The 72,089-nt window shown below is 38.1% G+C and overlaps 1 protein-coding gene across 2 annotated transcripts; it reads right to left on the bottom strand.

Annotated features, from left to right (window-relative positions):
- Positions 1–50,261: 50,261 nt before the first annotated feature.
- Positions 50,262–59,225, bottom strand: DEG8 (Trypsin family protein with PDZ domain-containing protein). Of its 2 annotated transcripts, XM_028224728.2 has the most exons (13): positions 58,866–59,225; positions 55,827–55,954; positions 55,388–55,470; positions 55,165–55,263; positions 54,893–54,959; positions 54,313–54,388; positions 54,107–54,173; positions 52,535–52,752; positions 52,275–52,342; positions 51,998–52,077; positions 51,668–51,754; positions 51,423–51,530; positions 50,262–50,585 (listed from the first exon to the last, which is right to left on the bottom strand). In XM_028224728.2, exons 1-13 carry the CDS (start codon positions 59,069–59,071, stop codon positions 50,457–50,459), a joined length of 1,416 nt encoding a protein of 471 aa, XP_028080529.1. In that variant the 5' UTR covers positions 59,072–59,225; the 3' UTR covers positions 50,262–50,456. The 2 variants fall into 2 exon arrangements, with proteins under 2 accessions (XP_028080529.1, XP_028080530.1); XM_028224729.2 differs by lacking the exon at positions 55,827–55,954 and having other exon boundaries at positions 58,866–59,204.
- Between the last annotated feature and the right edge of the window lie 12,864 nt (positions 59,226–72,089).

Raw genomic sequence — 72,089 nt, forward strand, 5'->3', positions numbered from 1 at the left:
CCATTTTGATGTAATATTGGGAATGAACTAGTCACAAAAATATCATGCTACTATTGACTGTGTAACTAAACAAGTGATTTTCCGTCCACCTGGTTTACCCGAATTTGTGTTTAATGGGGTTGGAGTAGTACCTCCCCCGTATCTGATTTCATCCATGAAAGCCTGTAAATTGATTAAGAAGGAGTGTAAAGGGTATCTGTGTTATGTATTGACTGTACCTACTGATGATAGTACTAATGTGAACAGTATTCCTATAGTCAGAGAATTCCCAGATGTTTTTCCGGATAATCTACCAGGGAATTTGATTTATAGGGAGATTGAGTTCACTGTTGATGTAATTCCGGGTACACAGCCAGTATCTAAAGCTCCATACAGAATGGCACCTACTGAATTAAAAGAACTGAAAGTTCAGCTGCAAGAACTGTTAGACAAAAAGTTCATCAGGCCTAGTACTTCACCGTGGGGCGCACCTGTCTTATTTGTGAAAAAGAAAGACAGCTCACTAAGACTCTGTATCGACTACCGTGAATTGAACAAGGTAACTGTGAAAAATAAATATCTATTTCCGCGTATTGATGACTTATTTGATCAGTTAAAGGGTGCTCAATTTTTCTCTAAGATTGATCTCAGATCCGGATATCATCAGCTGAAAGTTAAACCAGAAGACATTGATAAAACTACTTTTCGAACGAGGTATGGACATTACGAATTCCTAGTTATGCCTTTTGGAGTTACCAATGCACCTGCTGCATTTATGGACCTCATGACCAGAATCTTTAAACCATTCCTCGATGACTTTATTGTTGTATTCATAGATGACATTCTGATTTATTCCAAGAGTAGAGAAGAATATGAACATCATCTGAAACTTGCCTTAAAGACCCTAAGAGAACAGAAACTGTATGCTAAACTGTCTAAATGTGAATTTTGGCTTGATCATGTTATGTTTTTGGGACATGTTATTAGCAAGGATGGAATTTCAGTTGACCCATAGAAAGTTGAAGCAGTAGTGAATTGGCCTAGACCAACAAATGTTACAGAAGTCCGAAGCTTTTTGGGATTTGCTGGATATTACAGAAAATTTGTCAAAGATTTCTCCAAAATTACTTTACCGTTGACTCAATTGACTCAAAAGGGGATATCATTTGACTGGACTGACCAAAGGGAATCAGCATTCCAAGAGTTGAAAACTCGACTTGTGACTGCACCGGTTCTTACCCTACCTTCAGGTACGGATGGTTTTACCATTTTTAGTGATGCTTCTCATAAGGGTTTGGGATGTGTTTTAATGCAGAATGAGAGAGTTATTGCCTATGCTTCTTGACAACTAAGACCGCATGAAAAGAACTACCCGACCCATGATCTGGAACTTACTGCAGTAGTATTTGCATTGAAAATCTGGTGTCACTACCTTTATGGGGCGACATGTGGAGTATATACTGACCACAAGAGTTTGAAATATTTCTTCACACAGAAAGAACTGAACATGAGACAGCGGAGATGGCTAGAATTGATTAAAGACTATGACCTACAGATTTTGTACCATCCCGGGAAAGCCAACACTGTTGCCGATGCACTGAGTCAAAAATCGATCGGGAACTTAGCCTGTTTACTCACTGGACAGAAAGAGTTGCTTTGTGACCTTGAAAAGTCTGAAATTGAGATTGTTTTGCGAGAACAAGGTGGAACAATAGCTGCTATTTCTGCTCAACCGGCACTGATTGAAGAGATTAAAGAGAGACAGCAACAAGATGACGTCTTGAAGAAGATCATCGATGAATGAGAATCTAAACCGAGACCGAATTTCAAATTTGAGAATAATGTACTGAAATTTCAGGGAAGATTGTGTGTACCGAATGACTCTGAACTTAAAAAGAGAGTTATACATGAAGGCCATAATTCGAAACTGTCTATCCACCCAGGAAATACAAAAATGTATCAAGACTTGAAATTGAATTTCTGGTGGCCGGGAATGAAGAAGGAGATTGCTGATTTTGTATCAAAATGTCTTCATTGCCAACAAGTTAAAGCTGAACATCAACGACCCACAGGCTTACTGCAACCCTTACCTATATCGGAGTGGAAATGGGAACATATCACCATGGATTTCATTGTTGGTTTACCTTGCTCCAATAAAGGTATGGACTCAATTTGGGTTATTGTTGATAGACTGACTAAATCTGCTCACTTCTTACCTGTCAAAACAATTTATAATGCGGACAAATTGGCTATACTCTATATTGATGAGATTGTTAGACTGCATGGAGTGCCTGTGTCCATTGTTTCTGATAAGGACTCGAAATTTACATCGAGATTCTGGCAAAGCCTACAAACTGCATTGGGTACCGAACTGAGACGGAGTAGTGCATACCATCCTCAGACAGATGGCCAGTCAGAAAGAACCATTCAGACTCTAGAGGACTTACTGAGAATGTGTGTCCTTGATTTTCAGGGAAATTGGGAAAGTCATTTGCCATTGGCTGAATTCGCCTACAACAACAGCTTCCATTCAAGTATTGGTATGGCGCCTTTCGAGGCATTGTATGGCAGAAAATGTAGATGTCCGATTTGCTGGGCAGAAGTTGGAGATGGGCCTTTGCTTGGGCCTAAGATTGTCTATGAAACTATAGAAAAAGTAAAACTGATCCAACAGAGACTGAAAACCACACAGAGCCGACAGAAAAGTTATACGGATGTCAGAAGACGAGACAGGGAGTATGAAGTAGGTGATCACGTTTTTGTGAAGGTGACACCAATGAAAGGCCAGACTCGTTTTGGAGTCAAAGGTAAGTTAGCGCCGAGATACGTCGGACCGTATGAGATTATTGAGAAAATCAGTACGGTGGCGTATCAAGTAGCGCTTCCTCCTGAAATAGAGCATATGCATAACGTCTTCCACATTTCTATGTTGAGGGACTACCTCCAGGATCCTTTTCATGTGATAGAGCCGACCCGTGTAGTGCTAAGTGATGACTACACTTATGAAGAACGGCCTGTTCAGATTGTAAACAGACGGATCAAAAAGTTGAGAAACAAAGATATTCCGTTAGTGAAGGTGGACTGGCAAAACCATGGTGGCATGTATGCCACATGGGAAAGGGAAGATGACATGGCCAAGAGATATCCTGAACTGTTCCCACTGAATCCTGTTTTCTTCCAAAACGAAGGTAATTCGAGCTTGGAGGACCAAACTCTTTATAAGGAGGGGAGACTGTAATAACCCTCACCACTGATCATTGATAACGCTACTGATTACTGCTAAACTGAGACTGAACATGATTAGTAATTGAACTGACTGGAATACTGAACTAATTGATTGAAAGTACTAGTTTAAATGCATGTCTATCTGTTTGACTGTTTAATTATCTGTTCATGTTTTATGTTTAAACTGCAAATTGAAGGCCTTATCGGCGGCCGAATCTGAAATTGATTGACGATTTATGATAATTAGAATTAATGTGATTTTATGGCATATTTAATTAAAATGTGATTTGGTATGTTTAAATTAGATTAATTATTGATAAATTGCAAACTTGGACTTAATCGCAACTTTGCCATTATAGTGGGCCATTACCTACATATTACTTAGACAAAACATTTTCTTCAGCCATTCCTTGAGAGCATAGCCGACTTAGAGAAGGGATTGAGAGAATTGAGTTGTTCATCTTGAAGTTTTCTTGGAAACTTGAAGAAATTGTAGAGAGTTTGTGCAAATTGAGTTTCTACACTTGAATACAAGACTTAAGGTAGAACATCCACCTTCTTGAACTTGTTTTTGAATTGATTCATGCATGGTTCTTGTGTCCTTAGTGATCTAAGCCTAGATTGAGCCTTATAATGTTGAATTGAAGCTCATTCCTTGCATGCATGCCTATATTGATGAGTTTGAAGTTGTTTTCATGGAAGATTGTTACTTGCATGTTCATATTAGAGTTTTAGTGCACGAATTTATCATGTTTTGTAAAGATTGGCTCACTAGAGCAATTATTTGAAGCTTGAAAGTTGCTTAAAGTCTTGCATGTTCAATTGAAGTTATGTTCTTGAAATTTGGTTTGAAATTGAGTTGAATTGATCTTCCTTTGGGGCTTTGGTTTTACAATTGACCTTTGAAACATGTTGTTCTATGAGTTTACAAATGTTTTCCAGCAAATTAGCCCAAGAGGATCAAAATTTATGTTTTAAAACTTGGTTTTGAGCTTGAGGTTCGAATTTGGAATTTCCAGATTTTGGACTCACGCTCGAGCGGAGTGACTAGCGCTCGAGCGTGAAATTCGTGCTCTCAGCACTTTACACTGTTTTGAAGTCCGCTCGAGCGGAGTAATTTACGCTCGAGCGGGACATTGTGTCTTACGCTCGAGCGGGTGTCGAGCGCCCAATCGAGCATGAATTTCACCTATCCAGCACTTTTGACTGTTTTGCAGTACGCTCGAGCGAGTAAGTCTGAGCTCGAGCGGAAACCTTTGTCTGCATGTCCGCTCGAGCGGAGTAATCGACGCTCGAGCGGGACCCCTATTTTTTGAAAATTCTGAAAATACTTTTAAAGTGCATCTTTGCATCCTCATCCCATCCTAGGCATTCTTAGGCCTAGTTTAAGGCATTTTAATGAGGATATAGATGTAGAACCACACCGAGTCTAAGTAGGGACTAAGTCTTTGTTTCCCGAATGTGAACTTAGTGTGTGTTCATCCTGTAAACTGTGTAGGGTTGGCATCTGAGGACGCGCTCTAGCTTAACTGTAGCCCAGAACTCTGTGAGTAACAACTGTGTAAAAATATGTTCAAATATGATTATCTTCTGAACAATTGAACTGTACTGTTTTCTGAAATAATACTGCTACTGAATGAATGATGTCCTAATTGTGAACTGTATTGTGGCATCCTTAGCAACTACTGTTACTGTTACTGTTACTATTACTGTTACTGTTACTGCTACTGTTACAGAGATCTTTGTCGGTTCCCATGTTGGAACCACTACTGTTTACTGATATGATGGCCATCAACTGACTGTTCGGTCTGATAAGACCTACTGTACTCTTTTGCTACTGGATGTACCACATATGACTGTAATGACTGAATAACTGACATACTGATTGAAATTATTGTTTTCAATACTGTAAGGACATTCATTCTTAACCTCTTTACGCATTATGTTATTCACTAGGCTTTAGCTCACTGCTCATATATATATATATGTAGGTGTATAGGCACCGGACCGTTGCTGGAAGCGTCGGGGTAACTCCAGTTTTGTCAAGCCAACCTATGTGCCTCACTGCGAGGTTCCGAGCCTGCCTAGCTATGGCTTAGGGGTGTTTTAATTTCCCCCGTCTGTCTCTAAATCTGTTTTGTAATGTTGTATAGACTGATACACTATACTGTACTGTTTTATAGAGATTAAGTCCCTGACTTGGATGATTGTAAATGTTGTACAAACTGCTTTGCACTGATTGTATATATGTATGAAAAGTCTTTTTGGATACAGACCGTCACAGCTCATTGGACACTGTTTACTTACTATCTTCGCTTCCGCCATGCCCCCGTACTCTGTATTACTGTATTATTGTTAAACAGGCCTTCGATAATCTCAGATTACTGGCCGGTTACGGTGCTAAACCCATAGGGGCGGGTTTGGGTCGTGACACCTCCATCTTGTGCACCAAACTCTGTGGTAGTGGAGTTTCCACGGCCTCCATTGTGTGTTCCTGGATCTGGTGGTTTGCTGTGACGCGAGTCTCCCTCTAGCAAAGAAGCTTGAAGATTTATAGTAAGGGTATGTGTAGGATTAAGGGAAGAAATAATGGTGGGGGGTGGTGGTAGGTGTGAGGTAGGTCTATCTTCGATGAGCTCTACCACTGGGATTTCTGAGGATTGTAAATCTGCTTGCAGGTGAATATTATTTGCAAGTTGGGTAAGTAACTTTACAGGGCTAATGGGGACTGTCCCCTGGCAATTTGTAGATGTGAGATGTGAGATATCACATGTGTTGGCTTGTGGTTCTGGATCTACTAACTGCGAAGGTGTTACAAGATCCAGAGATAGTTTTGGGGTTCTTTGACTGAGGGTGGTGAGCTTTTTGTTTGAGTGGGCATTATAGGCCTCTTTCTCATGGCTTGATCTAGTAGATTTTTTACCTCTGTTATGTTCCTCCTCCTGATGGCTAATGTTGCCCAGCTCCGCATATTTATTGATGTTTGGGCTGGTCTCCTAAATGTGGGCTTCCTTGTATGATGTTGAGCGTCTGCTTTTCCTTTGCACAAGCATCCAAGGCCCAAAAGTTTTATCCCCTTCCTCTAATCCAGTCTATTGTAGGTGACTGTTATCCACTGAAAGAGTCATTTGGGATGTCTCCATCACAACTGGTGGGTCTCCTGCCAGCGGCAAGCTAGAGTTCTGTTCATCTAATGTGTTCGGTGTGCTGCCTTGAATCGACATAGCTCCTTGTAGTGGTCCACCCTGCCACAATGAAAACAAACTGAATGAATAGATTCATATTCAATATTGTAACTTTTCTTACCTAGAATGAATCTGGGACAAAGTGGTTTGCTAAGGTCCACTTCAATGCAAACTCTTGCAAAGCGCCCTCTTGTGGCCATGGCAGTGGTAAGATCAATCTTCAAAGGTTTCCCTAATTGCCTCGCAATGGTGTATACAACTTTTTCTTGAAAGTACTCAATCAGAAGCTCCGGAAACCTAACCCAGACAGCTGTGGTGGTTTCAAAGGCTTCTGATGCCTTGAAGTTAGGCTCCTATTTGCGTACCATGAGATAGTGATCCATGATTACCCATGGACCACCTGAGTAAACCATTGCACAGTCCTCTCGAAATGAGAACTTAAATAGGAAGTAGTTGTTTCGTAGATCAATTGCATCAAAATCATCTTGTAGCCCCCAGAGTGTTTTGACTCGAGAACAAAGAATTATATACCCTATACTTTTCCCAAGTAGTCTAATAAGCTGAGCATTGACCCAAGGTTGTTTGATTTCTTTCAATAATTTTTTTGGGAAATCAATTGTGGGTATCCTATCGTCCCTCTGTGGAGTAGGCCCATCTTGGATGTTTGTGTCTTCATCCTCATCTTCCTCCTCAGTGTTGATGTTGTCTTCTAGCTCATTAAAGTAGAAGTCTTTGCTTCTAGGTGCTGCGAAGGCATCCTTGAATGATTTAATTTTGGGTCCCTCAACTGATGTATCTAATTTCTTAGGGCTAGATGTTTGAGATTGAGATGGGAGATTTGGTAGGGGAGAAACCTCCTCAGTGATTTCCATCTCTTCCTCCTCCATTGACTCTTTACTCTTGATCTTCTTGGTGCTGCGAATGAGATGGTCTTCCTCTTAACTAAGTAGTGTTTGTTAAATAAGTTGTGAAGTAGATTTTTCAATTAACTTTTATTTTTTGTTATTCATTATTTGTATACATTTCTCATAAAATAATAATAATAATAATAATCTATAGTCCATTCGGGTCTTTTTATATTTTTAAAAAAATAAAAAATAAAAAATCTAAGAGTATAACTTTAAATTAATATTTCCACAGCAGAAGCTAATAATCAGAAGTAAGGGGTGAGCAGCTTCTCAGAATCAACTTTTTTGAGTTAAAATAAGTTGTTAGAATCAAAAACTATTTGAAATAAGTTTAACCAAACAGTCTAAAATAGCTTTTCCAAAGCCAGAAGTTAGAAGCTATAAGTTGGCTAAAAAAAGGGCAAACAAACAACCCCTATATAAGCTGTTGGAAATTTGGTTTATATAAGCTTATTTTGGGCCAACTTTGAACCCAAAATTGAGTGGGTCCCACACGTCTTTTGAGATGGGTCCAAAGAGGTGACGTGTTCCTTGCCGCATGACAAGTCACACGATGTAGACGATTCATCAAAACCATTTATGAGTGAATGGAAACTTGATGTCGTTTTCGTATTCGTTGAATGGACAATTCAAGAAATAAAATGTGTGTTTCCTTGAAATAGTTATCCCACATTGGAAACTTAAGAGAACTTATGTGTGTATATAAGTTCTAGGTAGCAACACTTGGGTTTGGGCCCCTTGGGGCACCTCAAGTTTGTAAAATGGAGGAGTTATGAAAAAATTGAACCTTGGCTCAAACCACCACATACGTGCGCGCGCCGCCGCCGATGTCCGACCCTAGCCGTGCCGGACGCGGGTGTGGGTTGTGGGTCAGGTCGGTTCTAAAATTAATTTTTTGAAGAAAATTTATTTGAATTTTTTTCCAAAATTCTTAACGAAATTAATTCAAACTTGAATTTAATTTCTTATCCAATGTTAGCTCCTCCAGTCCAATTTTTCCAAACAGATTAAACTGTCCAAACATTTTTTCAAATCTATGGCACCCGAACAAATACAGTTTTTACACATAACAGATTTAAACTGCCCAGACAGATTCAAATCTCCCAACAGTTTCAAACAGATAGAAACTGCCTAGCAGTTATCTGTTCCAACAGTAACTGCACCTGTTGAATTCAAATCCTACCTATTCGGTTTGAAATTCAGACCTGTTCGGGTCTATATAATCCAGGCCTGTTCCAGCAGTTTTCACATTACAAACATCCAGGAAAATCTGAAATTCTCTTGGTTCCCTCCCGGTTTTGCTCATTTGCATAAATTTTCTTCATACTAGTTTTTTTAGGAAAAAATTAAAAGAGTATAGAACGTAGGTTTGGTCCGCCATACAAATTGTTTGGAATGCGACTACAATTTGTGAAGATCATTGTATCCTGCGAGATAGATGCCATTTATCCGTAAGCACTGTAATGGGGCAAATCTGTCTTAAGAACAGAGTGTCACACACTCAACTTGATCTTTTAAATTTTTATTCGGTTCAGTAAAATAAATTCTGTAAGTAATTTATTTTTATTTGTTTGTTTTAGTTTCAAGATATTTATTTTACACAGAAAATTGTTTCAACAATCTTAAGACAGATTCGAATTATTCTGTTTTTACAGAATTTTACATTTGTTTTCTTTTCTCTTTCTTCTTCTTACAAAAATTATTTTCTGTGATTTTATAAAATAATATTCTGGTTGGAAAAACAAATATTAGTAATATACTGTTTGACAAATAGTAGTAATATACTGTTTATTTTCTTTGACAACTAGTAATAATATATTGGTGTCACTAACAATTCAGAATATTTATTTGTGAAGTTTGTCAGAAATTAATTTTTGATTTTCAGAAATAATTTCTGTGTTTTTATTAATTAAAATTTTGTTTCAGTATTTTAATTTTTGAAGTGTTACAGAAATTTAATTTTCTGTGTGGAATTAATTTGTTTAAATAAAATTTTATTTTTATTTTCAAATTAAATGAAAATAAAAATTACAATTCTTGTTTCTTTTATTTTTACAGAATTTAATTCTGTGGCTTTGGTTTAAAATTTTCTGTATAGTACAAAATTCTAATTATAATTTTGTTTTATAATTTAAAATTCATGGCTACTAAAACTGGTCAAACTAATGCTCAAACAAGTACTAGTATGGTGGTTGCAATTACGTCAATCCCTCTATCTGTTGTGACTGTGCCTGTCAATCAAGGTGAGAAGCGAGAGAAGTTCTTAGGAATTGATTTTAAAAGATGGCAGCAGAAAATTTTGTTCTATCTTACTACTCTCAACCTGGCACGTTTTCTCCGTGAGGATACTCCTACTCTTACTCTGAAAGAGGATGAAACTGACCGGCAAGTAGTTGTTGCGGTCGATGCCTGGAAACATACTGATTTCCTTTGCTGGAACTACATTTTGAAAAGACTTGATACACATTATACAACGTCTATAGTCCTATCAAAACGACAAAGGAACTTTGGGAGTCTTTGGAGAAAAAGTACAAAACAGAAGATGCTGGCTTAAAGAAATTTGTGGTTGGCAAATTCTTGGACTTTGTGATGGTTGATTCTAAGACTGTGATCAGCCAAGTTCAAGATCTCTAACTCATTCTGCTTGACATTTACGCAGAAGGCATGTCTCTCAATGAATCCTTCCAAATTGCAGCCTTAATTGAGAAATTACCACAAGGCTGGAAGGAATTCAAGAACTACATCAAGCACAAGCGCAAAGAAATGTCTTTAGAGGAATTTATTGTGCATTTGAGGATTGAAGAGGACAACCGTAATTCTGAGAAGCGGGCTAGTAAGCATCCAATGGAGTCTAAGGCAAATGTGGTGGAACATGCGCCAAAAGCAAAGAAATAAAAGTTTTCTGGAGAAAGTTTCTCATAAGGCTCTAAAGGAGGAGAAAATAAAAAGTATAAGTTTAATGGAAAATGTTACATCTGTGACAAAGAGGGACATAGGGCCTAAGATTGTCATAGCAAGCGCAAAGGCAAAGGAAGATCAAGCAAAAAGCTTACTCAAGCCAATATGACCGAAGTGGACAAAATTTTTAATGGTGTTGATGACATAAATCTTTCTGTAATTGTTTCCGAGGCAAACCTTGTCGGAAATCTTAAAGAATGGTGGAGGACACTGGTGCTACTCGCCACATCTGTGCCGATAAAAAGATGTTCACATCTTATTCTATAGTGGACAACGGTGAACAACTTTTTATGGGCAACTCCTCAACTTCTAAAGTTGAAGGACAAGGAAAGATTATTTTGAATATGACATCTGGAAAGGAACTGACTCTCAACAATGTGCTGCATGTATCGACATTCGTAAGAACCTTGTTTCCGGATCTTTGTTGAGTAAAAATGGGTTTAGGCTAGTTTTTGAAAGTGACAAGTTTGTACTTACCAAAAATGGGATGTATGTAGGAAAAGGTTACATGTCTGATGGCCTTTTCAAAATGAATGTAATGATTGTTATACCCTCTGTTATTAATAAAAACACATCTTCTTCTTACTTGCTTGAGTCTTCAAATTTATGGCATGGTAGACTTGGACATGTTAATTATGGATCTATGCGTAAATTAATTAATATGAAATGTTTACCTAAAGTTGACATTGATTTAAATCATAAATGTGAAATTTGTGTTGAGACAAAATTATCCAAATCTCCTTTCCATACAACTGAAAGATGGAACCACTTAAATTAATTCACAGTGACATTTATGATTTTAAATCAATTCAAACTAGAGGAGAGAAAAAGTATTTTATCATTTTTATAGATGACTATACTAGATATAGTTATGTTTATTTAATTCAAACCAAGGATGAAGTTTTGGAAACTTTCATTCAATATAAGAATAAAGTTGAAAATCAACTTGGTAAGAAAATTACGAAACTTAGAAGTGATAGAGGTGGTGAATATAAATCACCTTTTGGTGGATTTTGTAAAGAACATGGAATAATTCATCAAACCACCACTCCTTACTCACCTCAGCAAAATGGAATTGTTGAAAGGAAAAATAAGACTTTAAAAGAAATGATGAATGCCATGTTAATCAGTTTTGGATTACCTCAGAACTTGTGAGGGGGAAGCAATACTTTCTGTTAATTATATACTTAATAAAGTACCCCGAAAAAAAGTGAATCAAACACCTTATGAAATGTGGCAGGAAAGAGTACCATCCTACAAATACTTAAAACTGTGGGGGTGTTTGGCTGAAGTTGCTATTTTTAGTCCTAAAAAGACTAAGATAGGTCCTAAAACTGTTGATTGCATTTTCATTGGTTATACCATGAATAGTAGTGTATATCGATTTTTGATTCTTAAGTCAGAACATTCCAAAATGCATGTAAATACTATTATTGAATCTCAGAATGCGTCTTTCTTTGAACATGTGTTTCCAAATAAAACTGGACAAGAGACTAGTACTAATAAAAGATCTTTTGATGCTATTACTAGTCATGATCAAAGAAAAGATCAAGAACAAGAGTAAGAGATAGATCAAAATGAGGAAAATGAACCTAGGCATAGTAAACGTGCTAGAACCTCAAAAACTTTTGGTCCAGATTTCCTAACATTTTTGTTAGAAAATAAGCCTTTAACTTTTAAAGAAGCTATGTCTAGTTTATAAAAAGAAGCTGTAAATAATGAAGTTGAATCCATCCTGCAAAATCACACTTGGAAATTGGTGGATTTGCCACCAGGTTGTAAACCTTTTGGGTACAAGTGGATTTTCAAAAGGAAAATGGAAGCGGATGAATCAATTGACAAATACAATGCAAGACTTATAGTCAAAGAATATAGACAAAACGAAGATCTTGATTACTTTGACACATACTCACCAGTTACTAGAATAACGTCCATTAGAATGCTAATTGTCATTGCATCTTTGTACAATCTAAAAATTCATCAAATGGATATGAAAATCGCTTTCTTAAATGGTGAGTTAGATAAAGAAATTTACATGGAACAACCAGAAGGATTTTCTGTTCCAGGAAAAGAAAAGAAAGTGTGTAAATTGGTTAAATCATTATATGGTTTAAAACAAGCGCCAAAGTAATGGCATGAGAAATTTGACAAGGCAATGATGTCAAATGGATTCAAAATTAATGAATGTGACAAATGTGTTTATATTAAAAACACAAACAAAGGCTATGTTATAGTATGTCTTTATGTGGATGATATGCTCATCATAGGTAGTAATAATAACATGATTAAAACTACCAAAAAAATGTTGAATAAATATTTTGACATGAAAAACATAGGGATTGCTGATATAATACTTGGTATGAAAATTACTAAACCATCAGAAGGTTATGCTTTGTCACAATCTCATTACATTGAGAAAATACTTGACAAATTCAACAAAGATGATGATCATCTTGCTAGAACACCTATGGATGTTAATTTGTTTCTTTCTAAGAATGTACAGAAAAGTATTTCTCAATTAGAGTATGCCCAAATTATTGGAAGCTTAATGTACTTAATGAACTGCACTCGCCCAGATATTGCTTATACAGTAAGTAAATTAAGTAGATATACAAGTAATCCAGGAGTAGAACACTAGAAAGCAATTATAAGGGTTCTAAGATATCTTCGATTTACTCATAACATTGGGTTAAATTATACTAGATATCCAGCAATACTTGAAGGATACTGTGATACAAATTGGATATCGAATACTAGAGACTCAAAATCCACTAGTGGGTATGTCCTTACTCTCGGTGGGGAGGTTGTATCTTGGAAATCTTCCAAACAGACTTGCATTGCTAGGTCTACTATGGAATCAGAATTCATAGCTTTAGAAAAAGCTGGGGAAGAGGCAGAATGGTTTCGCCACTTCCTTGAAGATATTCCAATGTCGCCAAAACCGGTGCCTGCTATATGCATACGTTGTGATAGACAATCAGCAATTGGTAGAGTACAGAGTCATATGTATAATGATAAGTTGTGACACATTCATTGTCGACATAACACCGTGAGACAACTACTCTCTAATAGAATTATTTCCATTGAATATGTGAAGTCTAAAGACAACATAGCGGATCCACTAACCAAAAGGCTAGCAAGAGAGTTAATTGAGAATTCATCTAGGGGAATGAAACTTAAGCCTATTAAATAAGAGTTACCACAACGGCAACCCAACCTAGTTGACTGGAGATCCCAAGATCTAGGTTCAAAGGGACAACCGAGTTGTGTATGACTCATAAGAATCACCAGGGAGTTAAACTCTACCCATTTCTATGATAAAAATAGTAATGTCTGCAGCGTTTTAGGTTAAGTAATACGTTTAATGATTCTTATATCTAAGAATACCTAATGGAGTATGGCAGGATCACCTATATAAGTGTGAACGAGGCCGATTCTATGAGATTTGTGAAGGGCTACAATTCTCTAGAGCACTCATGAAAGGCCAGGTTGTTCAGGGTAAAATGAACACAATAGTGTGAACTAAATTGTGTCTTGAGATATACTGTGTGAGTTCTATTGTCTTGGTTTACACAAATGGATGAATAGTTCAAGACATCATATTCACTGGTTAGCTAGTAAATCCGATAGCGTCTCACAAGGGAAGGTTCAAAGCCAAAAATTACTTATCCTTTGCAGAATATTTCTAATTTCTGTACTCTCTGCGATTAGATCATGTTGTTTTATTTTCTCTCCGTCAAATTCCATTCATGTGGTGGATTGTTGGACATTTGGTTTATATAGGCTTATTTTGGGCCAACTTTGAACCCAAAATTGAGTAAGTCCCACACGACTTTTGGGATGGGTCCAAAGAAGTGACGTGTTCCTTGCCACATGGCAAATCACACAATGAAGACAATTCGTCAAAACCATTTGTGAGTAAATGAAAACTTGACGTCATTTTTAGGTTCGTGGAATGGACAATTCAAGAAGTAAAATATGGGTTTCCTTGAAATGGTTATCCCACATTGGAAACTTAAGAGAACTTATGTGTGTATATAAGTTTTAGGTGACAAAACTTGGGTTGAGCCCCAAAGGGCACCCCAAGTTTGTAGAAGGGATGGGTTATGTACAAATTGAACCTTGGCTCAAACCACCACACGCGCGCGAACGCGCGACTGCCGTCGTCCGTCCGTATAGCAATCCCGGTTTTCTCTCCTTTGGTTGTTGTATTCCGGACTTAGGTTCCATGGTGTTGGTTGTTGTATATATCTTGTTTCCATCCTTCAATTCTATATATTTGAGTTTTTGGTTGTGTTGGGCAGGTTTGTAATAGATTGGTTGTGGTTGGGAGCAAATTTTTGCTGCCCAGATTTTGGTGCCTTCGCTCGAGCGAGACTTTTGTCGCTCGAGCGAGCCCTGTGTTTTAGATCCTTCGCTCGAGCGAGAGTTGGATGTTATGTCTGGTGGCTCGAGCGAGAAGTCTTGCGCTCGAGCTTGCGCCTGCGTCTGGTTCTAGACCTGATGGTTGCATTTCTTGGCTCGAGCGAGCTTTTTTTCGCTCAAGCGAGCGAGGACTATGTTTTGAGTTTCTTCGCTCGAGCGAGCTTTTCTTCACTCGAGCGAGGCTTTCTACGCTTGAGCGAGGTTTCTTTGTGTCTGGTCGCTCGAGCAACCACTCATTCACTTGAGCGAGCATCAAATATATCAGTTCGCAGCAGCAGCTTCTTCTTCACTTTTTCTACATCTCTTTTCTTCTCAAACCCTAGATCGGCTACCTCTCTCTCTACTTTTACCTTCTCTCTAAAAATACACCTAGTTCTAGTGTGTTTCTAGCCTAGTCCCCTTGTAAGAAAGGTTGTGCTTGGAGTGGGCTTCACTTTGATCCGAAAAAGTGGGTGTTTAGAGCATCTTGGGTTTTCTTCATCTCCTCCATTTGGTCTCTTCTCTTGAGGTAGGGATGACCTACTCTATTCTATGAGTTTTAACATAAATTTTAGTCATTTTGATTAGTTGGTGTTGTAGGGTAAATTTTGGGAAAGGTTAGGGTTGGTTGTGTAATTTATAAAAGAGGGGTTTTCTATGTTTTGAGTCAAATATGTATTAGAGACTTGAAATTGGGGTTGTTTATGAATTATGAGTGAAGTTTGGCCTTGGGGGAAACATTTGAAAATAGAGGGATTAAAGCCCTAATTTATTGTGACCAATTAATTTAAATAATTATTTTGGGAAATTGTGTAATTAAGTTGAAATTCATGAAATTAGGAAGTTGTGGGATTGAATGGTGTAGTTGAATAGTTTAATCACTCACTTGTGAAAATGTCGATATTTTGTCTATTGATAAATTTATTATCTGTTTAGAGATAACTGCTTTGGGTTATCGATGGAGGATAGTCTTGATTGTCGTAGACATTGTATGATGATTAGGGAAAACTGAAACTAATCACATTGAATATGTCATTGAATATGACGGTTGGAATAATACAGCAAATGTGTGTATTAATTGATCATTGTATATGATTAGTGTTTAAATACATTGTACATGTATATTGTTTGAGAGGAGATAGAGGATGTACTCCATGGTTTGAGAGGAGATAGGGGATGGACTCTCAAACCTGTTTAGAAGGAGATAAGGGATGGACTCCACTGGTACTGTAAATCTGTGTATCATTTGAAGTATGGAAGTGTTTTAATGTGAATTATATTCTCATGTGAATTGTGAAGTATGGAAGTGTTTTAAGATGTGTTATAGTCTCGTTGAATTGTTTGGCCAGGTTCTGAGCCATAATTATGAATCGAAATTGTATAAGTGAAGGAAACTGAAATGAAAAATGGATGTATTTGATGTTGAATTGAAAAGTGTTTCAAGTTAGTTTGTGAGCGTCAACCATATATCAAATGCTATTGTTTTAGTTATTTCTCATACTTGGTTTAGTGTATCTCTACTGGGCATTGGCTCACCCTATATGGGACATCATTTTTAGGTTCAGGTGATATGCCACCTCTAAGGACATAGCTTGAAAGGCTTGGAGGCTTGAAGATCTTTTTGTTGTTTTCTTTATGTATTACATGTTAATCAAGCCAAGGGCTTATTTTGTATAAAGAGTTAGAACTCTTCTTTTGTTGAACCCAAGTGTTGACTTGGAAAGTTGTAAGCCCATAAGGCATTTACTTTTGTTGTCAACATGTAATATTTTTGTACTTAATACTCTAATGAATGGAAATATGCTTTATTCTCTTATGTCTATGCATGTCAAAAATATTGGGTTTATATGAAATATTTGAGGGTGTTACAACTTGGTATCAGAGCGTACCAAGTTCGAATACTTTGGGTACGCAGGAAGTGGTTAGTACCACAATGGGTTTGTCTCGCTTGTTAGAGACTTATGCATGATGTTATATGTTTATTTGATAACATGTTTATGTGACTATATGGGTATGGGATTTAGTTTCTACGATATTGATTGGATCATTGGGTTTCTGGGAGTCCTGTTAGAAAAGCACCTGATCAATGCTATTTTTAACTGGAACTCTAGCAACGCCTCGGGACTGTCATTATCTGGAAATGAAATTTGTAAGTGCTTATATGATTATGTGCTTACGTGTAATGAATTACTGTTGTCCAATGCATTAGGACGCGAGTGTTATAGCTTCGGCACATTTGTGAATGTGCTAATGATCTTCGTTACCTTTATTAGGATGTTAGGACGAGAACGTGGTGGTAGGCGAGGTAGGCCTAGGAGGCAGGAGATGCCTATACCGGATGAGATTTCGGCACAGTAGGAGGGTGTTGGTCAGGCCAATGTGGCCGAGCCAGTAGGTCAGCAGGCCATGGACGCCTTAGCCCGCGAGATGACAGGAGCATTGAGGGAATCGATGGACACTCTCAGAGCTGAAAATCAAGTCCAGGCCCATGTGGTTGAGGCAAGGCCTTCTTTTCTGAAGAGGGAGTTTTTTCGGTCTAATCCGGATGAGTTTCTGGGGGATCCAAAAGAGCCACTTAAGGCTAATGAGTGGCTTGAGCAGATGACGAAGACGTTTGAGATGCTTGACATCGAAGACGGGGCTTTGAAGGTGACCTTGGTGTCCTTCTAGCTGAAGGGAGACGGGGGTCAGTGGTGGAAGTTTGTTAGGGGTCGTATTGGTGGGACTTAGGAGGCTTTCGTTGACGCCTTCCAGGAGAAGTTTTTGTCTCCCGCTGTCAGGGAGAAGTTAAGAGATCAATTCTGTCAACTCAAGCAACTGAGTTCATCAGTGGCCGAGTTTAAGGCCGCATTTACCAGTTTATCTAAGTTTGCACCTAAGCTGGTGGCGTCTGAGGAACACCTTTGTCTGGAGTTCGAGAGGAAGTTGAGGCACGGACTCAAGGTTAGGGTTGCTGGGTCCATGACTCGGGAGTATGGACACCTTGTGGATGCTGCGGCCCATATAGAGATTATTATGCACGAGGAAAATGAGAGGTTGAAGGGCTCCAAGAGGAGTCAGGATGGCCAAAGGGATGGCAGGAGGTAGAGGGGTTCTAAACCTCAACAGTCACAGGGTGCTTTTGTGAGATCTACCTTTCCAGTGCCGAGTTCAGGTTCTGGAAGAGGCCGTTAGGGAGACTTTACTTGTTAAAAATGTGGTCAGCTGGGCCACAAGTCTCCAGCTTGCCCGCAGAGGGGAGGAGGGCAGAGAGCAGCTTCATCTTCGGCTCGTCCTCAAAGCCAGAGTCAGGGCAGAGGTCAGCCGATTTCTTGTTACCAGTGTGGTCAGGCGGGGCACCTGAAGAGGTTTTGCCCGCAATTGAGTGGCATATCTGGTGCATCTGGTTCAAGGCAGACTCAGAGCCATCAGCCAGCTCAGTCAGTTCAGGCCTCGAGGGCCAATCAGGGAGCCTCATCGTCTCAGTCTGTACAGCAGACTTATGCTCCGAGAGGGGAGCAGGTAGATCAGAGACCTTCAGGGCGTATGTATGCTGTTATCGCGCAGGATCTGTACCGGCTCCATCTGTTGTGAGAGGTACCTTTTTATTTTGCAACTCGGTTGCTAATGTGTTGATTGATACGAGTGCATCCCATTCCTTTATATCTGCTGCATTTGCATCTGTTTTGGGGTTGGAGTTGGCGCAGTTAGCATCTCCTATTTGTGTTGTATCACCTGTTGGGGGTGAGTTGATTTTGAAGTAGGGGTGTAGAGGTTGTGACATTAAGGTTGTCGACCGCCGACTTCCATTTTCTTATGTAGTTATGGCTATGTCGGGTTTTGATGTGATTTTGGGTATGGACTGGCTATCGTCATACCAGGCTGTTATTGATTGCTACCGCCAGCGGGTTACTGTGTGTACCTTGAGCAGGGATTGTTTCCACTTCTTGGGAGACTGGGTTGGTAGTGTTTTGCCACCAGTGTATGATCCGCGAGGGCGAAGTGAGCTTAGTTGTCTTCTCGCTAGCTGTATGAGTAATGAGTGTGATAAGACCCAGACTGTATTGCCGAGAGTGGTTTGTGAGTACTCAGACGTCTTTCCCAAGGATCTTGTTAGTTTGCCACCTGTAGACGCGCCCGAACGTCCCGAGAAAATCCCGTTTTGTTCATTGGGCTCACTACAGTTCGGACTCAATGTCACGGTTCTTAATCTGATCTCGCAAAGTGCAATGCGAGATTGATAATCACCAAAGAGTCCAAATTCGGCAAATCGTTTTTGAAAACTAATTTTTGTAAAAAAGTGTCAAACATAGACTGCTTTGCCAGATACAGAGTCGCCACCTAAATGTTTTATTTTGGAAAATTTAGGAAATCCTGACTCGCGCCTAAGGCCACGTGTCCGTCATCACCAAAGTTGTCTCGGCTCGGAAACTTGGGTACGAGAGGTGAAGGTCATGCAATGAGCACCCCCGCTCGCCCGATCAAAGATCGGCCTTTACTAACATGATATCTTGTTTTTGAAAACGCATGCGTTCTTATTCCGGTTATTAACCTAGAATTACTATGTGATGCACACAGCATACAAGTATAGACTAGATCGCCTAAGTTGGAACAAAACATCTCATATTTGTTTTTTAAAGCGGTTTGCTACTCGCAAGTAAGCTAAAATGCGAATTTTGCCACCTTCAAGTGGGCTTAGAAAACATGGTGATTTGCCACTCTCAAATGGGCTTAAAACTCGCAATCAATGAATTGTTCCAATTCAAGTAATCCAACCTTCACCCATAGGCATTCAGGCAGTTATATCATATAAGCAGTTAGCCTCATGGCAAAAATGCTATCATGGCAATTACTCACACATATGCAAGGATGCTAAAGCATAAACACTTACCGAGTACTCCGAGCCAAAACAAAAGCTATGTTAGAAATCAATGCATGATCCTAGCTATGTCAAGAATGCCTAATGCAATACATACAAAATGCAACTAAGATAGGCTCGGCTATTCTAAAATGTCATGTGAAATGCAATTTGATACATGTATTCAAACAGGAATTGAAATACAATGAAGTTAGGATAATGCGCCGAGCCCGGTGCATGCAAGACAGATGAATGGATGCAAACATGTGAGCATAAGGATGCTAATTGAAACATGCCCTAAAACTAACCATCGTAAGCTGGTAAATAAAAGGGAGAAAGAAATGGGGGTTGGAAGACATGCATCACACACACGCACACTTATTTACAACAGTTGTGCCCTCTCAACGGAGGGTCTGAATGAATAATACAGAACCAACTAGCTAATCTAAGCTAATCTAATTAAACTAGTTATTACACAACAAAATGAATAATAAGCCACAGCTAACTATTACACAACTCTAATTAATTTATTAAGTTAGCAATTGAATAAGCGTGTAAACTATATGAAATAGGCCGTCTCAACTCTGCCTTGGATGACGAAGGATGCATGCCCGGTCACCTCGTGCGAAAATCCATCGCGATGCCCCAATTTGCCTCTGTTTGCAACTGGTCTCAGAACACTGCAAAAAGCTCCAGAAGGCTGAAACTCTATCATGGGAATCTGTAGGAGGGCTGCCGACCAGTTTTTGACTTTGGAGACCACCTGCCGACCACTTTTTGTGGTGAAAACCAAAAAAAGTGGTCGGCCTGCCACTTTATCTGGTCGGCCAACCACTTTTTGCTACTGGTTTCTAGTTTGCTGCAACAGAGAGCAAGAAATGGGCGTGGCAAAGTATTTGCAACACATGTATGCGCAACCACCCTCCCTATCATTACATAAGCTCAAGGGAGTGTAGGTCTCGACCCTCGGGCCACCAATCATGCATCTCGATGCATGATGGCCGAGGAGCTGAATTGCGCAACTCAATATGGAATGAATTCACATACAAACACCTAAAGCCTAAAACTCCGTCATGTATAGTCAAGAGTGTCGGCGACCGAGAATCGAGGTACGTTTCATCACTTCGAATATGAAATGTGCCTTGTTTCCCATGTTTGGACTAACGCCTATTCCAAACACAATGCAACAAACATGGCATGCACAATGCGACTCAATCATGCAACTTAATGCAACACAACTTGGACATGCAAGCATGCCAAGGATGATCATGCAAACAAGCATACACGATGCTATGAACTATATGGCATACACAACGCTCATGACACTAACATACACAATGCACGTGGTAAACAACATACATAATGCAATGAAAATGGCATGCACAAGTGCAATGATCAATCATGTAACAACATGGCATGCTCAATGCTACGAACTACATGACATACTCAATGCGCAATGGACTTAAACCGAAATGAATAGGCCTCAGCCATGTCCAAATCAGCGGCCATTGATGATGAAATCAAGGCACCAAAACACACACAAACATGTATAATGCAATGGCCCAAGCCTAAGGCACAAAATACAACTCTCCAAGAGCATTGAAAAGATGAAACATGGAGTACAATGGCATGTGTTCCAGCACTGAAATGGCATACAAAATGACTTCAAATCATGCAAACAACTCACGCAATGCATGTTGAAAGGCTCAAGTATCAAAAGTTAGTGAAGCATATTACACTAGAGACATGCAAGGCGGTGCTCAAATGACCAAACCAACCCCAAACAGACCCTATGCAAGCCAAAACAGTAACAAAATGAGTTGGGATGATGGCTTTGAAAGGCATAAAAATGGGGCTCACGCAATGGCTCACAAATAAGGCATAAAAGCATAACTCTAAAGAGCACTTAAAGAGTGGAAAATATGGAAGTGTAGCAGCCCTACATGTTCTGAAATAACATTCTCAATGATGCCAAAACATGCAAATACCTCAAGTTAAGCATGCAAGCTACCTCAAAACTCAAAACTAGTCAAGGCTATTACACTATAAGCATGCATGGCAAGCATCATTCGACCAAGAAGCCTCAAAACAGAGCTAAGGTAGCCCACAATATGAACAAAACCATGTTAGAGTACAGCCAAAATGTGCTAGAATAAAGACCCAAAACATCATGCACTCGAAGCTAGTGAATAAGATTTACACTACAAGCATATGGAGCATGTGAAAGGCTACTAAACCAGCCAAAAACAGAGCCATGATATGTCAAATGATGACCAAAAACCCACTGAAATGGAGCTAATACATGCTAGGATGACATGTTACTTTGATGAGCCATGAATGGGAATACACTACACATGCAAGAAGCAAACACAAGGTGACCAAAAAAGTCATAGACAGAGCTAAGGCAGGCCCTAAAAGTCACCAAAAAGTGCCTGAACCAAGCCTTGAAAGTATGAAAATGTATGCTCCTTTGATAGGCCAAAATGCAAGTAAACAAGACAAAAAGAGAGAGGGTCACCCCTCTCTGATTTAGGACCTCAAAAACACATGCCAACCACTGAAAATCTATTGGATTTCAGTGGCTAAAAGGCCAAGCAAGGATTAGCTCAAAGGCCCTAAGGCATGGCACAAAACAAGGCCAAACAAGGCATACAAGAGGATAAGAGATCCTCAGCACCCAAGAGGCCTTAAACAAACATGTTAAGTGCTCAAAAATGAAGCTTTTTTTAGTTGAAAATAAAGCTCAAATAAGCATGCAAGTATGGCTAAGAGAATGATCAAGACAAAGCTTAAAAGGGGAGAAAAGAGGTTACCCTTGAAGCACTGCAATACCAGCAAGTTTCTCAGCCAAAAACCAGCTTTTCAGCCTCCAAAAAGGTCCTCTGAGAACCTCAGTTCAATGGTGAGGTGTATGGTTAAGAGTTGTGGTGTAAAGGTGAAGAACAACGCACACTTTAGGCACCAAATATAGAGATATAGAGGGAGATATACACTTGTGCCTTAGGAAAAACTCAGAACCTCTGGAATGGAGAGGGAGAGCCTCTCTTATAGAAGAAAAAAGGGTTCAAGCTTTTCGGAGAAACTAAAATTTGGATGCAATCCCACCATACACGTGTATGGAGGATACAGTCTGTGCCCTCCAGCTGGCACAGCTGGCATCCATTCAGTCTGACAAAACAGGGGGAAAGCTACCGACCACTTCAAGTGGTCTCCCAGGGAAAAAAGTGGTCGGCAGGGGGAATTGGTGGTCTCCACACTGAAAGCAAGCCAATGGTGTAGTGGAAGACCAACAAAGGTGGCCTAAAGACCAAGAAAACCAGTTTCTTGATCAGAAAATCGGCTGGCAAGAAGAAAAGTGGTCTCCAAGGAGAAAAACTGGTCTCCCACCCTTGTACTACCTTCCAAACAAGGTTTGTGCCAAAACAAACCAACACGAATGCAAAACGAGAGTTCGGAAGGCAAAGCACGCAGCCAGGAGCCTCGAAAACTGGCTGTTGAGCACCAAAAGTGGTATGCAACCACAAAAGTGGTCTCCCTGACCACAGTGTCCCTCTAGATAGAGGAAACAAGGTGTGGTCCAAAAACCAAGCCAAACGGAGAACGTTAAGCGGTCCCGAGACAAGGCGCACGGCCGAAGGCTCCGAAAATCGAAAACTGATCTCCAAACGGAAAAAGTGGTCTACGACCGCGAAGAGTGGTCTACGACCACAAAGAGATAGTCTACAAGACCTCTCTCTCCCTCCAAGAAGAGAAACAAGGTTCAGTCCGTAAACCGAGCCAAAACACAATGAGTTCGAAGACCCGGAGGCAAGGCTCTTAGCCAAAACTCCGAAGCTCGAAACGAGCACAACATGCACTATCACCGAGTGCTCAATCGATGACGTCTGAGTCTTAAGGCTGTCAAAAATGGGGTGTCTACACCACCCCATCGAGTGGTGCAGTTTTCTATTGATTTAGTGCCTAGCACAGCGCCGATTTCCATGGCACCTTATCGTTTTGCCCCAGCCGAGTTAAATGAGTTGAAGATTTAACTCCAGGAATTGCTAGATAAGGGCTTTATTCACCCTCGTACTTCGCCGTGGGGAGCACCGGCCCTTTTTGCTAAGAAGAAAGATGGGGCTTTGAGACTTTGCATTGATTACTGGAAATTGAATCGGGCTACGGTTAAGAACAAGTACCCTATGCCTCGCATTGATGATTTGTTTGACCAGTTGAAAGGGTCCCGTTGTTTCTCTAAGATAGACTTGAGATCGGGTTACCATCAGTTGAGGGTCAGGGAGGAGGATATTCCGAAGACGGCATTCCGTACGCGGTATGGCCACTATGAGTTTCTGGTGATGCCTTTTGGGCTCACCAACGCACCGGCAGTGTTTATGGACTTGATGAACCGGGTATTCTGGGAATTCTTAAATCATTTTGTAGTCGTTTTCGTGGACGACATTCTGATTTATCACCTTCTGAGGAGGAGCACGGGGAACACTTGAGAGTGGTGCTTGAGTTGCTTAGAGCCCATAAGCTATATGCCAAGTTCGGAAAGTGTGAGTTCTGGCTAAGAGAGGTTAAATTCTTAGGCCATGTAGTCTCCGGAGAAGGGGTGTCTGTTGATACGTTCAAGATAGAGGCAGTGCAAGATTGGGCACAGCCTAAGAGTGTTTTTGAGATCCGCAGTTTTCTGGGATTAGCTGGGTATTACAGCCGGTTTGTGAAAGATTTTTCCAGGCTAGCTTCGCCTTTGACTAGATTGACGCGGAAAGGGGTCAAATTTGTATGGAGTGAGACTTGTGAAAAGTCACTCCAAGAGCTGAAAGTTAGACGTACCACCGCTCCGGTTTTGATTATTCCGGAGAGAGGTTTGGGTGATGCGATTTATTGTGATGCTTCACGAGAGGGTTTAGGTTGTGTGCTGGTGCAAGAGGGGAAAGTAGTAGCCTATGGCTCGCGGCAGTTGAAAATACACAAGAGGAATTACCCTACACATGACCTAGAGTTAGCAGCTGTAATTTTTGCCTTGAAGACTTGGAGGCATTACCTCTATGGTGAGAGGTTCGAGGTGTTCTTGGATCATAAGAGTCTGAAATATCTGTTTACACAGAAAGATTTGAACTAGAGACAGAGGAGGTGGATGGAATTTATTAAGGATTACGACTTCGAGTTGCATTATCATCCGGGAAAGGCCAATGTTGTGGCCGATGCCCTTAGCAGGAAATCCATTAGTGATGTAACTTGTATAGCCATCCGGGAGTGGGAGATGTTGGGTGCACTTGGCAAGTTTGATTTGCTTCTGGGCGAATCTGTTGAGTCTGCAGCTTTGTTTTCAGTAGCTGCGCAGCCTACACTTGTAAATCGAGTATTAGAGGCACAGAGAGGTGACCTTGAGGTAGAATCCCTCTAGGAGAAGATCTCCAGTGGAAAGGTTGAGAAGGGTTTGACTGTGTATCCCGACCTAAGTGTGAGATACCGAGACCGTCTGTTTGTACCGGAGTCTTACCGAGAGGACGTACTCCGAGAGTTTCACCATTCATGCCTTGCGGTGCATCCGGGAGGTACTAAGATGTATTATGATTTGGGTCACCAATTTTGGTGGCGGGGTATGAAGAAAGATGTGGCAGTTTTTGTATCTAAGTGCCTTACTTGTCAGCAAGTGAAGGCCGACCATCAGAGGCCAGCGGGTTTGTTGCAACCCTTGCCTATAGCCAAGTGGAAGTGGGAACATGTCACTATGGACTTCATTGTAGGTCTTCCGAGGACTCAACAGGGTAGTGATGCTATTTGGATGGTTGTAGACTGGTTGACTAAGTCGACACACTTTATTCCTATACGCGTGAGAGATTCGGTAGATTATCTTGCCGACTTGTATATTCGAGACATAGTGAGGTTGCACGGGGTTCCAGTGTCGATCGTCTCAGATAGAGATCCACGTTTTACTACTAGGTTGTGGCAGAGTTTGCAGAGTGCCTTGGGTACTAGATTGGCCTTTAGCATGGCTTATCATTCTCAAACTGACGGAAAGTCCGAGCGTACTATACAGATCCTTGAGGATATGCTTCGAGGTTGTACCCTTGACTTCAGTGGGTCGTGGGAGAGGCACTTGCCCTTAATGGAGTTTGCCTACAACAACAGTTTCCAATCGAGCATTGGTATGGCACCGTTTGAGGCCTTATATGGTCGACTGTGTAGGTCTCCACTGTGTTGGGCCGAGGTGGATGATGCACCTTTGTTGGGCCCGGAGTTGGTTCGGGAGACGACAGAAAAAGTTGAGCTTATCCGTAAGAGGCTTGTCACAGCCCAGAGTCGTCAAAACTGTTATGCCGACCGTAGGAGGAGGCCTTTGGTATTTGGGGTGAGTGATCATGTTTCTTGAAAATATCACCTAGACGGGGTTTGATGAGGTTTGGGAAGAGTGGGAAGTTGTCCCCTCAGTTTATTGGCCCTTTTGAGATCCTTGAGAGGATTGGCGAGGTTGCCTACCATTTAGCTTTGCCACCGTAGTTGTCCGGAGTGCACAACGTGTTTCATGTTAGTGTGCTTCAGAAATACGAGCCGGATCCATCGCATGTATTGGATTGGACCGACTTAGAGGTAGATGAGGATGCCTCGTATGAGGAGAGACCGGTTTGGGTCTTGGATAGGCGGGATCAAGTCTTGCGAGGCAAGGCGATACCCTTGGTGAAAGTTTTGTGGAAACATCACGGGGTTGAGGAAGCCACTTGGGAACGAGAGTTGGATGTCCGCGAGAAATACCCGGACTTGTTTGTAAATGTTTAACCATGTATTGGGAATTTTGTTGTATTGATAAACTTTAAGGACATTGAATATGTCTTAAGTTGTAAAACATTATATATGTTTTGGTTTATGGAAATGTTGTAATGGTTAAGCATGTCTTGAGAATGGAAGTTTAATTTAGCATTGTATATGTTAAATATGTTGTAGGAATGCAAATATATCATTAACATTGAAATATGTTATGGGATTGTGAATCATGTATATTGGAAATTGTTGGATTTTAGAAAATGCATGTTGTACAATATATTGTGAATTGCCTCTTGAATAGAGATGGGATGACCGGTAATGGGTCAAGATGTTGAATATTGAATTGTAATATTGTTGAGAATTGAGAAATCATGTTTTTGAAACTTATATCTAATTTCGGGGACAAAATTCTTTAAAGGGGGGAGGTTATAGGGATCCCGGTTTTCTCTCCTTTGGTTGTTGTACTCCGGACTTAGGTTCTGTGGTGTTGGTTGTTGTATATATCTTGTTTCCATCCTTCAATTCTATATATTTGATTTTTAGGTTGTGTTGGGCAGGTTTGTAACAGGTTGGTTGTGGTTGGGAGCAAATGGTTGCTGCCCAGATTTTGGTGCCTTCGCTCGAGCGAGCCCTGTGTTTTAGATCCTTCGCTCGCGCCAGGGTTCCTTCGCTCGAGCGAGAGTTGGGTGTTGTGTCTGGCGGCTCGAGCGAGAAGTCTTGCGCTCGAGCTTGCGTCTGCATCTGGTTCTGGACCTGATGGTTGCATTTCGTGGCTCGAGCGAGTTTTCCTTCGCTCGAGCAAGCGAGGACTATGTTTTGAGTTTCTTCGCTCGAGCGAGCTTTTCTTCGTTCGAGCATGCTTCTGGGTGCAAACCTGAAGCTTCGAATTGTTGGCTCAAGCGAGGTTTTCTACGCTCGAGCGACCACTCCTTCGCTCGAGCGAGCATCAAATATATCAGTTCGCAGCAGCAGCTTCTTCTTCACTTTTTCTACATCTCTTTTCTTCTCAAACCCTAGATCAGTTGCCTCTCTCACTACTTTTACCTTCTCTCTAAAAATGCACCTAGTTCTAGTGTGTTTCTAGCCTAGTCCCTTTGTAAGAAAGGTTGTGCTTGGAGTGGGCTTCACTTTGATCCGAAAAAGTGGGTGTTTGGAGTATCTTGGGTTTTCTTCATCTCCTCTATTTGGTCTTTTCTCTTGAGGTAGGGATAACCTACTCTATTCTATGAGTTTTAACATAAATTTTAGTCATTTTGATTAGTTGGTGTTGTTGGGTAAATTTTGGGAAATGTTAGGGTTGGTAGTGTAATTTATAAAAGAGGGGTTTTCTATGTTTTGAGTCAAATATGTATTAGAGACTTGAAATTGGGGTTGTTTATGAATTATGAGTGAAGTTTGGCCTTGGGGGAAACATTTGAAAATAGAGGGATTAAAGCCCTAATTTATTGTGACCAATTAATTTAAATAATTATTTTGGGAAATTGTGTAATTAAGTTGAAATTCATGAAATTAGGAAGTTGTGGGATTGAATGGTGTAGTTGAATAGTTTAATCACTCACTTGTGAAAATGTCGATATTTTGTCTATTGATAAATTTATTATCTGTTTAGAGATAACTGCTTTGGGTTATCGATGGAGGATAGTCTTGATTGTCGTAGACATTGTATGATGATTAGGGAAAACTGAAACTAATCACATTGAATATGTCATTGAATATGACGGTTAGAATAATACAGCAAATGTGTGTATTAATTGATCATTGTATATGATTAGTGTTTAAATACATTGTACATGTATATTGTTTGAGAGGAGATAGAGGATGTACTCCATGGTTTGAGAGGAGATAGGGGATGGACTCTCAAACCTGTTTAGAAGGAGATAAGGGATGGACTCCACTGGTACTGTAAATCTGTGTATCATTTGAAGTATGGAAGTGTTTTAATGTGAATTATATTCTCATGTGAATTATGAAGTATGGAAGTGTTTTAAGATGTGTTATAGTCTCATTGAATTGTTTGGCCAGGTTCTGAGCCATAATTATAAATCGAAATTGTATAAGTGAAGGAAACTGAAATGAAAAATGGATGCATTTGATGTTGAATTGAAAAGTGTTGTAAGTTGATTTGTAAGCGTCAACCATATATCAAATGCTATTGTTTTAGTTATTTCTCATACTTGGTTTAGTGTATCTCTACTGGGCATTAGCTCACCCTATATGGGACATCATTTTCAGGTTCAGGTGATATGCCACCTCCAAGGACATAGCTTGGGAGGCTTGAAGATCTTTTTGTTGTTTTCTTTATGTATTACATGTTAATCAAGCCAAGGGCTTATTTTGTATAAAGAGTTAGAACTCTTCTTTTGTTGAACCCAAGTGTTGACTTGGAAAGTTGTAAGCCCATAGGGCATTTACTTTTGTTGTCAACATGTAATATTTTTGTACTTAATACTCTGATGAATGGAAATATGTTTTATTCTCTTATGTCTATGCATGTCAAAAATGTTGGGTTTATATGAAATATTTGAGGGCATTACAGTCCAACCGACCGAGTTGAGCCTTGCCGTGCCGAGCGCGGGTGTGGGTTATGGGTCGGGTCGATTCTAATATTAATTTTTTGGAGAAAATTTATTTGAATTTTTTCCAAAATTCTTAACGAATTTAATTCAAACTTGAATTTAATTTCCTGTCCAATGTTAGCTCCTCCAGTCCAATTTTTCCAAACAGTTTTTCAAATTTCTTGCACCCGAACAGATACAGTTTCTACACATAACAGATTTAAACTGCCTCGACAGATTCAAATCTACCAACAGTTTCAAACAGATAGAAACTGCCTAGCAGTTATCTGTTCCAACAGTAACTGCACCTGTTGAATTCAAATCCTACCTGTTTGGTTTGAAATTCAGACCTGTTCGGGTCTATATAATCCAGGCCTGTTCCAGCAGTTTTCACATTACAAACATCCAGGAAAATCTGAAATTCTCTTCGTTCCCTCCCGGTTTTGCTCATTTGCATAAATTCTCTTCATACTAGTTTTTTTAGAAAAAAATTAAGAGAGTATAGAACACAGGTTTGGTCTGCCGTACAAATTGTTTGGAATGCGACTACAATTTGTGAAGATCATTGTATCCTAGAAGATAGATGCCATTTATCTGTAAGCATCGTAGTGGGGCGAATCTGTCTTAAGGACAGAGTGTCATACACTCGACTTGATCTTTTAAATTTTATTCGGTTCGATAAAATAAATTCTGTAAGTAATTTATTTTTATTTGTTTGTTTTAGTTTCAAATTATTTATTTTACACATAAGATTGTTCCAGCATAAGCAAAAAGAGATTTTTATTGATAAAAACCCTATAATCAATACCAACTTTTTTTTGATTTTCTTAATTTTAAATAATTAAGAAAATCTGTATTTGTTAGTTTCTATTTAACTTTTATTTTATAATCCCACATGATTTTAAAAATAATTTTGTATGAGATTTTGAAACTCCCATAATATTTAATTTTAAAATAATTACAATCCCACACCGAGAAAAGAAAGAAAAAGTGAGTTGTTTCAGTTATATAAAATGAATCTTATACTCTCATTTAATGTTATAGTATTGTGTATGTTTCAATTCAAGATGGTTTAAATTTTAAAATAAAATTTAAAAGTTTTAATTAATTAATTTTGTTGTAAATTTGTTGGTCTTTCGACTTAGCTGATTAAGTTAAATCGTTTTCGGTTTGATTGATTTACTGGTTTAACCACGGTTTTAACTGTTTTATCAAAATATATTGCTTAGATTTATTTGATTTGAAATAAACTAAGATTGACCATATTAAAAATTGAACGACTGAAATTGCTTAATTAGAAATGAACGTCCCGATAACTGTTAACTTTTATTTTACAATCCTACATCAGGAAAAAGAAGAAAAATGAGTTGTTTTACTGTATAAACCTTATATTCTCATTTAATATCATAGTATTGTGTATGTTTCAGTTCAAGACAATTTAAATTTAAAAGTTTTAATTAATTAATTTTTGTATAAATTGATTGGTCCTTTGACCTAGTGGATAGGATGAACCGTTTTCGGTTTGACTAATTCGTTCGTTTAACTGCGATTTTAGCGCTTTTATCAAAATATATTGGTTAAATTTGTTTGATTCAAAATAAATTAAAGATTGACCTAATTAAAGATTAAACGACCAAAATTACTTGATTCGAAATAAACTTTTTGCCCAAACAATTGTTAACTTTTAAACAATTAAGAAAAATTTCATTGGCTAGTTTCCATTTAACTTTTATTTTATAATCCCACATCGAGAAAAGAAGAAAAAAGTAAATTATTTCACTTACACAAAGTGAATCTTATGCTCCCATTTATTTAATCAAAAGAAGATTTTTAGTGAAAAACCTTATAATCAATATCTCATACTAAATTTTTTATTTTTCCTAATTTTAAACAATTAAGAAAATTCACATTGGCTAGCTTCTATTTAACTTTTATTTTACAATCCTACATCGAGGTTTTGATTTTAAAAATAATTTTGTATGAGATTTTGAAACTCTCATAATATCTCTATTTAAAAGTACTCTTTTATAAAATATATAGATATATCGATAATTTCAATATCACTATTGCTGCTCCTTAATACAAACATTATGAGATAATTATGATAATTTTAAATTTGTTTTTAAAACTTATAAATTTTGAGATAGATTATTATAATTTTAAATTTATATTGTGTCGATTTTAAATTTAAATTAATAGATTGTTTTTCATAGTTAGTGACAGTTTAAATTTTAATAAAATAAAATATAAAAGTTTTAATTAATTAATTTTTGTGTAAGCTGGTTGGTCTTTTGACCTAACTGATTAAACTAAACCGTTTTTGGTTTGAATGATTTGCTGGTATAACCGTAATTTTGATAGTTTTACATGTTACGATGATTCTTTCTTACTCATTAAATTTTTAAAATTTCTTTAATTATTTTCCTTTCAAAAACCAATATGATAATTTTTAAAAATTTATATATTTTTATTCTAAAATAGTGAAGTATTAGAACTATGTCATTTTTTTTATTTATAAAAAAGCACAATTTTAATTATTAATTGTCAATATAACAATTTTAATCTATCTATACTATATATTATAGTAAAGGAACATTTGAAACAAAACCTTTAAATTTATATATAAAAAATTTATTTACGAGAGATAAAATATAAAAAAAATAAATATAATTATCGTATTTTTAATAAATAATATATTATTTTATCCCGTACATAGCACGAATGATATGCTAGTATATTATATAAGGAAAAGAGGGTTTCTAACCCACAAACCTTATGAGAGCTCCAATATCTCAATCTTAATTTTCTAATTTTTGGATTTAAAAAAAAAAAAAAAACTCTGCACTTATTGACTTTTCATAAACCTTTTTGACTTCTCTTATACACACCATTTTCAACTTCTTCCAAACCTATTTAATTATTTTAAAAATAATAATTATCCCTTAACTTATGGATCTCAAATGGAAAGATAATAAAAATATTTCATAATTTTTCCATCCTAATCTCTCTTATCGATTTTCAAAAGAAAATATTAAAACTTGTCTTCCTTCTCTCTCACTCAAAAACATTAGATAATATTTTTCATAAGAGTTGTGGATATCTATCTATATCTTATATATTATATTATAACATAACAAAAAAAAGTTAAAAATCAGATATACAAACAGATAAAATTAATAAATATGATTTTATTTATTCAGTTAAAATCTTTCTTTTGCCTCTCAATATCTAATTTAAATTTTAAAAATCTTTAAAGTCTATCTAAAAAAATCTAATTTGAAAATATCTCACACTATCGTATTTTAAATCAGTAAAACTCATATACCTATCACATATCTAACTCACATCATAATTGACCTAAATAATAATAATCAAAAACAAATAGAAACCATAGATAAATTAAATTTTAAAAAAAAATAGAAACTCACAACTCCATCTTAAATAAATTAAACAACACAAAAAATAAAGAAGATAATAATTTAGATATGGATCTCAAAAAGATATGATAATATCTAAATTTGAATTATGATTTAATAATACAATTATCTATTTTTTGATGTATATCTATCAAAATTTTAAATCACTTAATGAGACAAATTAATCAATTTTCAAGTCTTATTTAAAGAATAATCTGATTAGTCATCCAAACTCCTAGATTTCGCGGGCACTGGGGGAGGAGCTAACGGATTAGGCGGGACGAGATCTAAGTTGTTGGTGGTAATATCTTACCACTCCATAAATTTATTTGTCTTTAAAATTTATTTTTTTTCCTGTATGATTCTCTTTCTCTGTTGTTGGTTTAGTTTTGGTTTTGGTTTCGGTTTCGGTTTTAGTGAGATTTGTGTGTTTGTTTATAGGTTTACATGGTGGAGAAGAATTATTGGTGATGATGATTGCAATCGGAGTGTTTATGCCCATTCTGTGCCAAGGATTTTGATCGGATTTTTAATCATAATTCAATTAATTGAAATGAAAGCGTAGTATAATTTTTCATATATATTAATTAATTTGTTACCACTATATTTGTATATAATAGCATAATATATAGGGATAATCTCTAAATATAATTTTTATTTTTTTATGTGATTAAAATAGTTCATCTCAAAATAGCATATAGAGGGGTTAGATGGCTTCTTTTATCTCCAAAAAACCCAATCTATTTTTTTTTAAATATTTTTTAATTTTTTAAATTGAAACATATTGTTTATGTCTACAAAAAAAATAATTGATAAACACATATCCAAAAGCTACACATTTTTTTCTTTTTCTTTTTTTTCTTTTTTTAATAGGTAGGATATTTACAAATGAAAAATGTTTAATCCCTCAAAAAACTTTCACTATTTCAACCAACCACATATAAATCTATTTAGTGCAATTTTGATAATTTGTAATAAAAAAAAGTTAAACCTAATTAAATAAGGTTATATGAGTTATGATATACCTCTTCTTGTTATGAAAATATACAAATTTAAAAGTTATAATTAAGACAAATATATAATTTTATTATTAAATGTGAAGTGAAGTGATATTTAACAATAATTGATACGATATTTCTGTTATCAATCCAATAATTTACGTTACATTTCTTTTGGTTTTAATTTTATAACTAAAAATACAATATGAATATAATACGCACATGGATTTATAGTCTTTAAGAATAAGAAGGTTTTAGAATATTTCTAACCTTTCATCATTTTTTTTAATTTTTTTTTATCTAATTTGATTTTAAATTTGAATAAAAAATTTGACTTGATATGAATTACTTTAACTTTTCATTAAATTTTTATCAATTTTTAAAAGAACTTTCATTCTTATCCCAATTTTTTTTTCTTTTCATCAATTTTGATGGGAAAAACAATTTTCAACGCTTCATCTTTTTAAATTTTTATCAAATTATAATTTGATAAAAAAATATTAATGATTTAAGATTCTCTTAATTAGAATTATAGTGAAATAACATCTTAAAATAGTTTTTTTAAACTAATAATTTAAAAAGTTATAAACATAAAAATTAACTTATAAATTTCATATATACTACAAAACAAAATATAAAATTACTTTAACATATTTATAATAATTTTTTAAAAAAATTTATAAAATCTCGTGCATAGCACGGATTACCACTAGTTATTGTCAATTCAAAAACCGTAAACAATCATAGCAGCTATACTACCTAAAGATTTCAATCTCTTCTTCACCACAATATGGTATCAATATCTGTTTCAATTGTTTTATTAATTTTTCTGATTCAGGTTTTAAATATTTTTCTTTTTTCTTTTTTTTTTAATTGTGGATGTTAACCCATGACCTATTACAATATTTTTATGATTGTTGCATTTTTTAGAGTTTTAGTTTATATTTATATATTTATTTTTCGTTAGATATGTAGCAGTCAGGAAAAGTTGATGGTACAATGATAGATTTATCCTAAAAAAATGCATGTTTTAATCTTAATACCTCCAATTTTGGTTTTAAGTGATTTATTTTGATTATTTTCTAACTTCACTACTTTAATCAAAACTTAGGATTATGGTTACTCAGGCTGACAACACGTAAGCTTTGTTTGTTTATTTTTGTTTTTGTTTTTGTTTTTGTTTTTGTTTTTATTTATTTATTTTTATTTTGGTGGTTTCAATGTATATCTACAAATCATTTGGAATTTTTCATGGAAGTTATTAAATGTAAAGTTACAAATCATTTGAAATTTTTTGTGAAAGTCATTTAGATAATCATTTATGCATGTGAGATCATATTTTTGCTTAAGTCGACATTACTTAGTAAGAGGGGAATTTCTATTGAACAAATGGGTTGAGCTAAATCTAGTGTGGACCTTCTCTTTAGATCGCGCAATGGTTTAGTGCATCGTCTCGAATGTTGGACCAAGTTGGATAAACTTGAGTTGTGGGCCGAGCAGAGCCCACACCTTGGTAATAGTCGGGTTGAGTCAAGGATGAGGCCGTCGTCCAAGACCAAACTAAAGATCCCCAGCTAAGCTAGCATGTAGAAGCTGTGTGGGTAACAAGCAAATGAGGACTTCGACCGGATAAAAGCAAAGAGTCCTAAAAAGGCTTGGCCAAGCTATGAGATAGCTTGATAGGCCAAATGGAGTTAGCTCGGCATAAGAACGTGCAGAGTTAGCGCGGTTGAATGTAACTAAAGTGAAATTGAGCTAGATGTGAAGGCTCGGTCAGGGCATTCCATATGGCCCAATGAAGTACGGAGAGAAATCAGCTCAAAGTACATGTCAATACCATTTGGCAATTTGACCAATGTTGTTTGGCAGTATTGATGCACACACGTGTAAGGAAAAGATAGGGCAATACTGTTATGCGTCCAACAAAGGACAAAAAGAAGTAGTGCACACACAACCTTAGAAAGTAAGGTAGTAGCCTAGATAAGGCGCACAACTTCACTCTGAGAAGGGTAAGCAAATTCTAACGACTCTCTCTCTCTCTTTCTGCATTCCTTCTTTTTCTTCAAGAGTGCTAACTTGACCGTTGGAGGGGTTTTCCAACAACACACCCATTGGATAGCTCACCTTCACTATGTTTTCAGACTATATGACGCTGTTTGAAGTAACACATGTTGGAAATGGTTATTTTTCCTCAAGTTTGGTCTATTTTTTAGGTGGGCCCCGAGTGTCGATTTACTCGGGTCAAAGTGGTAACGCGTTCTATGCCGCGTTATGATTCACGTGGTATATTTGGTTGCTCAAAACCATTACCGAGTGAATGGGAAATTGAAGCCAAAGTGTGCTCCATGGAAATGGAGTTTTGGTGGAAATTCCTTAAGGTTGTAAATTGGCTTGTCCCACATTGATTTGGTGGGAGGTTTTGAAAGGGTTTATAAAGCTTAGGGTGAGATACTTGGGGTGTGCCCCAAGGGGTACCCAAGTGTTTTAGAGGGAGAGGTTATGGGCAAAATGGGCTAGACCCATTGGACCCAAAAATCACCACACACGCGCGCGCGCGCCGCCGCCGTCCGTCCGTCCGGTCGGGCGGGCTGGGGTTGGGCTTCTAATCTTTTTGGGCCAAAAACATTTGAATTTAATTTTATTTTTTATTTGTTCATCCAAACAGGGCCCTTCCCGGTTTCAAACAGAAATAAACTGTTTTGGAATTAATGCACACCCAAACAGGGCCCTTCCCGTTTTACTATCTGTTTGAATTAATTCAAATCTGTTTGAATTCAAAACCCAACAGGTATGATACCTGTTCAATTCAAAACCAAGAGTTACATACCTGTTTATTTCAAATCCAAGAGCCACCTTCACATCTATAAATAGGACCACCCTCATTTGATATTTTACATTCAGAAATTTCGTATTTCACTTCTGTTTTCTATTCTTCATCTTGCTGCATTTTATTTTCGAAAGAAAGAGTGTAAACACTTAGTGTGTTCGTAAGGCAAACAATTAGTAGTGCTGCTATTGTTTGTGGAAGATCATTTCATCCTGGGAGATAGACGTCCGAATTCTGAAAGCACCGTGGAGAGGACGAATCTGTCTTAAGGACACAGTGTTAAACACTGGACTTGATCAGAAAAAATAATTCGAAGAAATTAAATCAAGTAAGTTATTTAATTACTTTCAGTGTTGTTTTTATTTATTTATTTATTCAGATTTTAATTTTGTTTTTGTAACAAAATAAAATCTGTTATTTATTTATTTATTTTTATTTCGAGTTTGATTTTTGTAATCAAACATATTCTCTCCTTTTCTCTATTTCTTTTATTCTTGTTGTTGTTTTGTACACAACAGAATTAAATCCTTTTAAATACGGTGAAGATTGTCCAACAATCTTAAGACAGAATCCTTTTTGGGTATCTTCATTGTATTTAATTTTCTGTGTTTTCAAATTAATATTCTGGTTGGAAAAACAAATAGTGATTTATGCTATTTGACAGATAGTAGTAATATACTGTCTCTTTTCTTTGACAACTACTAGTAGTACGATACTGGTGTCATTAACAATTCAGAATATTATTTGGTATTACAGAAAATTCTTGTGATATTTTATTTTTCAAGTTTTAGTAACAAGGAAAATAAAATTATTTTGTTGTTATAATTATTTTCTGGTTTTAGTAACTAGAAAATTAATTTGTGTTTTAATATTTTCTGATTTTTGTAATCAGAGATTATGGCTACTACAATTGAAACTGCATCTGGCAGTGGTACTCCTATTGTTACACCTACATCGGTCCCTATCCAGAACCATGTTCATCATGGAGAAAAACCGGAAAAATTTAATGGTACCGAGTTTAAGAGATGGCAGCAGAAGATGCTGTTCTACCTTACAACTCTTAATTTGGCCCGGTTTCTCCATGAAGAGGCTCCAGCACTTAAAGAGGGTGAAAGTGATCGGCAAGTTGTTGCCGCTGTAGATGCTTGGAAACATTCAGATTTCCTGTGCAGAAACTACATCCTAAATGGCCTTGACAATATGCTGTATAATGTATACAGTCCTCTGAAAACAGCAAAAGAATTGTGGGATTCTTTGGAGAAGAAATACAAGACAGAAGATGCCGGCACGAAGAAATTTGTCGTCGGTAAATTTCTGGACTTTGTTATGGTAGACTCCCAAACGGTAATATCTCAAGTTCAAAGTTTTCAAATAATTTTGCATGATATTCATTCAGAAGGTATGTCTCTTAGCGAGTCATTCCAAGTCGCTGCTTTAGTGGAAAAGTTACCACCGGCTTGGAAAGATTTCAAAAATTATTTAAAACATAAACGCAAAGAAATGACTATGGATGAATTGATTGTAAGATTAAGAATTGAAGAAGATAACCGAAAGGCTGAAAAGAGGAATGGGAAAAATCCCATTGAGTCCAAGGCAAATGTGGTTGAACAAGTTCATAAACCACATAACAAAAAGAGAAAGTTTACTGGAGATGGTCCTAAACAAGGCGATAGTAGCAAGAAGTTCAAAGGAAAATGCTATAACTGTGGCAAAACTGGACATCGAGCTTCTGACTGCCGCCGCCCTAAAAAGAATCATGGAAGTACAAGTAAGAAGACCACCAATCAGGCCAATGTAACAGAATTGGATTACATCTCTGACGGAGTGAATGACATCAACCTCTCTGCTGTGGTGTCTGAGGCTAACTTGGTTGGAAATCCCAAAGAGTGGTGGGTTGACACTGGAGCAACTCGTCACATATGTGCGGACAAGAAGATGTTCACTACCTACAATGAGGCTGCAAATTGTGAACAACTTTTCATGGGAAATTCTTCTACTTCTGCTGTGGCTGGACTAGGGAAAGTAATCTTGAAGATGACATCAGGGAAAGAACTGACCCTCAACAACGTACTACATGTACCTGACATCCGGAAGAATTTAGTTTCTGGGTCTTTGTTAAGTAAAAATGGTTTTAGGCTTGTATTTGAGTCTGATAAGTTTGTATTAACAAAGAGTGGTATGTATGTTGGTAAGGGATACATGAGTGATGGTCTCTTTAAGTTAAATGTAATGACAGTTGTACCGAAAGTTGCTATGAATAAGAATAACACATCTTTTGTTTATATTCTTGAGTCAAATTTATGGCATGGTAGATTAGGACATGTGAATTTTGATGCTTTGCGTAGATTAATTGGTTTAGATTATATACCAAAGTTTGAAATTAATCCTAATCATAAATGTGAAATTTGTGTAGAAGCGAAACTAACTAAGGCTCCATTTAAATCGGTTGAAAGAAAAACCGAACCTCTAGAATTAATTCACACTGATGTATGTGATTTAAAGTTTATTCAAACTAGAGGTGGCAAAAAGTATTTCATAACATTTATCGATGATTGCACAAGATATTGTTATGTTTATTTACTTAGAAGTAAAGATGAAGCCTTAGAAATGTTTAAACTCTACAAAACAGAAGTTGAAAATCAACTTGGTAAAACCATTAAAATGGTTAGAAGTGATAGGGGTGGTGAATATGATGCACCATTAAATGAATTTTGTGCACAACATGGCATTATTCACCAAACTACAGCCCCTTATTCTCCACAGCAAAATGGCATTGCTGAAAGGAAGAATAGAACCCTAAAAGAAATGATGAATGCCATGTTACTAAGTTCAGGCTTACCACAGAACTTGTGGGGGGAAGCAATATTGTCTGCTAATTATGTTCTTAATAGAATACCCCACAAGAAAACCAAAAGCATTCCTTATGAATTGTGGAAAGGTCGACCACCTTCCTACAAATACTTAAAAGTGTGGGGGTGTTTGGCAAAAGTTGAAGTACCTGTTCCTAAAAAGACTAAAATTGGACCAAAAAAAGTAGATTGTGTGTTTATTGGTTATGCTCAGAATAGTAGTGCATATCGGTTTCTGACTTATAAATCAGATATACCTGATATAAATGTGAACACTATTATAGAGTCAAAGAATGCTGTGTTTTTTGAACATGTCTTTCCTTACAAGAAAGGACAGGAATTAAGTTCACAGAAAAGAACTTATGATTGTACACAAAGTCAAGAGACTACTGACAATCAAACACAAGAGACTAGTAATAGTCTCGACCAACAGGATTTAACTAATGATGAACCAAGACGAAGTAAAAGAGCGAGAACATCAAAATCCTTTGGTCCAGATTTTCTGACATACTTGTTAGAAAATGAACCTCAAAACTTTAAGGCAGCAATGACAGGTCCTGAAGCACCTTTGTGGAAAGAGGCTGTTAATAATGAAATTGAATCCATTATGCAAAATCATACTTGGGAATTGGTGGATCTTCCACCAGGTTCTAAACCTCTTGGATATAAATGGATATTCAAGAGAAAAATGAAAGCAGATGGTTCAATTGACAAGTATAAAGCAAGACTTGTTGTTAAAGGTTACAGACAAAAGGAAGGTCTGGACTATTTTGACACATATTCCCCTGTGACAAGAATAACATCCATTCGCATGCTTATTGCTATAGCAGCGTTGTTTAATTTAGAAATACATCAAATGGATGTTAAAACAGCTTTCTTAAACGGTGATCTAAATGAAGAGATCTATATGGAACAACCCGAAGGGTTTGTAGTATCAGGGCAAGAAAAGAAAGTTTGTCGACTTGTAAAATCCCTTTATGGATTAAAACAAGCACCTAAGCAATGGCATGAAAAATTTGATCATGCAATGCTTACTAATGGGTTTAAGATAAACGAATGTGACAAGTGCGTCTATGTTAAGAACACTGACCAAGGATATGTCATAGTTTGTCTTTATGTGGATGACATGCTTATCATTGGAAGCAGTCAAAACATGATCAAATCAACTAAGCAGATGCTTAACAAAAGATTTGATATGAAAGATATGGGGGTCGCAGATGTTATATTAGGAATGAAAATTACTAAAACATCTGACGGATATGCATTATCTCAATCTCATTATATTGAGAAAATTCTTGATAAATTTATCAAGGATGATTTGAATTTAGCTAGAACACCTGTAGACATCAGTCTTTATTTATCGAAAAATAAAGGTGATGCAGTGTCTCAGTTAAAATACTCCCAAATCATTGGAAGCCTAATGTACCTAATGAATTGTACTCGTCCTGATATAGCTTATGCTATAAGTAAATTGAGTAGGTACACTAGTAACCCTGGAGAAGACCATTGGAAAGCAATCATTCGAGTTCTTAGATATCTAAGATTTACTCGTGATCATGGTTTGAACTTTACTCGATATCCAGCAGTACTCGAAGGTTATTGTGATGCCAATTGGATATCGGATACTAAAGATTCAAAATCCACTAGTGGATATGTCTTTACTCTAGGAGGCGCTGCTGTTTCTTGGAAGTCCACGAAACAAACGTGCATCGCACGATCCACAATGGAATCCGAGTTCATTGCTTTAGACAAAGCAGGTGAAGAAGCAGAATGGCTTCGTCACTTCTTAGAAGACATTCCAATGTGGCCAAAACCTGTGCCAGCTATTTGCATTCATTGTGATAGTCAATCTGCAATAGGCAGGGCACAGAATCATATGTATAATGGTAAGTCACGACATATTCGTCGTCGACATAATACCGTCAGGCAATTGTTGTCAAACGGAATAATCTCAATAGATTATATAAAATCTAAAGAGAATATTGCGGATCCGTTAACAAAAGGTTTGACAAAAGAGCTAGTGTATAGTTCATCGAAGGGGATGGGATTAAAGCCTATTACATAAGAGTCGTCATAATGGTAACCCTACTTATATGACTGGAGATCCCAAGAACTAAGTTCAAAGGGACAACTAAGTTATGTACGGCTCGCCAGAAATCACCAAGGGATTAAAATTCCTACCCATTCCTATGGTGAGAGTGATATCTGCAACATATGTTGTATGCAGAGGTATAAGGATAAGCTTTGCTTTTAATGATTACTTATATCTTGATTAAGGCATAAAATCAAGACGAGTATAAAGAGATACTCACAATAAGAATCACCTATATGAGTTTTGAACTGGGGCCGGTTCTATGAGAATGAAGAGGCTAAATTCTCTAGAAACACTTATGAAAACCAGGTGCGTTCAAGGCCAAAATGAACACAACAGTGAGAACCACGATGTGTTAGAAGATATTTTGTGTGAAATCTGTTGTCTTGGCTTACACAAACGGCTGAACAATTCAAGGCATCGCGTCCATTGGTTAGCCAGTAAGTCCGATAGGTTATCACTAGGGAAGGTTCAAAGCCGAAAACTACCTATCCTGATGCAAGATATTTTCGACTTATACTCTTTCGTTAAGTCTGCATATTGTTGCATTTCCGTTGTCATCAAATTCCATTCATGTGGGGGATTGTTGGAAATGGTTATTTTTCCTCAAGTTTGGTCTATTTTTTAGGTGGGCCCCGAGTGTCGATTTACTCGGGTCAAAGTGGTAACGCGTTCTATGCCGCGTTATGATTCACGTGGTATATTTGGTTGCTCAAAACCATTACCGAGTGAATGGAAAATTGAAGCCAAAGTGTGCTCCATGGAAATGGAGTTTTGGTGGAAATTCCTTAAGGTTGTAAATTGGCTTGTCCCACATTGATTTGGTGGGAGGTTTTGAAAGGGTTTATAAAGCTTAGGGTGAGATACTTGGGGTGTGCCCCAAGGGGTACCCAAGTGTTTTAGAGGGAGAGGTTATGGGCAAAATGGGCTAGACCCATTGGACCCAAAAATCACCACACACGCGCGCGCGCGCCGCCGCCGTCCGTCCGTCCGGTCGGGCGGGCTGGGCTGGGCGCGGGTGCGTGGTGTGGGGTTGGGCTTCTAATCTTTTTGGGCCAAAAACATTTGAATTTAATTTTATTTTTTATTAAAATAAAATCCATAATTCAAATTAAATTGGTTTGGATTATTTGTTCATCCAAACAGGGCCCTTCCCGGTTTCAAACAGAAATAAACTGTTTTGGAATTAATGCACACCCAAACAGGGCCCTTCCCGTTTTACTATCTGTTTGAATTAATTCAAATCTGTTTGAATTCAAAACCCAACAGGTATGATACCTGTTCAATTCAAAACCAAGAGTTACATACCTGTTTATTTCAAATCCAAGAGCCACCTTCACATCTATAAATAGGACCACCCTCATTTGATATTTTACATTCAGAAATTTCGTATTTCACTTCTGTTTTCTATTCTTCATCTTGCTGCATTTTATTTTCGAAAGAAAGAGTGTAAACACTTAGTGTGTTCGTAAGGCAAACAATTAGTAGTGCTGCTATTGTTTGTGGAAGATCATTTCATCCTGGGAGATAGACGTCCGAATTCTGAAAGCACCGTGGAGAGGACGAATCTGTCTTAAGGACACAGTGTTAAACACTGGACTTGATCAGAAAAAATAATTCGAAGAAATTAAATCAAGTAAGTTATTTAATTACTTTCAGTGTTGTTTTTATTTATTTATTTATTCAGATTTTAATTTTGTTTTTGTAACAAAATAAAATCTGTTATTTATTTATTTATTTTTATTTCGAGTTTGATTTTTGTAATCAAACATATTCTCTCCTTTTCTCTATTTCTTTTATTCTTGTTGTTGTTTTGTACACAACAGAATTAAATCCTTTTAAATACGGTGAAGATTGTCCTACAACATAGAGTTTGGTTGCAAGGAGTACAGAAGTAATATTTACTCCCCTTACACTTAGCATATTATTTATTAGATAGTTATAAATTATGAATATCTAACCATACTACTTTTAATTTTAGTAATACCCATTATTTCAATAACTTTTTTATAATTGCCTCTCTTTTTTTCTCTTTTTAAAATTGCTTGTAATTTTTGAACATTTTTCATGCAAATGGTTTGACATATGTATTGATTATTTAGTCATCATACATATGAGTAATATTATAAGTGCATGACTATGACCATTATGATTTTTGTTTATTTTAATTTTTTTATTGTGGCACAAACAAACTGAATGTTCATATCTTTCGCTTATAATTTTTTTTAAATCTCTAACTAATATGAAGGACTCACAAATGTATGTATTGATGTTTGATTCAGTATAAATATACTTTGTATTTATCAATAAAGTAGTTTTTTCTATTTAAAAAAAAAAATCACTCATAATTTCTTCAAATGGCATGTAATCTCACAAAATCATAGAGACAAATCAAATGACATACTCAGCCTAAATATTATAAATTTGTTTTTGTATACATAATATTATGAGAAAAAGATCAAAAATTATAATCAACATATGCTAATATCTTTCAAATTATTTAATTTAGAAACAAATATGATTTTTTAAATTAAGATTTTATTCATTCAAGTCACGGAGTGAAGTTAACTTCATATTCTTAGCCAAGCTCAGTAATTTTCTTCACGTTTTCTCATACCGTTAAAAAAATCATTCTCAAACTTTTCTTATCTCTTAAAAATAGTTAAAAAGTCATTTAAAATATTAATTTCAAACAGTCACTTAGTTAAAAATAATTGAAATTTACTTATTTATTTTTTAAAATTATTTTCAATTAATTAAAAAATAAATTTATTTATTATTATTTAATTTCGTATATAGTATGGATTACCTACACTAATTTATAAATAATACCAAACAAAGCTACTATAGTGGTATGGTTTAATTTAGATAACCATTTATGATGAATATTGATTGGAAGTAAAGTAATTTAAGGAAATGGACAAGTTAGCATCAACACAAAGAAAGTGATAATCGTGAACTCGAGTGATGTTAGACAAATACATACATATATATATATATATAATTAATTAATTAATTAAATTAAAGATCCACATTGATGGGATCTTGGAAACAGATTATCTCGTCAGCATAATGGTCACAATAAAAAAATAATAATAATCGCGACCACAAATGTTTTCTGCTCATATAATAATTATTACAAAAGATTATTTGTAGCTTTTATCTCTAAAAGGAAATTAATTTTCACTTTACTCGTTTAAATTGTCAAGTATGCCCCTTACATCTTTACACTTTTTTTTTTTTTTTTTTTTGAGGGACGTTTACACCTAAGTTTTAATTTATGAACTTATACTCAATTAAATCATAATTAAGATTTCTTAGATTTTCAAATTCCATTAAATAGTCAAAATTGTTCTTCAAATAATGATTGTTCATCATTTATGATTATCTATAAAGAAATATGATGATTTGACATTTATTTTGATTTTTAAAATTTTAAAATACCAACTTTCAAATTGAAAAAACTAAAAAAAAATTATGTGAAAAAAAAAAAAAAAAAACTAATCACTTTATTTGATTCTTGTTTTTCAAACACAGTGTTTTGAAAATTTTAGAATTCTTGTTTGGTTATTCAAAAAACCAAACACAGTTTTCAAAATAATATGTTTAGGGATTTTATTCTTCACGTGATGTGAAAAAGCAATAGGCATAGTATAGTCTACAACTGTACTCCTAACAGCCTATGTCTTGCTTCATTTATTACCTTTACCAAACCATTTCCAGAGTTGGCTTCCGTTGCTATGCCAAGGTTGACAACACCGGAGCAACGACTCAGGCAGGCCACGAAGACGCTATTCAGGTGTGGCTGATTTGAGCTGCGGGTGACAAAGATCAGACGACAAAAAGGTTAGTTATTTGGATTGTGCTTCATCATGTTTTCATTTCATCTCCATTTCCCCTTCGATTTTGATTTTCATTCTTCTTAATCAATTTGTAAGAAATGAAATTTTCTCCAACAACATCTTGGTTTTCTGGTTTCATTTCGACCAAAATAAAACTTTCATATCGAAAATGATGTTTGTGGATTAATCTAAAACTTATGTGGTTTGATTTCTGCACCAAATCCCTAGTTTAATCTTAGAATTGTTGGAAATAATGGTTTCTATAGGCTTATTTTGAGCCAACTTTGAAACCAAAATAGAGAGGGTCCCATACATCTTTTAAGGTGGATCGAAAGAGGTGATGTGTTCATTGTCGCATGGTAAGTTACATGGTGAAGACTGTTTGTCAAAACTATTTATGAGTGAATGGGAACTTGACGTCATTTTTGGGTTCGTGGAATAGACGTTTAAAGAGTTAAATGTGGGTTTCCTTGAAATGGGTTGTCCCACATTGAAACTTTAATAGAACTTTTGTGAGTATATAAGCTCTAAGTGTACAACCTTGGGTTGGGCCCCAAGGGGTATCCTAAGTTTGTAGAAGGGAGGAGTTATGGACAAATGAAACCTTAGCCCAAACCACCACACACGTGCCGCCGTCTGTCCGAGCATGGGTCAAGTCTTATATTAATTTTTTGGACAAAATTTATTTAAATTTTTTTCCAAATTTCTTGGGGAAAAAATTAATGCCTCTTTTCAAATCTGAATTCTACAACTGATTAATCAATATGAACAATTTTCAATCATTTGAAATCCGGAACAGGTTCAAACTGTTTTTACAGTTATAAAAACTGCCCAGACAGATTCAAATCTGTCTAGCAGTTACGAGCAGATATGTTTGGATTTTTGAATTATATCTGTTCAAACAGTTTCATACCTCTTCAGTTCTAGATAGCACCTGTTCGGACATATTTGTATGCCTATAAATACCAGCCATTTCAGCAGTCTTTGGCATCCCAAAATTGATTGAAAAAATCATCTTTTTGCTGTCCAATTTTTGCTCTGTTGCATATATTCCTCATATTAATTTTAGGAAATACTTTGAGAGTATAAAACACAGGTTTGATTCGCCGTACAAATTATTTTTGAGTGCTACTACAATTTGTGAAGATCATTGTATACTGGGAGATAAACGCCACTTAATCGTAAGTACCGTAGCGGGGCGAATCTGTCTTAAGGACAGAGTGTCACACACTCTACTTGATCTTTTAAATATTCGGTTCGGTAAAATAAATCTTGTAAGTTATTTATTTTATTTGTTTCATTTGGTTTCAATTTATTTATTGTATACAGAAGATTGTTCTAACAAAAATTCCTTTGAGCATAGAAATCAATGTTCTGTGCTTTGATTTCAGAAATTAATTTCATCATTTGAAACCAAATGCAAGTTTGTGAGAACCTGGTAAGTGGTTTCGATTTCAGAAAGTAAGTTCTACATTTTGGGAATGTAAGCACAGATTTTCTGGTTTTTATGTGGAAAATTAGCTTCATCATATTCCAACAAATTCACAATTTCCCCTTTCCGTTTTGTGGTTTCAAATTCGGTAATTAAGTTCTCCATTTTCGAAGCAAAAACTGATTTTCTGTTGTGTACATTCTTCTAGCTTTCCATTCAATGTAGGACTTCGAGAAGTTTTTAATAAAACTTACTAAAATGACAAGAATAGCATAAGCAGATTTCGCTGTGCTTACATTCTGTTGGTTTTATGGGTTCAATGTGTTGCTGTCATTTTTGTTCTAACCAGTGATATGTAGCCAGCAGCAGTAGGGTTATTCGTTGGGTATGTATAATTATAAAGGGAAAAGTTAGGGATCATGCAAAAATTTTCATAAAAATAATCATGAAATATTTATGATCCTTGGATTAGCTTGATTAGTGTGTGGTGTTTTATTCTAAGTGTAATCCAATGGTCACAAAGCTTTCATAATTATTTTCATAAAAGGTTTTTCATGATACCTAGCATTGCTGAATTATAAAATGAGAAGAATATCAACTTTTTGGGAGGAGCAGTAGCAGTAAGTTACATCAATGTTTTTTTTAAAAAAAAATAATTTAAAATTGAATTATTTTTTTGTGCAAAACTGAAAATTTTGTATTTATAAGGAGCATAATGATGGAACATTAATGTACAAAACTGAAAAAATAAAATAAAAAGTTTAAAAAAAGTTTTATTTTTGGCCCAACGCCTAATCTCCCCCCTATGAGATGCTGCCATGTGTACAATCACGATTCACTGCCACCCCCATTACCCTGTATTTTCCACTTCAAGTCATCACGTGACACGCCGCCTCTTGAGCCCCGGTCCCCCCACCTCAACCTTCACGGTCAGTCCTCCTCATGGTCGGCCCTTCCACTCGGCCACCCTTCGCGGTCGGCTCTCCTCATTATCGGCCCATCCACTCGGCCACCCTTCGCGGTCGGTCCTCCTCATGGTCGGCCCTCCCACTCGGCCATCCTTCGCAGTTAGTCCTCCTCATGGTCGGCCCTTCCACTAGGCCACCCTTCGCGGTCGGCCCTCCTCATGGTCGGCCCTTCCACTCAGCCACCCTTCGCGGTCGGTCCTCCTCATCTTCTCCATTAGTATTCCCTTCGTTGGGCTAAAGCTGCACTTGGGAATGGAGGACTACTGACGTGGTTAGGCCCACAAAGGTCATAGCCTACTATGAACAACCCAAGCCCAACACTTAGAGCCCAACACATAACCCAACTGATAAGATCCTGAACAGCTGGAAGCCAACATGGCACGAAGAACCAATGATATTCAGACATGTGGCAAGTAAAGGACAAGCCACATCAGCAGACAAAGATCTGTAAAGTTATTGTCACTGCACATCGCCATTAATGCAGTCCATCACAGCATTTATTATGACAACACCTCTCCGTCGGAACAACACCCCCTCACCCTGAACAAGGTAAGCTACAGCATAGACTTTCGGCCAAGGTGGCAGGTCGGAAGGGACGGCGAAATGATTACCAGAGGATATAAGCAGACGTTGAAGATAAGAAGAAGGTTAAGTTTTTCTATCTCCAATTCATATCTCTACATTACACTTCTCTCTCTCTAACTTGCTCGTCGGAGGGTTCGCTGAGGGACTCCCCGTTCCCCTGTTGAACCTGTGTGCAAGTTCTCTGGTGGGCTTGAACACTCAGTTACCGGTTGAAGAAGTGTGGATTAGTCCAACCCATTCCACCTGGGACCCGTTGTGTAGTAACTGTATCATCACATTCGATTATCCAATACAATGAAGAAAAGTTTAGTTTGCACTAAAAGAAACAAAACAAAAGACATGAAACAATCGAAGATCATCCACTTACAACCAAAATTCATTTTCACACTAATCCCACACATGAAGAAACCAAACTTAGTCTCTAAGGTTTTTATTATGTAGCTTTCTCAAAACAATCAATCTTATATACATATATATATATATATATATATGTGCCTAATAAAACTATTTTTTCAATGAATTTGTAAATTTTAGATTGTTGTTGGGTCCACTTGTCTTATGTTTGGAATGTCTGCAATTATTGAAAATCGCCTAATAATCCACCTAAGTCATTTTCCTTGAATAATTTAGGCATAAAATTGATAGGTGACCTCCTAGCAATTTCACTAATTAAAAACATTCCAATTAATTAAGCAAGTTTATGCCGACCCAAATAAATTGTATATATTCTTTTTTATTAAAATATATCACTACAATAAAGTATATAACCAAAAAAAATAAAAAATCTATCACAAGAGTAAAATCCTTGACGTCTTAATAAGGTGCCAGAATGCTTATCACTTGTGTCTTGTTATGGATGCAAATGAACCGAGCTGTTTATAGATAACTCAAATTTGACTTGTTTAAAATTTGTTTAAATTTTGATCTTAACTTGTTTCTTAAATAAATGAGCTCAAACCAAATTTTTAAGCTTGTTTAGTATTTGAGCCAAGCTTCAACAGACCAAAACTCAAGTCGAATAGGCACGTAAGTACAATTATAGATAGATTAATATTTATTTTTAGGGTAAATTATACTGATTTTCTTTGAGATTAAAAAAAATACAATAAACTTCATATGGGTGTGGGTCTCATACCCATGTGAGACATTTGATAAAAATTTTAACAGAACTTTTGAGATCTCTAACATTACTCCTAAATGATTTGAGTATAAATTTTCTTTCCAATGATAACAAATCATGAAAAATATAGGAAAAGGGATATCTAAAACTAAAAATTTTAAGTTATAATTGTTCAGATATAATTTTTTTTATATTGTAAATAATCTCATATTAATTGACAAAAAAATTAAAATAAATAAATAATTGTCCCGTACTTTATATTATTTTCTTAATAACCAAACAAAAAACATGTTTCGTGATTTGGAAAGGGCGGAATCATTTTGTAAGCCGAACACATATTGTATGGGCTTGGAAGCCCACGTTGCCACCTGTGTATAGAGCCCAGATAGATGTCCCAACATTCAACTCGATCCAATTATAGTTTGGACTTTTTTTGAGAAATTCTATTTGCACCAAAAATTCATTAAGTACACTTAATTTTTAGTACACTTTATTAAATTATTTAGAGTTATAATTTTCTCTTAACACACCATATGTTTTTTTTAAATTATCCTTCAAGATACACCCAAACAATAAACAAATCAAAAACTCCAAATTACACAATTTTGTAAAACCCTTTCAAAGATCTTTAAACAGATTTCTCATTACAGTTATTCTTTTTGTTCACATACAGAGAACATCACCGGTGAAGGACAAGTGTTTTTTTTTTTTTTTTTAAAAAAAAAAAGAGATTTTTGAAAGGGTTTTATAAAACAAGTATTATTTAATTTCCCTGGATGAAAAAGAAAAAAAGGTTTTTACTCAGTTTAGGTTTTGTGAAGAAACGAAGAAGTTTGCAACAATGGCTTCATCTTTCTAGGTTGCTCCGCTCATGGCTTTACCATCTTGTCCCAATGCCAATGCATGGTTAGACGATAACTTGATTACTTTTGCTTGCGAAAATTCATCAAACCACCCAAAAAACCCTTTTGATAACAATGATATTAATGATAATAGTAAATTTTGAAAAGGTGAATCGGAATTTTAAAATGAAAAAGATGAAAAGAAAATAATTAAAACTTAGAGAAGAAGATGAAAAGAGTTAAATACGAAGAATGTGATTTGGGCGTACCATAAAAAGAAAAATATATATTTTAACGTTTACTGTGTATTGCCTTTATTAGTAAATTTATATTAGGGTATAATAAAAATTAAAATTTTAGTAAGTTATTATTTGGGTGCAAATAAAATGATCCCCATTTTGACCCAACAGTCAACTCGGTCCAATTATAGTTTGGACTTTTTGTGGGTAGCACCCCTGTTTTAGATGGGCTTTTCTTTCAGGCCCAAAGTTTAACTCGATCCAATTATAGTTCTTTTTCAAAATATTTATTAAAATCAAAATACAACGAAATGGTTACAAATACATGAATAACCTCTTACATCACCCATTTAGGGCACTCTCGCACTTTCTGTTTTAAATTTTGAAAGCTATGATAAATCATAACTAAAACTAACATATCAAGTCAAATTATTGCTCCCCTTTGTCATGAACCTTTTTCCTCTAAAACTATTGGCAGCTCCAAGTTCTCGTTGCCCCTGTGAATCTTCAAGAGGACTTTATCCCCAACATTGTAGTCGTCCAATGCTTTGTACAACTCAGCTTTACTTCTAACCTGCTTAACCAAGGAACAATAATGAGTGATTGATTGCTGAATAAATTTAAGAGAGTAAATGCATGACAACCTTGTAATGGGGCTAAAATTTAGACAAAGCAAAATGATTCCATCTTGATGGCTAAAGCATCTAAAGCAGAAAGTCCTCAACTATTGGCCCATTTCTTAACTACTTGGGCTTTTAGTACGATGATATTGTGCACTATTTGTGTGTGCTTCTACACCCTGTTTAGTTTAGTCAATTTGCCTCTCCATGTGCAAGACAAGGATGCGCATGATATTAATGATGGACCAAAACTTCAAAAGTAAAATCCTAAACACCAAATGAAATATAACAGTTACAAATTATATGGAAAGCAAAAAGACACCCAATTCAGGTACTACATAAAACACATTGGAAGACTAAATATCTAATGAATGCCAACAGTCCTCTAGTCAATATTTTCAAATTACAGAAGCTTTTCTCATAATCTAAAATATGCAACGAAATGCCTATATTTCCACCTATAACAGTCACCAAATTGCCACACACATACAGAGCAATTCCCTGAAGAAGCTAGCTTTACTAGATGGCAAGAATATAAATTTAAGCAGACACAAGAGGACAGCATAGAATATCATAGATAGTCACCAGAGAGAGAGAGAGAGAGAGAGAGAGAGAGAGTATGATAGATGCAAAGCTCAGAGAATTTTGGTCCAGACCTTTCAACAGATGCACCAAGTATATTAAAGGATTGTTCAGTCCATCAATATGCAAACACTAAAGCTAGCAACTTAATAATATGTGGAAACACCACATAAATTGTAAAAGAAGAGTTGGAGCAAGAGACAACTCACAGGTTTGTTGTCCACCGCGACAATTATATCCCCAAGCACAATATTACCAGCAAAGCCCCTTGTAGTGGGAAGTATCCCAGCTTTGGCTGCAAGACTATTTCCAGGAACCTACAACACCACAAAGTAAATTTAGGCAAATATAGCTGATGCCATGGCAAAAAAGAGATTCTCAAATTTCAATTTCGCAACATTGTAGATATGTAAAGCCCAGATGCAGAGATATTGACAATTATGGAGGTGCATACCTGCAGAACCAGAGCTCCATTTCTAACATTAAGTTGATTTGCAATCAGGTCTGGAGCAAAATCCACATTTAAACCAGCTCGCACAACCTAACATGGATGGAACACACTGTAAAATTATTTTCTTTTTGATTGATGGAACAATTAAGAAGCATGCTGTGTCTTGAGCAAATTTCTATAAAATGATTTTCAAAATAATCATTGTTGAAATGTTGATAGTGGTTCCTAAAGCCAAAAGATTTTACAGAGAAAAGTAAGACCAGAAGGCACAGATTAGACACTTAATAACTAGTAGGAATCTGAACTGCATAATTGAATAGCAACAGAACATACCTTTCCAAATTTAATCAACTGAGGTACTATCTTTATCACGGTTGAGGATGGGATGGCAAATCCTACACCAGCAGACGTCCCTGCCACGCCAGAAAACATAAATGCATATGAGGAGGTTTTTTTTTTTAGAGTCCCCAGAGGTAAATGGAGACTTTATAGGCATCAACAAGCACTTTTCAGGTCACCTCTCGGATGAGTACGTAGGTCTAAGGAACTTCCATTATTTCGTTTAGATTCTAAAACGCGTATAATGCAATAAAGATGGAGAAGACATTACCTGTTTGAGTAAATATTGCTGTGTTAATTCCAATTAAATTTCCTTTGGAATCCAATAGAGGACCTCCACTGCCATGAGAACAAGAAAAAAATACAGTTGGCAATGCACAAGTAACATCATAACCATTTGTTCTGATAAGGTGAAAAGTCCCGATATAAGAGCATGGAAAAAAATTGGAATCAGATAATTTTGATGTCAGGAGGGGAAGTAAAACCTGTTCATTATGATTTCTGCATAGAAAGAATGGACCTAAATAATACCTATTTCCAGGATTGATGGCTGCATCTGTCTGAATTCCACCACCAATTGTGACTCCCGTTTGACTAAATATGTCTCGATTTAGTCCACTGATAACCCCAACAGTGAGAGTGTGATCAAAACCAAATGGATTTCCAATGGCTAAGCACTGTTGGCCAACTCTTAAAGAAGATGACTGCCCCACCTTGACAGGCCTCAGCAGTTCTTCAGTGGCTTCCACCTATTGTGTTATTTATAATTAAAAGAGTAGAAGATCTCAATATTTAAAAACTATACAGCCTTAAAGGATCAGCAAAACACAAAATCCTTTAAGAAATTTTAAAGATCACCTCAACATCTACATGATAAACACAATTCTATGGATTGATCATTTAATCAAGCTTAAAAAAATAGAGGATGCGCAAATCTCTTGACAGGCATGAACAATTGACTCACAAATACGTGCACTTTTAAAGATGAAGGCAGTAAAGTTGAATCACCCAGCATTCATGACAAAGATGAAAGAAGGAACTAAGACAAAAATACAAATGCATCTCCAGCTGAACGGTTTGGCAAGACTATAGCACCTACGCAAACACCCTACTTACTTAGCAAACAAGATTTCAAGAATGTCACTTAACAATTCCCCTCCAGCAGCTAAAGTGACAGTGATGGTAACATCCACTTGCTCTGTTCTGGAGGCATCAAATGAGAGGCTTGAAAAAGCATGTTAATTTGGGTATTTTGGACCCTCTGGGATGAGTATTTGAATCATTTGAATCATAGAACTTTTATTATTGGCCCCTTTAATGAAGATTGAAGACTTCTCGTGTTTTTGAGTTTTGTCTCCTAACTTTTGTTTTTGAATGGCCACCTTTTGACACAACTATAGATTTATAATCTCTTTTTGAAATAGGGTATATATAGACTTTGATTTTAGCACAAAATACAAATGTTAGAATTGGAACTTGTGAAATTGTGAATCTTGTGATGGGTGTATAATATCATATCTGAACACATGGTGTTAAATTTATCTCATTTTGGTGATTTGAAATTTTGAATTTTTTAACTTCTCATATGGTGAATCTGGGATTCTTGTTTTCTTTAATTCATAAAAGTATACGAATATATCAATTGTCATAAATCATAGCATAATCAGTACGATAAGTTCATAGATCACATCAGGGATTTGACCAACATCTCTTGCCATCTTACCTATTACAACATGCGCTTATCATTCAAAACAAGGTGTTTATTGATTTATATATAAACTTTGCATATTTATAAGATATCATTAATATTTAATTGTTTAGATTTTTTTATGTATTTTATAAATAATAACTGAATCTTTACAATTCATGATTTGGAAAGAAGAAAAAAAAACGAAGGTAATTTCTATTCTCAAAAAAAAAACAAAAAAGTATTGAATTGTACAAGAAGCAAAGGGTAAAAAAGGTGAATAATGCACCTTGGTTGAGATAATAAAGGGTAAAAAAATATTGAATTAAACAAGAAGCAACAAAACCTGGAGGTATCATTAGCAGAGTTCCATCATGGAACTTCCATGCATATATAAATGTTCAAAGAAAATTTACCTTCAAGACAGCAAGATCTTTAGCACGGTCTGCACCAATCAATTTGCCCTCAAAATTCTTCTGTACCCTTTTCAAAAACTATACATAATAAGGAACTGACGTGAAACAATAATGTGAGTAAGAATTCTATTTACTTAACTGAAGATTGACCATCCAATTATGCAGTTCAACCTATCAATAGAGGCTAAAGGCACTGTGATTCTCACCCTTCTGAAGCAAGAATATTGACTCGTGCAACGACTTGCCCACTGCTCGGATTTCTTGAGAGAGAATTGCCAATTACTGGGCAATATCAACACAAATTTGATTTGTTCAGAATCTCAATAGCCCATTATGCAATTTAAAATGATTAATTAGCACTATCTACAGAATTAATGAAGACATATCACCAAGAACCCAACCATTTGAAAATCAACATAATAGTTCCAAATATTTGAGAATCAACTTTACTTTCAAATGTGTACAAAGAAACAACTCGGAAGTAATCAGCATTAGAACATATTTAAACATGTAAAGATGTAAGACAGGACTTGATGAGATCCAAATAGGGTCAGCCAAAAAACCAAAGACACAAGGTAGAATTCCTTGCAATAAACAAGTAGACAAAAAAAATACAGTAACACACAAAATGCTATGTTTTAATTCAGCACAATTTGCAGGTTCTCCGTCATAATGAATCACCTCTCTTTCTAATTGAGCATAACCAAAGTAAAACTATGCGCTTGTCAATAACATCATTTATCTTTCATCCATGTAAAAGCCCTTTGAATTTTTCAACTGACTTACCGTGATAATTTGTCACAATGTGACCTTGTCCATCCCAGACTACTCCAGAACCATTTCCTTCAGGGACCTGCCATTATGCATACAATGACATGTTATACTGCAACCATGTCAAAAGCTTATAAGCATGAGAAGATGGTAATATCGACAAAGAATGCCATACATGAGATGTCTAATAACGTTTATGAAATTGTGAGAAAAATACTTTTATCAGTTTGTTTTTAGCACCATAAAAGTATTCAAACATATTTCTTATATTCACGGAACAAAATTACCTCAACCACACCCGTCACATTAAGTTGAGGACGCAATGTTACATCAAAGATGTTGACAACGGAGTAAGTGTTCTTCTCAAAGAGTTGCACAGTCCTTTCCTGCCAAGTAGACACAAATCAACTGACTCATCATAAAAATCCAGTTGAGAGGAGTGTGAAACTGACAAATGAGCCATCCAGAATGAAAAATAGAAACAACTGGCTGGTGCAGTTGAAGGTGAACCTCGGAAGGGAAGAGTGCCCCAGAAGAATAAACGGAGGGTGTAACTTCTTCAACTGTCACAGATGGATCCCCTAAAGCATGGGCTGTATATATGTAAAATGAAGCAAACTGTAGATAAGCACTAAAAGATCCCCAAAAATATGAAGCTAGAGTGAACAAAGACCAACTTTGACAAGTATTTACAAGTATGTTTAATAAAGATGAAATTTGAGTTACAAATGTAAAAGTTGGACCCATACTTTAAAACATAGGCCAAGGAATGAGTAACAAGCCATTCAAATGAAACGCTACTACATCGTAAAACGTCAATGAGATGCAGCAAATTCATAGCCAGCAAAGCAAAAGGTGTATAAAAGACATGATCGACAAATAAATCTTATTACACAATTTAAACCTAAAAGGAATTGGTCAAAAGGAAACAAAGCTGAATTGTGCGAACCTGGTAAGTACCTTGAAGGATGATAACACAAGTACATGAATAAACTTGAGAAAAATGTCCGACGTGTTGTGAAAAGAAAATTTTTCTTTATAACTTCAATCAACTCTTTGCTATGATCATAAGCAATCCTATAAGCATTAGAAGGATTAATGAGGAAATTCTGAAACAATAAAGAAAATGAACTTAAATAGTATGATTCTTTTTCTTTTTTCTGCTTTTTGACAAAATAAGGGCCCAATGACTGCATTTGCTTACAGTATTTGGAAACCAAAAAATAAATGATAGATAAGGATATCACATATACAAGTTTACAGTAAATCAGGTGAACAATTTGAAAACAAAATCACATCACAGCACACCAAATTCACCCACAAACACAAGCTAATTACCACCACTCCATGAGGACCATGACAACCTTCAGATGCATTGCTGACAATGCACACCTCCACAATCAGCAAAAGAAAACACTATACAAACTAATAAATCTTACAAATTTTTTCTTACTAATTGATGTGTCACATAAATAAAGAAACTATGAAAACTAAAATAGGATCCAGTATAATGATATGATAGGTGTCCCACCAAGTAAAAAAAGTTTATACAATTTGTTAGTTTATATAGCATTACTCATCAGCAAATGCCAGTGCCCATAACTGTAATGCCAAGCCACTTGTAAAAGCATCCCCAATCATTCATCAAATTTTCATCAAATTCAAATTTGGTGAGAAAATAGCTAAAATTGTGCTCCAAACATTTCATCAAATCTGTATCAAATCAAAGGAGAGACGGTTGTTTCACCAAATCAAGGATGCACCAATTTCCAAACGTCATATTTTTACTCAATATTTGATAGAAGGGTAAATTACACAGACCTCCCCTGAGATTTCTCATAATAACATAAACCTCCCTTCAAGTTATTAAATGACACTAACCTCCCCTATTAGACTTATAGACCTAACAATGTTATTGAGCAATATAATTTTACGTTTTTGACCCTCATAATAAAGGCACCTCAAAATAAAATAAAAACAATAGTATTCTCACTTCCTTTCACTATTTTTTTTTCATTTTTTAATCAAGAGACCCATCTCTCCCTCTCTCCCCCCTTGACATTCTGCAACTTCACTATCCAAACTCCACCACCACCACACCAAGCCTCCTTGGCTACAAAAATCACAAAATTAGTTAAATCCGCATCACTTCTCTTTTCCCTCTCCATTAATATCACCATCCACAAACTCCATTCAGAGTCTAATCATGCATCCATTGACAAATTATTTAGGGCAAATTACATATACCCCCTCGAGGTTTGGCTAAATTACAAATACCCCCTGAGGTTTGAGAAATTACAAATTCCCCCCTGAATGCTATATTTGCATAACAAATTAGGAGGTAATTTGTTATGAAATTTAAACCTCAGGGGGCAAATTGTTATGAAAATACAAACCTTATGGGGCGAGATGTAATTTCCGAAACCTCAGAGGGGTATCTGTAATTTAGCCAAACCTCAAGGGAGGTATATGTAATTTGCCCAATTTTTTAACTATAAAAGAGAAGAAATTGCCAACACAATTTCTTTCTTAAATTTAATTGGGTTTTGTAGTGCAACACAAAATAGGGGGGAAAAAAAATAAAATCAGTTTGGTTGTTGCTCTCTCTCTCCCTCCACTCTCCCCTCTATAACATGTACATAGCCTTCCCCAACCCCTCTTATTTACCATGTAAATGTATTGCTGCTAAGTGGTTCATCAAACAGTTGAACAGCAAACAAAAATACACATGAATCACGCACAACAGTCACTGATGCCTTGACTTATCTATGAATTTTTCCAGCAAATTTTTGTTCTTAAATAAGATATCTATTTTTGTTTAAAATCTTGTTACTTGCCTTGAACACCATGGTTATCTTCTGGCAATCAGTTCAAACTGCAAAATCTGCCAAGTTGCCAACTAACAACTAATGTTTGTATATATTTTTTTGTTCATATTAATCCTGAATTATAGAATTTATTTACTTCAGCATCTCTGTTTTTATTTTTTTATCTTACTTGAACTAATGAACCATTGTCACCTTCAACACTAGAAAACTGATATCTGCTATTTGGTATTGTCTACATATATAGTATTGTATATGGCACTTGGGTCTTGATTGATACGTGGCGCTCTCTAGTATTAAAATTTTAACTGATGAATTCAGCATTTTTTTTGTTGACATTAGTGACAGTTGTTATGGAGAAGGGGGAAACAGCCACAATTCAGGAAAGCAAATGGGAGGTTAGTGTTATTTCAAAAACCAAAGGGGAGGCTTTTGCAATTGTCAATAACCTCAGGGAAGATCAATGTAATTTACCCTTGATGAAATTTTAAAAAGAGTAAGGATTGAAGATGATTTTCTATCGCCAAAAATGGTTAAAACAGATTTTTAGGATAAATTTAGAATTTTTTACAAATATTTGATGGAAAAAAAATATTAAAGATTGGAGATGCTCTCAAAGCGACCAGACCATAACTGCCACACCAATTTCAATTTCACCTACAACAGGACCACTCACCACTGTCATTGCCAACAAAAAATTCTAAGCATGTGTTTGGTGGGGGATTTGAGGAGGAATTTGAAAAAAGAAAGGGTCAAAGTGTGTGAAATTAGCTAAAATATAAGTATATTTTATTTACATTTCTCCTGCCTTTCTCTTTCCCTTTCCAAATCCCCCAACCAAACACCCAGCGTGGGTTTGATATCCAGGCTCAAATCCATGACAGAAACATCTTGAACCCACGGCACGTCCTCGACACCACACCTCTTCAATTACTAACAGCAAAAACCATAACCGCAACCTTCAATTCAACTACCCACCTCCATTCTCATTATCACCCTCACAAATTACACAAAATTTTCCACAATCAGCAAAAATTTCTGAACTAATAACCAATAAACACTTATAATTCGCTACACACAAACACATGGACAATGAATTTAGGAGATTTGTAGTCGCAGAACATAACAAGGACGAATCATTGAGTTCAAGTAATGGAATTTACCTTGGAGTGGAAGCGGAATGAGGAGAAAGGTCGAAGTTGTCGTCTGGGGAATCGGGATGACGAGGTTCGGAGGAAGAACAGACGGAGGAGATGCCATCGAAACATAGCTCGCGACGACCACACAAGTGTGTTGTTTTTGGTGGGACCTGAGTTCGTTGAGGAGGTTGGAGAAGAGGGTTACTGGAATTGCAAGCTATGATTTGCATTTCTTCTCCGAAACCGAAAATGCACAAGGGTCCTACAGAGTAGATAGGGTTACACTCACTCTCTCTCTCTCTCTCTCTCTCTCTCTCTCTCTGCCTTCCTGGCTGATGCTCCTCTTTCGCGAAATCTTTCTTCTAGTTTTGGTTTCTCCAACAACTTTTTATTTTATTTTTAATATAAATTACGCTTACCTCCCTTAGTTCAGATTAAAATAATAATTTCATCTTTTTAATATAATTATAATAATAAATTAAAGTGATACTTATTAATAATTATATTATTATGATATAATTAACCTTTAATATTTTCAATTCATACTAAAATATCTAAACTTCAAGGTATTGTTTGGTAAAGTCTATAATTTCTTAATTTTTGTTAAAAAAATATATTTATGTTTATTTTTTTATAAATATAAAAGTACATATGTTTAAAAATTTTGTTTTAAAAACTAATAAAATGAGTGGCAAGCAATCAAAGGTGGGTTGATGATAGCCAAAAGCAATTGATGGTGAGTATAAATAATAGTTAAAGCTGATCGATAACAGTCGAAGTTGGTGATCGGTCGCCAAAAATAGTGGCTAAAGGTGATTTTCGGCCAGTAATAACTAAAACTAGTTGACATCAATGAAGTGTAATAGGTGGAAATAACTGTTAAGGGAGGTCACCGATGACAATAGTTGCAGATGTAGTTAGTTAGTGGTGATAATAAGAGGGGGGCAGAATGAAACGACAAGGGAAAAAAAAAATTAGATTGTGTTTGGTAGAATTTTGTAACTATAATAGTATGAGTTGTATTTTGAGTTTGTGAGTTTTGAAATTATAATTTGAGTTTGAAAAATTTGTTTGGTGAAATTGTTTTGAAAATAGTTTTAAAATGAGTAGGGAATTTTTAATGTGATATTTGATATTTGATATAAAAATTTACAACTCATAACCAAACATACAACTCAAAATTATATTAAAGCACATAAAAAAATTCAAAAAATAATTTTTTTGAATATATAAAAATTAACATATCAAAAAAAAAAATTGTACTGTTCCGATCAAGCGGCCGAACGACGGGTGGGATGACCAGTTAAGCCAAATTTTGAAAAAAAAAAATTCAAAAATCGCACTCTTAAATAGAGTTTTCTACAGAGTTGTGGAAAATTAATTCCATAACTCTATCCAAACATTATATTCAAAATACCAAGCGGAAAACTCGTTTAAAAATGATTCCAAACAAAGCCTTAGGGTTGTTTTGAAAACATCATAAATTAGTCAAAAAATTATTCTCTATATTTTTTAGAATTGGGTTCCTGCTATGGGGCTTGTCAATTTATTTCGATAATTTGTACCGTTTATATTTTAAAATTTATTGAGTAAATCATGCATATAAAAAATAAAGTAAATTAAACACATGCAATCTCATAATAAAAGCATATTTATTTTAAAAAATTATTAATATAATTTTAATAATTTTTAAAAAATAATTAGGAGCTAGTCATGAGAGTATTGATGTCCGACTAACTTAATTTTTTAAATAAATGATATATTTAACCAACCTTAAAATATAAGCCGTTTAAATTATTAAAATATAATTGAAAAACTTCGAAAGGTCCTCGCAGCAACAACCCTTGATCCATAATTTTCTATACGTCTTTTGTGTAAAAAATAAAAAATTGACTAAAATAATTAATTTTCAAAGCAACTCTTAAAATATATAAAGATGTGAAAAAATAAAGAAATTAATATAACAATTTATAATAATTTTTTTAACTTTTAGATTAGAAAAAACTATTATCCCAAACAAGGCCTAATTGTAACAATTCGGACCTCTGATTAATATTAATCCGTATTCAATTATGCCTAACAGCAACTTAGGAGAGTTTTGGAATTAATTTACATGTGTGTTGCATTATTTTTGTGTCTTTATCTGTTCGGTGTGGAAAGATCTGTTCACGTTTTAGTTTCGAGTTGCAAATTGAAAGTCTTATCGGCGTCCGAATCAGAAATTGACTTGATTTATGTGCTAGTTAGGATTTATAGGATTTTATGGTAGGTTTAATTAAAATTCGGTTCGGAACGATTAAATTTGATTAAAATAATGTCATTTGTTTATTTTTGAACAAATTACTACTTATTAGGCTAATTGAGCCTCACTCACCTCTTTTATTCATTTTGATCATATTTGAGCTCATTCTAAGGGAGAGAACCGAGAGAGAGAGAGGGAGAGTTAGGAGAATTGATTCAACAAGAGAGTTTGCTTAGAAATTAGAGGAGTTTGAAGAAGACTTGGGAGATTGGGCCTCTACACTTAGAATTCAAGGCTTGAGGTAGGAAATTTACCCTTTTGTTTATGAATTTAAGTTATTCATGCATGAATTCAAGTTAATTAAGCTATAAGATATGAGAATCAAGCTTAAAGGCTAGAGAGGAAGGTCAATGCATGCATGTTTCATAGCATTTTGAATGATGATTTTCAAGAAATCCTTCATGCATGTGTTGAGTCTATTCTGATTTTGGAAACACAATGAGTTTCATGTGATTTGGTAGCATTTGATCATGTTTTGAAGAGCCTTAGCTCAAAAATGTACTTGTATGTGATGTTCATTAATTGATTTTGAATTTAAGTTGAGTTTGTGCAAAATTGATATCCTTTTGGGCCATGATTTCTTGAAATGATCTTTTAAACATGTTGTTTTATGAGTTGTTAAGTGTTTTCCAAAGTTTTTGGCCCAGAAAATTGAGTTTGATGCTTCAAAAGTCGAATTTGAGCTTGGTGATCAAATTTTGAATTTCCAAAAATTTGATCCACGCTCGAGCGTGGAACTTTACGCTCGAGCGTGCACCCTGAGTACGTGCACTCCGCTCGAGCGTGGAAGTATACGCTCGAGCGTGAAATGCATATACTTAGAAGTTCTTGTATTTTACAGTCCGTTACAGCAAGGGAATCCACGCTCGAGCGAGGTTCTGAGTCTCACGCTCGAGCGTAGGTCGAATGCCCGTCGAGCATGAAAATCATGCATCCAATACTTTTGTCGAGGTTTACAGTATGCTTGAGCGGGGAAGTCCATGCTCGAGCGGGGCTTCATTGTCTGCATGTCCGCTTGAGCGAGGGAAGCCACGCTCGAGCGTGGACCTTATTTTTAGCAAATCTTGTGAAATGTTTTTCCAACGCATTCTTGCATCCTCATTCCATCCTAGGCATTTCTAAGCCATATTTAAGACTCCATAATGAGAATTAAAAGTTAGAAACACACTAAGAACAAACGACATAAGTTATGTACAATTCGAACGTGTGTTTTAAGTGTGTGTTCGTATGTGTGTTCATGTAGGTCACGCGCCTCAGAACAAGTGAAGGGCCGCCTTACCATCTAGTTAGGGCTACCAATCATCTGTGAGTAATAACTTTGTAAAGTTATGTTTAATGTTAAGTATTTTCTGAATACTATGATACGAAGTAATTAGTTATTGAAAATGCTATGCTATGTTTGAAATGAATGAATGGTTGTCCAAAATTCTGAAAGTTATTCGTGGCATCCTTAGCATCATATGATATGTGTCCCTTTATGGGTCATCAGGTCCTTTTATGGGTCATCAGAAACGTCTATGTGCACATGAGTCATCAGAATGCCTTCAAGGTCGTCCCTTTATGGGCCATCGAATTTGTTAACGCTAAGGGATGCACCACGTATGATTATATGCGAAATCTGAATATGGAAATGATTATGAATATGTATATGAATCTGTTCCGATAAGAATTTGATTTCTAACTCTGTGACGGACATCATTCATTAAATCCTTTACTCTGTTATTATTTATTGGGCTTTAGCTCACAGTTTATATTATGTATGTAGGTGAGCCGGTGTGTGACCAAGGCCAGAATTGACGCCCTTCTGTTCTGTTTTGTCAGCCAACCGTTGTGCCTCCCAAGGAGGTTCCGAACGAAGCCTAAGCCATGGCTGTTTTTATATTCATGCTGGTCTTTGTGTATGCTCTGTAAAGTCAGGTCTTGGGAAGTATATTATGTAAATACCTTGTAAATATTGTGTATCTGGACTGGCATGTTTATGTATATATAAATAAGTTTTGAAATGTTTTGTCCTATGTACGTTATCACAGTTCATTGGACCTTGTCTATTTTATATTATTGCTTCCGCAGCCCCTTATTATTTGCTAATCTGTTCAAAAGCCTTTGGTAATCCACGGATTACTGGCCGGTTACAGTGCTAAACCTACAGGGGCTGGTTTGGGTCGTGACACTAATAGATCCCACTCTAGTACCCAAAACTCCTTTGGGCTTAGAGCATTTTCAAAGGGATATTTAAACAAGGTTTGTTAGGCATTTTAGTCAATGTAAGTCTAATTTTGAGTTCTAATGGGCTAGCTATTGGGTTAGCTACTTGAGAGGGTGATTTATGATCCGGTGTTGGGCCGGGGTATCGACCGAGCAAGTTGAGGGCCCAGCAGTGCATTGGGCCGAGATGATCAACTGTTCACCCGGAGATGGGCTACCAGAACTTGGGTCGGGCAGGGTTTGGACTGTGTGTGCCGCCCCGGACCGTGCAGAAGTTGCTCGGTCGGGAAGTGACCGGTCAGACCAGGATGCTTGGTCCGAGGATGGTCGAAACCAGACAGACCGAGAGACCGGCGCTCGGAAAGGCGCGGTCAGCCGAGGTAGTTGATTGACCGGCGAGAAGGCCGACCAAAGGAGGAGCCCGGGCTAGGCTTTGCCGAGATGCCGCCTAGCCCAGCCCTTCATGTGTTTGTCCGGCTGGGCGCATGGGTTTGAAGCATGACATGGCCGAGGTAGAACAGATCGGCTGCCGAGCTCCAGCTGTGAAGTCTAGCAGTTGAGGTTAGGTGGTGAATGGCATGGTTTATGCTGACAGATGGGATAGCAGAGCCACGTGTCAGGAGATGACTGGGAGTGGATATTGGGTTCAGAAGGTATAAAAGCATGCCTGCGCCCCCCATACGCGACACACGAACATATCTGTAAGAAATCCTTACACTAAAACACTCTCTCCCTTCTCTCTATTCCCTCGAAGGTGTGTGCTAACTTGACCGTCGGAGGGTTTTTCCGGCCACACACCGCCGGGTAGCTCACCATTACTTGCTCGCAGGTGATCGGACATCGACGGAGCTCGGAAGAAAGGAATACGGGCACGCCGGAATATTTGCTCCCCGTACAATTGGCGCCGTCTGTGGGAAGTTTCTCAGACAAAACCTTGTCTTCCAGGTTCATCTGATCGCCGTCCATGGCGAACAACGACGAGTTCCCGTTGTCCGCCATCGACGGAGCCACCCCGGAGTATACCCGAAGGAGAGAGGGACCGCCTGCCGTCCATCCAATGGCAGACTTGGGGACGCCCACTGGAGGACAGTCAGGAGACGCGCGGGATAAGCGCGGAAGGAGTCATGGGCGTTCACGGAGTCCGGACGGTCACCGGCGGAGAGACTCACACGCCAGGCGACTGGAGAGCAAGTTAAAGGACCAAGACGCTGTTATCAGACGGATGGCGGCGGAGATGGAGGATCTTAAGCGGCATGTCAAAGGGAAAGGGGTAGCTGGAGTGGGAGACCACAGTGAGCGCACCCCGTCCCGCCGGTCAGGCGATCAGAGTCAACGACGTACTCAGTCCATTTCCATCACCAGGAGTTACCAGGTTGGTGATTCCGACATGCATGCAGAAAAGTCTAGCGCGCAAGACAGTACCTACAAACCCTCACGTCCGGCGACGACGTCGAGGTACTCTTATTCTGCTCAGTCAGAGGACCTACGGGCAGCGTTAAGGGAGCGGGCTCGCCGGTGCGAAGCTCAGAGAATACCAGCTTTCCAGCGGCTCTCCTACGGGGTTCATGCCAGCGAGGAGGTCGGAATGCCTCCACCCCGCCAAACAGTGCCAATATTTGAAGATACAGACTTGGCCAGACTGAGTGCCACCCCTTTTTCCCTGGAAATAGAAACAACGCCGCTTCCGGCAGGTTTCCACCAGCCTAAGTTCACGCTCTACGACGGCAAAACCGATCCTTATATGCATGTGAGCCATTTCCGACAGGTCATGGCCGGACATAGGCGAAATGACGGACTTATGTGCCTAATCTTCCCGTCCAGTTTAGGTGAGCTGGGCTTAAAGTGGTTTGAGAGGTTGCCGGAAGGGAGCATACAACGGTGGCATCAGTTGGCCGAAGCGTTCGTTACGCGCTTCAAAACCAACACAAAAACACCAAAGGAAGTCGATCACTTGCTGAGTGTCAAGATGGAACCGTGCGACACACTGAAGGCATACAATTCAAGGTATTGGGAAACCTTCAACGAGATCCTAGACTGCCCGGTCAACCTTGCAATCACGCAATATAAGCGTGGTCTCCCGGTCGGACATAGACTGCGGGACTCGCTTACCATGCACCAACCGACCTCCATGGGCCAACTCATGCAGCGCATTAATGAGCATATCCGAGTAGAGGATGATGCATCAGCTTCCACCGTGAAGGCCACTCCGGTCGGAACAGACAAGAAGACAGCAGGCAAAGTGCACGCAGTTGGGCAAGAGTCCAGCCGCTCAAATGACCGAGCAGAGGAATCAGACCGAGGTTCAAATCGTAAAAACCGGGGAAGAGGACGTCGGAATGACCGGGATGATTACCCCCGGGATGACATTGAGGACGCAAACAGAAGAATGAAGGCGAGGACTGGCATAACCACGGTCTTCAAGATTCCAATCTATCGCATACTTAGTGAAATCCGAGACGAGGAGTATGTCCGGTTTCCTGCTAAGTTGGGCGATGGACAAAAGGGCTACAATCCGCGGAATCGTTGTACGTTTCACCGAGAGAGGGGCCACCGGACTGAGGATTGTTTGCCTTTGCGCCAACACTTGGAAGAACTGGTTGCGGCCGGGCATCTGGACCTTTACATCGATGGCGGCGTGAAACCGAATCAGGCACCGGTCGATCCCAGGGGACAGGATGACCGAGATGCACCACCACAAGGAGTTATTAATGTCATCCACGGCATCGTAGAACCGGAGCGTGTTTGCGAACTCCGGGGCATGATCAAGAAGGCAGAGCATATGAAGGAAGTTTTGTCAGTACAGCCTGCCATCAAAAGGGGGAAGACAGAAGAGAAAGACGTGATTAGTTTCACCTCAAGGGATTTAGAGCGTATCTAGACGCCGCACAACGATGCTCTTGTAGTAACACTGCGCGTCAAAGAATTTGATGTTAGACGGATCTTGATCGACCAGGGAAGCTCGGTCGAGATCATGTATTATGATGCGTTCAAACAGCTCAAACTCCGTGAGACAGATTTGGCTCCGGCCACTTCGCCACTGGTTGGATTTAACTCGCAGCCGGAGTGGCCATTGGGAAAGATTATCTTGCCGGTCAAAGCAGGATCCGTGGTCAAGCAAGTGGAGTTTTGGGTGCTACAAGTGCCTTCAACGTACAACCTTATCCTTGGAAGAGGATGGCTTCACGCCATGCAAGCCGTAGCATCGACTTACCACCAGGTGATGAGATTCCCCTCGGCTATGGGGGCAATCGAGGAGATTTGGGGTGATCAGGTCATGTCCAAGCAATGTTTCGTAGCGGTCAACGGGAGTCGGGCTGCCAAGGGATTCGTTCAAATGATCGAGGGACCGGAGGACCGGAGTGTCTTGGATGATGTTGGCACCAAAGCCGAAGACAAGGCTGTTGAAGAATTGGTTGAGGTGCGGATTGATGCCGAGCAGCCGGACAGATTCTTCTTGCTCGGTTCAAGTCTCTCGGCCATGGAGAGAACCGAGATGATTGAGTTTTTGATGGCGAATATCGAAGTCTTTGCATGGTCGCCCTACGACATGCCTGGCCTTGACCCAAGCTATATCTGCCATCACCTTAATGTCTTCCCTGGAGCAAAGCCAGTCATCCAGCGAACAAGGAGATCGGCGCTGCATCACGCCGAGGTAGTAGCAGAGGAGGTAAAGAACTTGCTTGAAGCACGAGCAATACAGGAAGTGCACTACCCTCGGTGGATTTCCAACACGGTAGTGGTGCCTAAGAAGAATGGAAAGTGGCGAGTTTGTGTCGACTACAAGACAGTCAACCGAGCTTGTCCAAAAGACAGCTTCCCTTTGCCGCGCATTGACCAGCTAGTGGATTTGACGGCTGGACACAATCGGCTCAGTTTCTTGGATGCGTACCGCGGCTACCACCAGATTGCCATGCATGGGCCTGACCAAGAGATCACCTCTTTCACGACTCCAAGGGGACTCTTCTGCTATCGAGTTATGCCTTGGTTTGAAAAACGCCGGGGCAACCTTTCAGAGGATGGTGACCAAAATGTTTGCTCCTTTGCTCGGTCGGACAATGGAGGCTTACATCGACGATATGGTGGTAAAGAGCCGACATGAGGCAAACCATTTGTCCGACTTAACCGAGATGTTCGCCATTCTGAAGAAGTACAAGTTGCGCTTGAACGCCTCGAAGTGTGCCTTTGGTGTGGGATCCGAGAAATTTTTGGGATTCTTAGTCACGAACCGAGGCATCGAAGCAGACCCTACTCAGATTAGAGCCGTGCAAGAGTTGAAGCAGCCCAGCTCGGCTAAGGACGTGCAGCATCTGGCCGGGATGGCCGCCGCCCTTAATCGATTTATAAGCCGGTCATCAGATCGCTGCCGCCCTTTCTTTCAAGCATTGAAGTCAAAGTTCTCATGGGATGACGAGTGTGACCGAGCTCTGGCCGAGCTCAAAGATTATTTGTCTTCTCCGCCGCTGTTGGTTACACCAGAGCCCGGTGAGGAACTCTACCTTTACCTTGCCGTCTCCCAGCACGCAGTAAGTGCGGTGTTAGTCCGGGCTGAAGGAATCAAGCACCTCCCAATTTTTTACGTAAGTAAGACCTTGCTGCCGGCTGAGACGAGGTACTTGCCGCTGGAAAAGCTTGCGTTGGCACTGATGATGGCTTCGAGGAAATTGGCACATTATTTTCACGCCCATACCATCGTCGTACTGACCGAGTTCCCCCTCAAGGCCTTGTTTGAGCGCGCAGACTTTTCAGGCAGAATTTTAAAATGGGCGGTCGAGTTGGGACAGTTCGATGTGAAGTTCCAGCCGCGCACCGCGATCAAAGCCCAAACCTTGGCCGATTTTGTTGCCGAGTTCTCACCTGGCACTCATCCGGTATGCCCGGTCGATATTGCCGAGGCAGATGATGAGACGCACACAATGCCAACCGAGGCACAACCAGCTGCAGAAGGTCGCGCCGCGGAGTTAGCGCGCACCATCGAAGTTCCCTCAGTTTGCACGGTAATACCTCCCGGTGCTGCGATGACGGAGTTGTGTCTCACCAACCCATCCACTCTGTCCGGTACCGCATCACCACGGGGGGAAGGAATGGTTCCACACAGCTCAGAACTTGATGATTCGCCTACGGACTTGGGCATTCAGAACCAACTTGCTGAGTCCGGTGCCGAATCATCAAGGGGGCGAGGAATGGTTCCAGACAGCTCGGAACCTGCGGCCGGCTTCACACCGCAACCTGGTGATTCGCCTACGGACTTGGGCATTACGGACCAACTTGCTGAGTCCGGTGTCGAATCACCAAGGGGCACTGACTTTGAACCGGTCAACACCAAACTTGACACCGCACAGCCGAGCAGTTGTGATCCCATTGCCCTTCGCAACTCTCAGGACCCATCTGACTGCTGGAAGCTTTTTGTGGGGGACATGTGGAAGCTTTTTGTTGATGGAGCGTCCAACCGTCATGGTGCCGGCCTAGGTATCGTTCTTATATCCCCAGACGGCCTAACCATTGAGCATTCTATCACACTCGGCTTCCCGGCGTCTAACAACGAGGCTGAGTACGAGGCGCTTCTTGCTGGGCTCAAGAGCGCAATTCAAATGAAGGCTGCCGAGCTTCTGGTATATAGTGATTCCCAGCTTGTGGTTAACCAAGTTTCAGGGATTTATGAAGCGAAGGACGACAGGATGGCGAAGTACCAAGCTCTGGTCAGGGACCATATCAAGCAGTTTGAGGCAATCAGAGTCCAGCGGATTGGCTGGGAAGAAAACGGCCGGGCTGATGAACTCGCCGGCCTCGCTTCCATGGTAGATATCACGTCTCCAAACCCCCTGTTGATTGACTTTCTTCCGCGGCCAAGCATTGAAAACGCCGGGCAGACGGATGTACTCTGCGCCGAGCTAGGTCCTTCATGGATGGACCCCTTGATCTTGTTCCTCAGAGACCGGACTCTTCCCGCGGACAAGAAAGAAGCACACAAAATCCGGGTGAAGTCAGAGCGGTTTTGGCTCTCTCCATCAGGCGCGTTGTATAAGAAGTCCTTCACCGGTCCGTATCTCAAGTGCGTGCACCCGAACAGTGTGGAGGCCTTCTTGTTTGAAATTCATGAAGACATTTGTGGCAGCCACATCGGGGGCAAGTCCTTGGCCTACCGAGCTATTTCGCAGGGATACTGGTGGCCGTGCATGCAGGTCGACGCGTAAAAATATGTCCGCAAGTGCGAGAAATGCCAGAAATTCGCCCATCAGATCCACCAGCCTGCCAGCGAACTTCTTCCCCTCACCAGTCCTTGGCCTTTCGCCATGTGGGGGCTAGATATAGTGGGACCGTTGCCAACAGCACCGGGCAACCGGAAATTCTTCATCGCGGCCACAGATTACTTCACAAAGTGGGTTGAAGCTGAGCCCTTGGCAACCATCAAAGAAAAAGACGTGAAGCGATTTGTCTGGCAGAACGTTGTCACACGGTTTGGTGTCCCCAAGATTTTGATCTCTGACAACGGCACCCAGTTTGACGGTCGCCTATTCAGAGGATTTTGTGAAGATCTGAAGATAGAATTCTACAACTCCACCCCGGCCTACCCGCAGTCCAATGGTCAAGCCGAAGCATCAAACAAGACTATACTGGATGGGTTGAAGAAACGGTTGGAAAAGGCTAAGGGCAAGTGGGCTGAAGAATTACCGAGCGTCCTTTGGGCATACCGAACAACCCCGCGACGTTCGACCGGGGAAACTCCATTTGCTTTGGCTTATGGCATGGAGGCGGTCATACCCTTGGAAGTTGAAATGCCCACCCTCAGAACTGAGAGTTTTGAGCCCGAGCTAAATGCCGAGGCTATTGCCTTGGAGTTGGACCTAGCGGAAGAGCGCCGGGAGAAAGCCCTCATCCATGTGGCCGCCTACCAACAAGAGCTCTCCAAGAAGTATAACAAGACAGTGCACCCCAGACCGTTCAAAGTTGGGGATTGGGTTTTGAGGAAGATTATGGGCAACACCCTGGTGCCAGGAGAAGGCAAACTAGGGGCAAATTGGGAAGGACCCTACAAGATCACTGGTCTGACTGGCAAGGGGGCTTACCACTTGGAGGATCTAGAGGGAAGAGCCATACCCCGGCCATGGAATGCGGCCAACTTGAAATTGTATTATTTTTAAGCTTTTTACTTTCCTCTTTTTGTAAAGCAATTTTTTGGCTTGCAAAGCAGAATGTAATTCTTTTTGTCAAATTATAGAAGTCATTTTGCATTAGCACTTGGATTATTGTTTTAATGTGTACGGACCAAGATGATGTACTTCGGTTGGAAGAGTTGGTGTTTTGTCCAACTTTGGATTCCCAACCGAGATGATGTACTCCGGTTGGAAGAGTTGGTGTTTTGTCTAACTTTGGATTCCCAACCGAGATGATGTACTCCGGTTGGAAGAGTTGGTGTTTTGTCCAACTTTGGATTCCCAACCGAGGTGATGAACTCCGGTTGGAAGAGTTGGTGTTTTGTCCAACTTTGGATTCCCAACCGAGATGATGTACTCCGGTTGGAAGAGTTGGTGTTTTGTCCAACTTTGGATTCCCAACCGAGATGATGTACTCCAGTTGGAAGAGTTGGTGTTTTGTCTAATTTGGATTCCGGACCGAGATGATGTACTCCGGTTGGAAGAGTTGGTGTTTTGTCCAACTTTGGATTCCCAACCGAGATGATGTACTCCGGTTGGAAGAGTTGGTGTTTTCTCCAACTTTGGATTCCCAACCGAGGTGATGTACTCCGGTTGGAAGAGTTGGTGTCTTGTCCAACTTAGAATTCCCAACCGAGATGATGTACTCCGATTGGAAGAGTTGGTGTTTTGTCCAACTTTGGATTCCCAACCGAGATGTTGTACTCCGGTTGGAAGAGTTGGTGTCTTGTCCAACTTAGGATTCACAACCGAGATGGTGTATTCCGGTTGGAAGTGTTGATTTGTTCAACTTTGTTACAGCCGAGATGGCTATTTCGGTTCATGAATTGGTCTTGTTCTGCTGAAGTACTTAGACCGTGTTATGTATTCCGGTTCGATGAGTTATACCGAGATGTTTTGCTGAAGACAGAACTGATTACAACCGTGCATACACTTGCAAAAATTTGAATTTTCATTGATAAGAAATTTATTACAAAAAGTGGGGACCAAGCCCGGTTACATCAGCAGTGTTGAAAGCAAAAATACAAAAGAGAAGAAAATTAAACTAGAGGGGATAGATGAGTGAATTCGTCCTCGCCGGCTTCAAGGTCAACGGTTGGACCGGTATCTTGTTCACCGGGCTCCTCATTGTCGGGCTGCTCTTGCACTTCGGCCTCTTCTTCCTCAGAATCTGTCTCCCCGTCCCCATCTTCAAGTCCCTCCTCGGCCTCAGTCTGTAAAGCGCTGAAAACATCGTTGGCATATGGCACGAGGTAGACCGGTAGTGAAGCTTTGGGAGGATTGGCAAAAACGTCGGTGTCAGAGCCCTGGCCGAGCTGTTCGCAAGCGGATTTCCAGCCAGCCTTAAAGTATATGTCTTGTGTTGCAAAGACTTGCTTCTGGTAATTCTTCTCGGCCTCGTTGAAACCCGCGTTGTTGGCAGCCCGGCAAGCCTTCTTCTTCTCCTTCTTCAGAGTGTCAACCTCGGCCTGGAGCTCGCTTTGTTTTTTCTCGGCTGCATTCAGTTGACCGAGCAGTCTGTTGTTATCATTGTTGGCCATCTCGAGAGAAGCTTTAGCCCGGCCGAGCTCGGCTTGAAGGCTTTCAACC

This window comes from Camellia sinensis, chromosome 4, assembly GCF_055761805.1.
Source record: "Camellia sinensis isolate YWXY chromosome 4, ASM5576180v1, whole genome shotgun sequence".
Taxonomy (NCBI): domain Eukaryota; kingdom Viridiplantae; phylum Streptophyta; class Magnoliopsida; order Ericales; family Theaceae; genus Camellia; species Camellia sinensis.

Coding starts and splice junctions, on each gene's coding strand:
- DEG8 (XM_028224728.2), bottom strand. CDS start 59,071: ATGCAAATCATAGCTTGCAATTCCAGTAACCCTCTTCTCCAACCTCCT. Junction 55,264..55,387: donor GGGCACTCTTCCCTTCCGAG/GTTCACCTTCAA, acceptor TCTACTTGGCAG/GAAAGGACTGTGCAACTCTT. Junction 52,753..54,106: donor AAGATCTTGCTGTCTTGAAG/GTAAATTTTCTT, acceptor ATAACACAATAG/GTGGAAGCCACTGAAGAACT.